The 72,089-nt window shown below is 35.5% G+C and overlaps 1 protein-coding gene across 1 annotated transcript; it reads left to right on the top strand.

The window, feature by feature from the left end:
* The first annotated feature begins 28,961 nt into the window (after window positions 1-28,961).
* LOC148941744 (uncharacterized) lies at window positions 28,962-69,278 on the top strand. The gene is made up of 4 exons (XM_089104067.1): window positions 28,962-29,054; window positions 45,270-45,485; window positions 62,531-62,701; window positions 67,712-69,278. Exons 2-4 carry the CDS (start codon window positions 45,440-45,442, stop codon window positions 68,890-68,892), a joined length of 1,398 nt encoding a protein of 465 aa, XP_088960193.1. The 5' UTR covers window positions 28,962-29,054; window positions 45,270-45,439; the 3' UTR covers window positions 68,893-69,278.
* The last annotated feature ends 2,811 nt before the right edge of the window (window positions 69,279-72,089 follow it).

The following is a 72,089-nucleotide window of genomic DNA, read 5'->3' as shown; positions in this document are numbered from 1 at the left end:
AACGCAACTCACTCAAGTTTGCGCTCTGTAAAACTCGAGAACAAACCGGTTTCTTAGTTAGTTTCTTTCAGCATACCGCGAGACAAGACAAAGGTATGTGACAGAATAGATGGAAAAAATATAGTTTGGGCTGTATATTTACACATGAGGGGGGAGGGTAAATTATTTGGACACTTTGAAGTCAGAAAACAAATCTTACTTAATAATATACAGAATAATTGTACCTAATACATTTTGAATTCAGACCAGCTGTACTTTACTGGTTTTTTTATTTATTTATTTTTTCCAATCATTACAGTGGTAGACCGGCAGTTCAACAAGAAACCCTCACCATGCCGCCACTTGGAATGAAACAAATGTTGGAACCGACTGTACTAAACCCTGCAACAAAAAGCACGGAAACCACACTCCTCCCCTGTGTACTTTATAGGTTATGATATAAGGACAAAATAATTTTTTTTTTATACATTATTTCATAAGTTTTGATATAATGGCACTGGACTGGTCAATCCCTGGTTCAAGACTGAAAATATATATCTGAATTTTCTGTTGATTTAGGATTCTAGCTATATGAAATAATGTTTTTAATGAAAAATCTTCCAAAGATTGAATTAATATTTTGAATTGTTTATTCAACAAGCTCGTTGACTTTTCTGAAGATCATTATATCTTGACTTGTTAAATTCTAATTTGTATGGGGCTGATTATACAAAATTCCTTGATCTTCTTCACTATTGAGAGTATTTATGGTTTTAATCTTTTTTTCTAAATAAGCTCTTATAGATTTTATCGATTTACTTCTTTTTTTTCAAAAATTGTGACATAACAAAACATTAATTAATTAGTTTTGTTTCGTTTAAAGTCCTATTATGGCGCGGAAGATCAAATGAAAGTTCACCGCAGAATTGAATGTTTATTCTTTAGGGAAAAATCTATTGCTGTTTTTTGCTGTTGGAATCTGTTTTCTATTTTTTGGGGGAATCTCTACATAGAGCTTTCTTAAAGAACAAGATGTTCCATTTGCATCACTTTTTTTGGAACTACATTCATGCCTGAATTAACTTAATAGTCTTTTTATCCAATGTATATGCTTTTTTGTCGAAATTGTTTCATAACCCTCTTAATTTTATGTTTTTAGAAGTTGGTGGTGCTTTACCAAGTGACATTCAGAAGTATACTGACAGTTCAGACCCATTCTTGTTTGCCAAACTTGAAGATGGCCCGATGAGTACTTTTCCCAGTATTTCTGTACCATTTAAGCTTGAACCTGACTCTCAAGAATTGGGCTCCAAATCTATTACTGATCAAGGTAAACATTCTAGAGTTGGACACTAGTCTCAAAACAGTCTGATTAGTATATTCAAACGCTTCGTGCTTCCATGTTTGCATACTTTTAAAGGGATAAAAAAAAGAAACAAACAGGCAAAAATATTTCTGTCATTGGACTCTTGAAGTTAAAGGCTAAGGGAGACTGGGAATTGTGTGCAGAAAATAGAGCCCCATCACTAGACCTGTTAGATAATTACTATTCAGTATCAACCAGGATCGTGTCAAGCGGAAAGAGAACACTAGGTTTGAAACATCCTCCCAAAATATTTTTTAGATTCGTAAAATCGTCTTAAAATGCAGGTAAAAAACAACCTTAACTGCCCCACCCCCAAAAAATTATTTTAGTAGCTCTTGTGGACCAAAATAATTTGGGTATTTCCCCTCCTCATAGAATTCCTGGATATGAACTGGTATTAAACAATTTATTTAGTACCAAAAATTAGGGAAAATGGTTTTAATTTTTCCCATTCATCATACAAAAAATTCTGCTTGAACTTGTTATGCGAGAACAAAAAGAGCTTAATAAGAAAAAAAGAAGGGAAATTGACACATACAAAAAATTGATACAATTGATACAAAAGATTGAAACAATTTAATAAAAAAAAAATAGGACAGTTTTGCCTTATTCGGACTTTCTGTTTTTAGCACATAGAATCTGTATATTCATTATATTCATTTTCATTCTCATATATTCATTCATTATATTCATATGCTCATTTTTACCTCAAATGAGAGGATCAACTGAATAACTTTGAAATCAAGAAATTTGAAATTTGACGAAAAAAAAGGAATGAAATGACAAGTAAAATAATTTAGATCTGGATAGAACCAAATTTCTTCTACAGCTTTTTTGTTATCAAAATAACGGTCAGCAAGACGGGTGCCCAAAATAAAATGTTGACAATTTCTCTAGAAAAAATCTAAGCATGCCCAATGTCTTTATTCCAAACGTTCTTGTTGGGAGACAGAATTGGATATGGCATCCTATCTGGAATATATTGCACGTAATATCACTGTTTCGAGTGAAAATGCTTTTGAATTTCGTGATTTTCCATTTCAAATCTCAGATGATGAGGCACAGAGATTTCCTTTAGTGCACCAGACATTGTTTGAAAAAAATAGAGTGCATGCCTTCTATCGAAGTTTTTTAGGAATTAGAATCCTATATGAAACACCCAATGATGTAATTCAGTTCCCATTCAGTGACATTTTATTTGTTTTCTCGGCAAATGAGGGTATGAAAGTCCGATTCGACGGAAAAATTAGGGTAAAGCAAAATACAAAAAAAGAAGAAATACAAAACAGATTTATGTTGGCAGCTCTTGGTGAAATATTCAGGGCAAATTTTTTGCGGGGTTAGAATCATCTGGAAGGATTTTCCATGGTAAAAATTCTCGACGAGGTTATTTTCTGCGGGACTACACTTTCTCGTGACGGTGGGTGTTTTGGGAATTTTTTTGGACGAGGGGAGGAAATTTTCAGGCATTATTTGAAAATTCTCATGAATTAATGATTATAACAATGTAATGAAAGTAAGAAGAATCCTCCAGGGTGAATTGTCTGCATGCAGTTTTCCATGGGGAATTTTCAGCAGGGATTCCATTTTGGGGGCGAGGATATTATGCGACGAAAATAGTCCATGAATGAATTTTGCTTGGGGGGCAAATTTCAACGGAGTAAGGAGGTATATTGTCTGGCATTAATTGAAATTTGTCAGATCGACAAACGATCCGAAATTAACAAATTACTGAAAGTTAGAAGTAACATTCAAACTTAGAGTGAACAGATAATATTTTATGTATAAGGGGCACTGTCCCCTCCTAAATCCCTAACTCTTTACGCTGAAGTTTGACTTCCCATCTCTCAATTCTTTAAGAACGGCTGGCTCCTGAAACACAAGTCCCGTTTAATTGGAATGAAAACCTTTCTAGGTACTAGAACTTTTAGCATAAAGAGCCTATTATTGAATAGGGGACAGTTCCGCCCATATACGCTATAATTTATGTTCGTTTTAAGCTTTAATATTGACCTATACTTCCAATTGATTTTTTTGTTTAATGATAAAACACAACAATGCACCTCCAAAATAATCAGAAAAATAGAAACGAGAAATTTATTCTTTTTCGTTTTACAAATTCTATATTCCTTTCAAGAATGAATGTGAAGTCTGTAGTTGAAATATTCTAAATATTTAGGTTAGGTATTACTTCTGAAATGTAACTTGAACTTAGATCTGAATACTTAGATCAAACAAATCTAAGAGCAAAAGGGAGGAAGAGATATCTCTCTTTTATGTGCGCGATTTCTCTCTTTTATAAGGAGAGGAAAGAATAAATGGGGGAGTCGGCTTTTAAATATAGAATTTTCTTTTTTATAAGAAAATATAAGAATCATAAGAAATATAAGAATTTGCTTTTTACTCCTTATTACTGTAAAACCTTTTTTAAGTGTTTCAACTGTTATATTTTTTCCAGATTGAATTTTAAAGATTATTTTCTATTGGCTCTATAAAATGGAGCAGATTTTTGAAGCATAGATCCATATTTGAAACATAGCGTCCAATGCTCTCATATGATCCCAACCATCCAATATTTCTGGATATAAAATATTTATGAAGTACTTCTTAGCTGTTAAATTTGCTTTTAATAATCTTATTTCCTACTTTTAGAAGTAATGAATTCAACTATCTGCAGCAATGATGGTGTAATTCAACCCAAGCTCTGGCGTTTTAACTACTGGGGAAAGACAGAGAAATCATTTCTAATACTAGATTATGAGTAAAAGAGTGCGATGTCTGTCCTGCTGTATTTAGAGATTACAGAAGCTTCGTGGCTCATTTCATGGAGCATCAAATGGGAGAAACAAGAAGATGTCCAATTTGTTTTAAAGAGAACATTTAATTTTGCAGGATCATTTTTCACAAAACGAGTCTGCAACAGTATTACAGGGTGGCACCTCTCAAGTTACAACGCAGAAATCTTCCACAAGTGTCAACTTAAATGCATTTAATTTGAATTTTAGAGTAACAGGCCAGAACAAACCCTTCCATTGTGATGTATGTAAGAAAACTTTTTCTCAAATGACACATTTGACTAAACATATACGATTGCATACAGGTGAAAAACCCTTCCAGTGTAATATATGTTAAAAAAAACTTTTCTTTTTCAAGTGCTTTTATTAGTCATAAACTAGTGCATACTGGTGAAAAACCTTTCCAGTGTGATATATGTAAGAAAACTTTTGCTCAGTCACAACATTTGATTACACATAAACGAGTGCATACTGTTGAAAAACCCTTCCAGTGTAATATATGCGAGAAAAGCTTTGCTCAGTTGGCACATATGATTAGTCATAAATGAATGCATACAGGTAAAAAATCGCTCCACTGTGATATATGTAAGAAAACCTTTGCTCAATCGACAGATTTGACTACACATAAACGAGTGCACTCGAATGAAAAATCGTTTTAGTGTAATATATATATATATATATATATATATATATATATATATATATATATATATATATATATATATATATATATATATATATATATATATATATATATATATAATATATATATATATATATATATATATATATATATATATATATATATATATATATATATATATATATATATATATATATATATATATAATCAGGCTTTTTGAATAAACTCCAATGAGGGCTTACAGATGAAAACTCTTTAAGTTTTATGAATATAAGCCCTTAAAACCCTTTGAATTTTATGGATATAATTTTTTGTGTATAACAAAAATATCTGATCCAGGCCACTTAAGTGCTATTTTCCCCTTGCACACATGAAATATTTTATGCATATACAGTATGAATTTTCTGTATTCTCTGAACAAGACCAAAAAATGCATACAAGTGAAGCACCCTTTCAAATTTTATTGATTCTATATTAGGTTCGTTTAGAAACGTGACGAATTTTATGTGCATTTTCGGTAACATCACCCTGTGTTGTTTTACGACTGAAAAATTCCAGTTGAAACTTCCATGAAAATTGGGGGGAGGGGGAAGCATACAGTTTTTCAATCCTTTTAGGTCACCCCTGTAGGGGCTTAGGATTTAGAAATGATTTTTCTGATTGGTGAACATTTGAAACTGCCAGTAATTTTAAGTATACCTTATATTTTCAAGGAAAAACAAATAGTAAAACGTAGTTGGTTAATTTGTAAGAGAATATTGTCTCTTACAAATAAATAAACAGCCTTTGAAAATAAAGCCAGTGAAAAATTGACAAATTGAAAAGAATCCTTAAAAAACATAAACTTAATGTCACCTTTATAAATTCAAATACGATACACAGCTTTTTCAACAGCGGCAAAAATAAAACCAGCCCCGTTCTGAGTAGTGGTGTTTATAGAATTCCCTATTTTTCTGGCTGTTTTTATGTTGGTCGAACCAAGCAGTAATTAGGGGAGAGGTTATCGAAATATAAGTCCTCAATCGACAAGGCCATGGGGCTACGCCAAAGGCCTAAGTTTTTTATTCCGCCGAAGTTCAACATGTGCACGGCAATCCACACCATTTCATTTTATTTGACAACACTTCCATTGTTGAGCTGTTAAAGGTCTCAAGCAAGTTATCATGGAGGCAGTTGAGATAAAAAAAAAAGCACATTCACCGAAAGGTAACTCTCAATGAGGCACTGGAAAAACTTTTTTAAGGTCCCATTCATGATGAAATTATTAATTCTGATTGTTTTTACATGCATCCACAAAATTATGTTGTGCAATCGAATAGAATCTCTGATAATAATCTACCTGGAAAGAGACAAGCTTTTAAGAGTGCTTTACGTAAGATGAAATTGTGAAATGCCATTTAGACTTGGGTTTTTTATTCAGATACCCTTTCACTGATACTCAGAAAGAGTCATCCTATTTTAGTTTTGTGTTTGGTTTTTTCATATTTTCATCAGTTTTATTTTGCACTGAGGACGGTCAAGCGGATATCTCGACCGAAATATTTGCATATTTTTTCACTGGCTATTTATTGTCTTCGCTTTATTTTCGATTTTATGTTTTATCTTAGAAGTAATAAAATCTAGTTGAGTTTAGATAGGGGTAATGATACATTGTGTAAGTTCGGCTGAAAAGTCTTGATATCCATTATCAATTTTAGGTTATATGGGGGGCACAGCTGCCTTCCTTTCTTCACCCGTAATTTTGATTATTTGGCAAATATTAAACCACTAATGTATCAACATCTTAAATATAGCCAACCTGTCGATAATTGGAGGACAGTTTAAATATACACGAAATGATAAAATAGCAAGCCGGTTGGCTTGTGAAATTAATCTATATATAAACAGGAAATATTTTTTTAGTGAGCTAGGATTGCCTGCCATTGACAGCTAATAACCCTCTGTCTTGAATGGGGGGGGGGGGGGGGTAATGACATAGGAGTTGCTGAAATTTATCATAGGTAGCGTGCTAGAGCTGCCTAAGTAAAGAACGATGTGGGCAGAATGTGTTTTTTTTTTGTGTTTTTTTTTCTCCAGACCCCGGCACTTCGTATCAAAGAAGTCGTCGTAGAAACTTCCAAAAGGGCTCATTCGATTGGAAATTGGAGTGCCTAGTTCCTTTTTTAATAGTCGAAAGTGATTGGAGGGCAACAAGGCTCCCCCACGCCCATCATTCCCCCAAATACGTCCAATCAAAATTATGAGATAGCCATTTTGTTTAGCGTAGTTCATTTCCAGATAGAAAATAAGTTTTTGAGGAGGACACTCCCCCACAACTCTCAGGGCAAGGGTTTATAGAAGATGTTGTCGTAGAAACTTCAAAACAGGCTCATTCGATTGGAAATTTAAAGGGCTAGTACACTTTTTAATAGTCGAAAGTGATTGGAGGGCAACTAGCCCCCCCCCTCATGCCCATCATTCCCCCAAACACATCCAATAAAAATTTATAGATAGCCATTATGTTCAGCGTACTTGATTCCCAGGTAGAAAATATGTTATTGAGGAGGACACTCCCCCACAACCATCAGGGCCTCAGGGCAAGGGTTTTAAGTTATGTCCTGGGGGCATATAATGTTTTTATAGAAGGTGTTGTCGTAGAAACTTCAAAACAGGCTCATTCGATTGGAAATTCAAAGGGTAGTACCCTTTTTAATAGTCGAAAGTGATTGCCCTGGGGGTATATAAGGTTTTTAAAGAAGGCGTTGTCGTAGAAACTTCAATAAAAGCTCATTCGTTATGTAATATATATATATATATATATATATATATATATATATATATATATATATATATATATATATATATATATATATATATATATATATATTTATATATATATATATATATATATATATATATATATATATATATATATATATATATATATATATATATAAAATCAGGCTTTTTGAATAAACTCCAATGAGGGCTTACAGATGAAAACTCTTTAAGTTTTATGAATATAAGCCCTTAAAACCCTTTGAATTTTATGGATATAATTTTTTGTGTATAACAAAAATATCTGATCCAGGCCACTTAAGTGCTATTTTCCCCTTGCACACATGAAATATTTTATGCATATACAGTATGAATTTTCTGTATTCTCTGAACAAGACCAAAAAATGCATACAAGTGAAGCACCCTTTCAAATTTTATTGATTCTATATTAGGTTCGTTTAGAAACGTGACGAATTTTATGTGCATTTTCGGTAACATCACCCTGTGTTGTTTTACGACTGAAAAATTCCAGTTGAAACTTCCATGAAAATTGGGGGGAGGGGGAAGCATACAGTTTTTCAATCCTTTTAGGTCACCCCTGTAGGGGCTTAGGATTTAGAAATGATTTTTCTGATTGGTGAACATTTGAAACTGCCAGTAATTTTAAGTATACCTTATATTTTCAAGGAAAAACAAATAGTAAAACGTAGTTGGTTAATTTGTAAGAGAATATTGTCTCTTACAAATAAATAAACAGCCTTTGAAAATAAAGCCAGTGAAAAATTGACAAATTGAAAAGAATCCTTAAAAAACATAAACTTAATGTCACCTTTATAAATTCAAATACGATACACAGCTTTTTCAACAGCGGCAAAAATAAAACCAGCCCCGTTCTGGGTAGTGGTGTTTATAGAATTCCCTATTTTTTCTGGCTGTTTTTATGTTGGTCGAACCAAGCAGTAATTAGGGGAGAGGTTATCGAAATATAAGTCCTCAATCGACAAGGCCATGGGGCTACGCCAAAGGACTAAGTTTTTTATTCCGCCGAAGTTCAACATGTGCACGGCAATCCACACCATTTCATTTTATTTGACAACACTTCCATTGTTGAGCTGTTAAAGGTCTCAAGCAAGTTATCATGGAGGCAGTTGAGATAAAAAAAAAAAAGCACATACACCGAAAGGTAGCTCTCAATGAGGCACTGGAAAAACTTTTTTAAGGTCCCATTTATGATGAAATTATTAATTCTGATTGTTTTTACATGCATCCACAAAATTATGTTGTGCAATCGAATAGAATCTCTGATAATAATCTACCTGGAAAGAGACAAGCTTTTAAGAGTGCTTTACGTAAGATGAAATTGTGAAATGCCATTTAGACTTGGGTTTTTTATTCAGATACCCTTTCACTCTTACTCAGAAAGAGTCATCCTATTTTAGTTTTGTGTTTGGTTTTTTCATATTTTCATCAGTTTTATTTTGCACTGAGGACGGTCAAGCGGATATCTCGACCGAAATATTTGCATATTTTTTCACTGGCTATTTATTGTCTTCGCTTTATTTTCGATTTTATGTTTTATCTTAGAAGTAATAAAATCTAGTTGAGTTTAGATAGGGGTAATGATACATTGTGTAAGTTCGGCTGAAAAGTCTTGATATCCATTATCAATTCTAGGTTATATGGGGGGCACAGCTGCCTTCCTTTCTTCACCCGTAATTTTGATTATTTGGCAAATATTAAACCACTAATGTATCAACATCTTAAATATAGCCAACCTGTCGATAATTGGAGGACAGTTTAAATATACACGAAATGATAAAATAGCAAGCCGGTTGGCTTGTGAAATTAATCTATATATAAACAGGAAATATTTTTTTAGTGAGCTAGGATTGCCTGCCATTGACAGCTAATAACCCTCTGTCTTGAATGGGGGGGGGGGGTAATGACATAGGAGTTGCTGAAATTTATCATAGGTAGCGTGCTAGAGCTGCCTAAGTAAAGAACGATGTGGGCACAATGTTTTGTTTTTTTTTTTGTTTTTTTTCTCCATACCTGGGCACTTCGTATTGAAGGAGTCGTCATAGAAACTTCGAAAAGGGCTCATTCGATTGAAAATTGGAGCGGCTAGTGCCCTTTTTAATAGTCGAGAGTGATTGGAGGGCACCTAGGCCCCCCACGCCCATCATTCCCCCAAACACATCCAATCAAAATTATGAGATAGCCATTTTGTTTAGCGTAGTTCATTTCCAGATAGAAAATAAGTTTTTGAGGAGGACACTCCCCCACAACTCTCAGGGCAAGGGTTTATAGAAGATGTTGTCGTAGAAACTTCAAAACAGGCTCATTCGATTGGAAATTTAAAGGGCTAGTACACTTTTTAATAGTCGAAAGTGATTGGAGGGCAACTAGCCCCCCCCCCTCATGCCCATCATTCCCCCAAACACATCCAATAAAAATTTATAGATAGCCATTATGTTCAGCGTACTTGATTCCCAGGTAGAAAATATGTTATTGAGGAGGACACTCCCCCACAACCATCAGGGCCTCAGGGCAAGGGTTTTAAGTTATGTCCTGGGGGCATATAATGTTTTTATAGAAGGTGTTGTCGTAGAAACTTCAAAACAGGCTCATTCGATTGGAAATTCAAAGGGTAGTACCCTTTTTAATAGTCGAAAGTGATTGCCCTGGGGGTATATAAGGTTTTTAAAGAAGGCGTTGTCGTAGAAACTTCAATAAAAGCTCATTCAACTGGAAATTCAAAGGGCTAGTGCCCTTTTTATAGTCGAAAGTGATTGGAGGGCAACTAGCCCCCCCCCCCACGCACATCATTCCTCCAAACACATCCAATAAAAATTTTGAGAGCTATTTTGTTCAGGGTAGTTGATTTCCAGATAGAAAACATATTTTTGAGGAGGACACTCCCTCACAACCCTCAGGGTAAGGATTATAAGTTATGCCCTGGGTTTATATAATGTTTTTATTGATATCTTTGTCGTAGAAACTTGAAAAGAGGCTCATTCGATTTGAAATTCAAAGGACTAGTACCCTTTTTAATAGTCGAAAGTGATTTGAGGGCAACTAACCCCCCTCTTGCGCCCATCTTTTCCCCAAACACATCCAATCAAAATTTTGAAATAGCTATTTTATTCAACGTTATTGAAAGTATTGAAAATTAGGTCTTTAAGGATGACAACCCCTCCCCCCACAGCCCTCAGGGAAAGGGTTGTAAATTATATGCCCTGGGGGCATATAAAGTTTTTATTGAAAGCTTTGTTGTAGAAATTTCAAAAGGGCTCATTCAATTGGAAATTGAAAGGGCTAGTGCCTTTTTTAATAGTTGAAAGTGATTGGATAGCGACTAACGCCCCTCTCACGCCAACCATTTTCCCAAACACATCGAATTAAAATTTTGAGATATCCATTTTGTTCAACGTAGTTGAAAGTTCTGGAAATTTTGTCTCTTAGGATGGTAACCCCCTCAGTGCAAGGGTTGTAAATTATGCCCTGGGGGCATATAAAGTTTTTATTGAAATCGTTGTCGTAGAAACTTCAAAAGGGCTCAATCGATTGGAAATTGGAGTGGCTAGTGCCCTTTTTAATAGTCGAAAGTGATTGGAGGGCAACTAGCCCCGCTTCCCCCTCCACACACATCATTCCCCCAAACACATCCAATCAAAATTTTGAGATAGTCATTTTGTTCAGCGTAGTTGATTTCCAGATAGAAAATAAGTTTTTGAGGATGACACTTCCCACAACCCTCAGGGCAAGGGTTTTAAGTTACGCCCTGGTGGCATATAAGGTTTTTACTTAAGGTGTTGTCGTAGAAACTTCAAAAAAGGCTAAAAAAGAAGGGATATGGACACCATAAAAAAGATTGATACAATTGATTCAAAAGATTGAAACAATTTGGTAAAAAAAAGGGACAGTTTTGCCTTATTTGGACTTTCTGCTTTCAGCACATAGAGTCTGTATATTCATTATATTCATTTTCATTCTCATATATTCATTTATTATATTCATATGCTCATTTTTATCTCAAATGAGAGGATCAACTGAATAACTTTTAAATCAAGAGAGTTGAAATTTAATGAAAAAAAAGGAATGAAATAAAATGTCAAATAATTTAGATCTGGATAGAACCAAATTTCTTGTACAGCTTTCTTATCAAAATACGGTCAGCAAGACGGGTGCCCAAAATAAAATGTTGACAATTTCTCAGGAAAAAATCTAACAAATCCTCCTCAGTCTTTCGTACCACTATATTTCAGAACCATACTCGACCACTGTTTGCGCTCTAGCCTCCAATGTTCTAATCTTGGTTTGAAGACATATTTTCTTCTATTTTTCCAAAAAAAAATTTATTTTGTAGAAATACCCTAGGAATTGGCTATTCTACTTTAATATATCCATTGTATCCACCACCTGTACTAATGATAACTATCCTTGAGCCAAACATGACGACTTACATTAAAGCGGGTTCCCAATGTCTTATCGTTTTAGTGCTATTTCAACTCCAATTTCTAAAAAATTAAGCTACTTGCTAGGATTTCCAGGAGATTTTGCTAGAAATAGCCCCAATAGAGACAATCAGAAAATAATTAAAATTATTTGTATAGTTAACAAGTTTATACTTGTTCATCTTAATTTTATACTTATTTTTGGGAGTAGGTGTTAATTAGAAAACAGTTAAGTATTTTGTTTTTAAAATTTGTGAGCTATTCAGTGCCCTTTTTTCTTTAAAATTACAACTTGGAAAATGGTCCTTAATTATAGAACTCTTTTCTGTAAATATACCTAAGGAATCGAGCCTTTATATACTACATCTTTTGTCACATAAATGAAGATGCATGAACAAAGTTTCATAAGCTTTTCTTGTGATGCTTCTTATCTTAACCAACAAGGGAAGCAAAACTCGACCAACAGACAACATTTAAATAGGAAATTCTTGAATGTCTTCTTGTATAAACGATTCAGAAAAACAGAGCTGCTGACAGTGAAACAAAAACTTTAAATCGGCTTGAATATAATGATGATGAGGAATAAAAAAATTGTTTTATTGTTTAATTTATTACGGATTAATTATTAATAAACATCCTTTACATTATGTATAACCATCCTAAAGTGTGCTGAAGCATCTTGCTATTGTTCTTTTTTTTTTTTTTTTTTTTCTTCTTAAGGGCACTCCATCCGGTTAGTCTCCGAATTTTTCCCAGTTCAATACAAAAACGGGGCCGCAATTGATGTTAAGAATAGAGATAAAGAAAGATAGGCACAACATTTTAAGAATCTGTTTAGCCGCTATAGAGTTGCGGGGAAGGATATTGAAAAGAATGTAAACATTTTTGACACTTTGAATGTGATTGAAAATTTATTTTGGTAGGACTAATTAGTGTCAGTACAAAAATGGTCAAAAGATAATGAGGCCCAGGTGTTGATAGTGTAATAAATGAGTTTTATAAATTTTGTGGTTTTGAGGTTATAGCTAAGCTATTGAAGATTATGAGTATGATTTTTCAAAAAAGAAGAAGTACCTAGTGATTTTAGGAAAACTTTAATTAAGCCCCTTGATAAGAAAGGTGATAAGAGTGATTGCAGTAATTTTAGATTTGCCTGTTTTCTTTAGGAAACAAGGCCACGGGACTACACCAAGGGCATGAGATTTTTATTCCGCCTTAGTTCAACATGTGTACGACAATCCACAACATTTCATTTTATTTGACAACACATTCATTAAAAGTCTCAAGCAAGTTTTCAGGGGGGAAGTTGAGATAAAAAGCACATTCACCGAAAGGTAGCTCTCAATATAGGCACTGGAAAAACTTTTCTAAGGTCCCATTTATGATGAAATTATTAATTCTGATTGTTTTTACATACATTCACAAAATTATGTTGTGCAATCAAATAGAATCTCTGATAATAATCTACCTGGAAAGCGATTATCCTTTAAGAGTGCTTTATGTAAGATGAAACTGTGAAATGCCATTTAGACTTGGGTTTTTTGTTCAGTTACCCTTTCACCGTTACTCAGAAAGGGTCATCCTATTTTAGTTTTGTGTTTTTTTTTTTAGGTTTTTTTTTTTATATTTTTATCAGTTTTGTTTTGCACTGAGGACGGTCAAGCAGATGTCTTGACCGAAATATTTGTATATTTTTTGACTGGCCATTTATTGTCCTCGCTTTCTTCCTTTCTTCGCGATTTTATGTTTTTTTTTTCTTAGAAGTCATAAAATCTAGTTGAGTTTAGATAGGGGTCATGATACCTTGTGTAAGTTAGGCTGAAAAGTCTTCATATCTATTATCAATTCTAAGTTATATGGGGGGCACACATGCCCCCCCATATAACTTGGATTATTTGGCAAATATTAAACCGCTAATGTATGAACATCTTAAACATAGCCAACATGTCGATAATTGGAGGACAGTTTAAGTATACACGAAATGATAAAATAGCAAGCCGATGGGCTTGTGAAATTAATCTATGTATAAACAGGAAGAAAAGTAGTGAACTAGGATTGCGTGCCATGACGGCTAATAACCCTCTTTCTTGGGGGGGTGGGTATTGACATAGGAGTTGCTGAACTTTTTTTGGGAAAAGGAGGGGGATCGGTGCATAAGACCTGAGAGAGACGGGATCAAGGGAAATCTTGCTTCTAACTTTTCCACCCTAATTGAAAGCTAGACTATTTGAATATTATCAGGCCTCTTTATGTAAATTAATTTTAAAAAGTTTTTCAAAGAAAATTAGAGCTCATTAAGCCAAAAACTAGCAGAGATAAAGTCAAATAATCTTCCAAGTGTAAAGATACCAAAAATCAACATCAATAAATAAATGAAACTCAAAATGAAGATAAATTACAATAAATGGCCGAGTCAAACTCAAAACGAGCAAAAGCTTTAATTTTTAAGTAAGAAACTGAAAAAATATGAAATGTATTTTGTTTAGACGTAATAGGGGAAATGATAGGCGTGGGGAGGGGGTGGTTGTCTTCCAATCACTTTTGACTATTAAAAAGGGTACTAGAACTTGCAATTTCCAAGCCAATTAGGCGCTTTTGATGTTTCTACGACAACTTCTATACCACGTGCCCTGGTTTAAAACAAAATCAATAGATAATACGATAGATAATCCCACGTCGATCTTTACTTAGGTAGCGCTTTGTGCTGCCAAAGAAATATCATAATTATATCCAACTAGTCGGCTATAAATTGTCTATGAAGAAGCAAAAGAATAAAAGAGTGAACTAGTAAAACGAAAATTTATAATAAAGAAAGTAAAGTAATTTTTTAAAGGGTTTGATGAGTTAGAAGAATTTAGTTTTGGGATTGTTCTTCCATTCAGCTTGTAGTTTAACACACCACTGGAAAAAAGATGTAATATTGTTAACCTTTTTATCTATTACTGTTTGAGCTGCCTTTGTTGAGTTGACTGTAAACTGTTTGAGCTGCTTTTTTGTTGATTAATTAAAAGAAAAATGTAGCGTTCCGCTATGCCAGTTTGGTTCTCAGAATAAATTAGGTGTTCTGATGCCCTTATTGTTAAAGCTAATGCCTAATGGAGGCCAAACTGACCATTCATTTCGTTTCATTTTTTATTACTACAAGAGAAACCAAATTAAGTAATAAAGAACAAACTGAAAGAGCAAAAGAAAAACAAATACATCAATTATTGTAGCTCGAAAAGCCGAGCTTGTAGGAGGTCCAGTCAATACAGCAACAATTTCAAATGCGAGGAAAAAAGATATCTAAAGCTATACATCAACACATGAGAAAAAGTGGCAAAACATACGGACAAAGATAAAAAAAAACAAAAAAAAAAAAAAACGGGAAATGACCCAAATATAGAAATCTCACTACAGTCTAAGATACCCACAAACAGAATTAAATAATATCGGAAAAGACCTTCCACAGTTGATATCGGAGGGAAGAGAATTCCATAGCTTAATAGCTAGATAAACTGGGGAACACTAGAAAAAAGAAATTTGAAACAGTGGAAGTTATATGGATAGATGGGACTTGTGAAGGGAAAGGGAAATATTTGAAGATGTAGCTTTAAAAAAAAAAATACACAGGCTTATAGGAATGAAACAATGTAAAAACTTATAACCTAGGAGGAGACATTATTTTTTATTAGGGAGTCAAATTTTTAATACCAATATCATTATACAAATCAACGGAAGAATCCCTTGGAAGAAGTCCAAACACAGCTTTCACAGATTTATTCTGGAGGCGTCTTATACGAGTTAATAGAGGAGAACCTTATTTGCTGGATCATTTTGGTACAACGTAGATCTTTCACTGTTGTAGTGGGGCACACAACAATACTGACCACCTATTGGAGGTTTAAGGTGCGGGGGTCACCACTTTTAAAGACAAAAATGGCACAAAGGGGTTGCTATGCCACTTACTGGAGGGGTAGATCCCTCTACGGCCCAAAATAGTGGGATTTCCGCGGTTACTCCAACGGTTCCGTACCTACTAACGTGATCGAATGGTCCAGGGCCACTTTTAAAAGCCATGGGTTACCGATAAGATTTTTAACTATCTCTTTAGACTTGACCTAGGCTGAAAAGTTAAAAGAGTATATAGTATAAAAAAAGTCTTACTGTATTCAAGTCACGCTGTATAAGAACTGAACTTAAAAAGGGAATTCTTTCTCCCAGCCCGCTCCGCTAGCCGCGTGTCTGCGACATGGGGTACGGGGTGGCAAATGAGTTTCTCCACCCAATCCTAGGACTTACTAACTTACTAGTCAACCTCCCTAACTGCACAATGTCTTACCTCGTGGTCTATTAAGCAACTACGCAATTAAGAGGACCCAAAATGGCGTCACAAAATAAAAGGAAAATTATTAATTATTACTCGGGAAAGGAAAACAATTAATGGGCCAAAAGAAAGGAATCTGGGAGGGACATTTATCTAAACAAACTGGGACCAAGGGTTCCAACACCTCCCTTCTAAGATAAATGGCCCGCATCTCCAGTGGATTGGCTGAAAACTCAGACATAAAATAAATAACGCCAAACTTAAAATCACTAAACTTGTTTATCTTCTCTTCTACCAATGCCTGTGCTTCCTCCGCTTGGCTCTGGATCGGTCGTCCTCGACACGTCTCTACTGTAGGACTACCATGGTCTAGATCGTCTAACATCTGCATTTGGTTTTCAAAGTTGATGTCCCCAAGATTCGTAGAAATTCATTGCGCACAGCACAATCAAAAACAAAAATTTTCTTGCTCTCACGAATTTACATTTGAGAGGAGCCGAGAATCAGTTCCTGGCACTTTCGATGATTCCAGCCATCGTGAAAAATTGGCTGCACTAGCCTCTTAATTTCCATCTGTGGGAACAACCCCACATCTCAATAAAAAAGTAAATTGCCCCTTGGCATTTATTTCAAATAGTCTAAGGCCGAAAATGCAAAGGCCTGTGAAAAAGATTAGGGTACTGGGAATGAAGTAAAATTTTGAGCGAACCATGAATCACCTTTTTTTATGGGTTCCCTCACCTGGGATAATCAAATGCAAAATATGCGTTGATGCTAATTGAAAATGAAATTTGGGTACATCTCCCACTGAATACAATTTGCCGGAAATAATTGTTGGTTCCCATGAAGAATAATATCTATGAATATGGTTACTGGACAAAGATTTGGGTGAAGTATGAAGTGACTGGGAGAGAGTTTCCCCCAAGGATTCCAGATCAGAAAGGAAAAATCTCGGTAAAGGGATCACAACTTGTCACCCAGTTGTGCATTGAGGAAAAATAACTATCTCTCGTGACGTTCCGGGGGGGATCTTCCCCAAGGGATTCCTACCCCTCATAGAGGATCGATGTATCTTTTGAATTGATAATACTAATCTCAGATTGATTTCCAAATTTTTCCAATCCGACTGGACATTTAATATCTCCCAACTTTCCCCCAACCCGTTGTAGGTCATTCATCTCTATTTTGTAACCATTTTGCTTTATTCCCCGTGAGCCTTTGACCTCTTTTCCCCCCTATTATTTATGTTATCAAGGCACAGCCCATCCAACATTTTATTTTTCTCCCTATTATTTATATATTTCTTCATTCCAATCAGGACAGGCCGTCAGCGTTCCCGTTATCTATCCCTGGTCTTGACTTTATTTCGAAGTCGTATTCTTGTAGGCACAGGGCCCACCGTGCTAATCGTCGGTTATCTGGCTTCATTATATTTAACCATTTCAATGTGTTGTGATCTGTCACTATTGTAAATTTTCGTCCATATTCATAATAGTCAAGTTTTTTGACCGCGTACAATATTGCAAGACATTGTTTTTCAATCGTGCTATAATTTAATTCTGCTTTTGACAATTTTTTGGATATAAATATAATTGGATGTTCCCCATCTTCAAAATTTTGGGATAAAACTGCCCCTAATCCGTAATCTGAAATGTCAGTTTGTAGCACAAATGGTAAGGAAAAATCTGGATTCCTCAGTATCCTTTCGCTACAAAGAGCATCTTTCAATATATTAAATGCATTTTGTTCAAATTCTAACCATTTAACGGGGTCTATGGCCCTTTTCCTTCTTAAATCTGTGAAAGATGTTACAATCGTTGCAATATTTGGGATGGATTTTTGGTGATAACGAGGTAATCCCAAAAGTGACCAAACTTTTTTCTTTGTAGCCGGAAGTGTTTCGTTTCTAATTTTTTCTGTTTTTTCCCTTAATGGGGCCATTATACCGTTCCCTATTTTGTGTCCCAGGTATTCTGTCTGTGACTGTAATAATTTACATTTTTCTACATTCAAAGTTAGTCCTGCTCTTCTCAGCCTGGTTAATACTTGTTCCATATGGATTAGATGTTCATTGAACGAGTTCGAAAATACTATAATATCATCCAAGTAGGCTCTTGTATATGGTAAGGAATTTAAAATATAATCTACTAGTTTTTGGAATGTTGCTGGTGCCACTTTTAGTCTGAATGGCATGTACCTAAATTGGTACAACCCAAATGGAGTAATAAAGGCAGTTTTGGCTGAATCATCTGGGTCCATTTTCATTTGCCAATATCCCCTTCTCAAGTCTAAAATTGATATAAATTTTGCGGAGGCAACTGACTCTAGAATTTCATCCATTCTTGGTATTGAGTACGCGTCAGATTCGGAAATATTATTCAGTTTTCTGTAGTCTACGCAAAATCTAATGGAGCCATCTTTCTTCGGGACTAATACGACTGGTGCTGCATATTCTGAATTTGATGGTTCTATCACCCCTAACTCGAGCATTCGGTCAATTTCTGTTTTCATTTCTTTCCTTTTTGCTTCCGGTATTCGGTACGGGTATTGGTTTCTTGTCCTTTAATAGTATCTTATGTACTACATTTTCTGTTTTTCCGATTTGGTCTGTTAATATGTCTGCAAATTCCATGAATAACTTATTTAATTTGGATTTCTGAGCTTGGCTCAGATATGTTTCTGCCGAAACCCTTTCAATGGCGTTTATATGTGTTTCTGCCGGGTCTATTGTACCTAACGGGGCACTTTCCTTGTCATGTTCTGAGGTCAAAATCATGAGACAGCGCTTTTGCGGATCCCTGAGGTTTTCTTTTTCATTTTCCTTGTTAAATTTCCTCAGTAAATTCACATGGTAAACTTCTTCCTTTTTCCTTGCTCCATCTAATTCTATAACATAATTTACATCATTCATTTTCTTTTTCACCTTAAACGGTCCCTTCCATCTTATTTCCAATTTATTATTTCCGTCCGGTAATAAAATGAGGACTTCCTCCCTTTCCGTGAATTCGCGCATTCGGGCGGATTTATCGTACCATGTTATCATTTTCTCTGCATATTCCCCCTGTGCTTGCTTTGCAATTTCATGGTATTTATGCAGTTTTTCTCGTAGTAATAGCAAGTGGGTTATCACTATTTCTTCATTTTTTATCCTCATTCTCCCATGATTCCTTTAAAATGTCTAACACCCCCCTTGGGTTTGTCCCATATAGTAATTCAAATGGCGAGAACCCTGTTCCTTGGTTTGGAGTTTCTCTGTATGCAAAAAGGACATAAGGAAGCATTTTTCCCATTGGTTTACATCATCTCTTACAAAACGTCTCAACATACTAATTAGGGTTCCGTTAAATCTTTCTGTCACTCCATTTGCCTCAGGATGGAATGGAGTAGTTAATACTTGTTTAATACCGAGAACTTCGTATAATTTTCGGATGTATGTCGATATAAAATTGGTTCCATTATCTGTTAAAATTTCCTTCGGGATTCCGTGACGCGAGACATATTTCGTTAATTCTTCTCTGATTTTTGGTGATTTTACTGTTCGCATTGGGATAGCTTCTGGGTATCTCGTAGCCCCCGGATAGCTTCTGGGTATCTCGTCCCCCACTAGATTTCGGAAGTGGACCTACAATGTCCATTGAAATTCTCTCAAATGGTTTGCTGAAAATGGGCATTTTTTTCATTGGAACTTTTTCATTTGCTTTTTGTATGCGACTAATTGACAATCTTTGCCTCTTTTACAAAAGTTGATAATATCCTTTTTTAATTCTTTCCACCAAAAACACTGCAAGACTATCTCTTGTTCTTTGGAATCCCATGGGTCCCCCCGTTGGGCTTGAGTGAGCCAACTTTATTACCGCTTTCCTTAGTTCATGTGGTACCAAAAATTTTAATTTTCTAGCGTTGTCCCCAGTCTCCAGTATTTTGTAAAGTAGATTTCCATTACTGGAAAACTGTTTAGATTGCGGATTTTTTTTATTCGTTAGTGCTAGTTTTATTTTTCTGCAATCTTTATCATTTGTTTATAATTCTGCGAATTTTTCGGAAGTTATTCCGAGTGTTTCGGTTAGTTCCTCTTTGGTCTTTTCTGGTTGTTTTTCTATGGTCAATAATTTCTCTTGTTTTTGGTTATATTCCTTTTTGTCTGCCCTTTTTTGGCTTTTCGGTTTTCTTAGTTTCGAATTTTTTATGAACATCTCGTCGTTGAATTGAAATGGGTTTCGTATATTCTGATTATCATTTTCATTAGTGGGCGGCACAGCCTCCCTTTAATTTTTGTCTTGACTTCGCGTCACCGCATTTACTCTGTTTATCATTTAGGTTGGTTTTAGTGCAAGGAATTTTTTAAAATTGCCAAACTCTCACCCTAATAAAACGTCTACTGTAAGAGTAGGTACAACCCCTATTTTTAATTCTTTTTTAACTGTATTTCCTTCTTTATTGGAGATTTCTTTTATGACCTGAGCTGTCGGACATTTATGTTCTGTTCCTTAGTAGCATAGCGATGCCACATAACTCTTTTAATCTATGTCGGTTTTCTATATTAAGTCTTCCCGTACATAGGTTTGGTCACTGCAGGACTCAATAACTATTTCTATCGATTTACCCTTTTGTTCGTCACATACTTTGTGTGATTCTACAAATGCGCAAGTTTTCATATTCTCAGGGCTTTTAACCCATGCAGTTCTCTTATACGTTTGAGACTTTTTCCAATTCTCTCGGGATCAATCGTTTCTCGGATTGTCTTGTTTTCCGTTTGCCCCATCCTCCCTTGTTCTGTAATTATTGTCTTAATTTTTTTTCGCACTTTGGGCAATCTGAGGCATAATGTCCTCGTTTATTACAGTTATAACAAGTAACGTCATACTGTTCCTGTTTTTGGCCGTATTTTCTACCGTCTTTATTTGGGCAATTGGTGCTATAGTGGCCGCCCAAGTTACAGTGGTAGCATGTTATTTCTCCTTGTGTTTGCCATATTTGGCTAGCATTCTTTTTATTTTCTGTGTACGGGTATTCTTTTCTACCATTTCCTCCTAACCTTGTTCTTTGTGGGAATGCCTCCCTCCTAATTTCCGTGTGCCTGTCTGCTAATTCGGACATTTCTTCAATTGTTTGTGGGTTTTTTCTCTTTTAAGTACATTTTCATATTTGGATGGGTATTTTCTAAAAATTGTTCCATCGCTGTCTGATTTACTATTCCCGTTATCTTATCTTTTATTTCTTCCGGGTCTTCTAATATTGTATAGTTTTCTATCTCTAGCCATTTTAAACACATATCTTTCAATTTGTACCCGTGTTCTTTATAAGTGTCGTTGTCTCGTTTTCTTTCGCTTCTAAACCTTCTTTGAAAGTGCTCGGGGAAGAGATGAAATTTTTCAAAAATGGCTTGTTTTAGTCTTTCAAAATATTTTGAGTAGTCCATTGGTAATGCTTTATATGCAAATTGTGCTTTGTAGTTAAGGAGGGGCTGTATTCTTGTCACCCAATTTTCTCTCGGTAATCCGCTTAATTCCGCCGTTTTTTCAAAATTGTATATTTATAAATGTACATCTTCATTTTCCTTCATTGGTTGAAGGTTTACTGCCTGCATTATCTCTATTGTAGACGATTTCTGAGGCTCTTGGTAATTTCTCCCTGCAATTATTTCCATTATGTATTTTCTTTCCTCCCTGTCTGCCTCCTCCTTTTTTTCTTTGGCTACTCTATCTATTTCTCTTTCTTTTCTATCTTCCTCCTCTTTTCGTTCTCTTTCTTGTCTGTCTTTCTCTCTTTCTTTTCAATCTTCCTCATTTTTTCGTACTTTGGCTAATCTTTCATTCTCTATGAAATTTAAAAGTTTTTGTTTCATATCTATTTGAGTGCTTTTGCTGGAAATTGAACTTCTACTACTTCTGCTGCTTGCCCTACTCTGAATCTCATTGTCTTTATATTCTCTTAATTCTTTTCCTGAGTCTGTTCGTTGTATAATATTTTCTTCTCTCCGCAACTCCCCCAGTTTTTGTACCTTCTCTGAAGGGTGACTTTGTTTTGTTATACCCGTTCTTTCATGTAATGATTTTTCCTCATGTATTATCGCCACTGTTTCTTTTGTTCGGGTTTCTCTATCTGCGAGTATAATTCTTTCTGCATTTGTCTTAGACTCTTCTCTTCTTCTCTGTTTCGTACCGGGGATCGCTCTATTACTGGTTTTGTTTTGAAGATTTCCTCTTCACACGTCCCAGAAATGTCTATTTCACCTGTTGAGTGATATATGGTTCTATTTGATGGTGTTTTTCTTTGGGTATTTCCAGCGGGAGTAACACACAATTGTGTGTCTGAATCCGATTTTTGTTTTACCGCGGTAGATCTTGTCTGAATTCTTCGTTTGTCTGCCATTATTTTAAGGTTTACTTAACGTCTTTCGTTCAAATGAAAATCCTTTTATCAATGTCTCTTTTTATCCTTTCATGAATTTTTTCCTTTTAATTTGCCGATTATACGTGGGCTGCGCAGCCTCCCTTGTCTCACAAGTTAATTATTCGCGTGTACTATTGATTCTTAAATTTTATTACCTATTATTATCCGACTAAGCACAGCTCAGATAAAAAAAAATTCTCTTTGCGATTTTTATATATGTACCCACAATAGGCTACTTTCTAGGCCAAATTAACCAGTCTCTTCGAAAACATGGAATTCTTTTATTATCAGATTTACTGATAGGACCTTAAATTGCTGCCACCACTTATTGGAGGTTTAAGGTGCGGGGGTCACCACTTTTAAAGGCAAAAATGGCGCAAAGGGGTTGCTATGCCACTTACTGGAGGGGGAGATCCCTCGTTGGCCCAAAATAGTGGGATTTCCGTGGTTACTCCAACGGTTCCGTACATACTAGCGTGATCGGATGGTCCAGGGCCACTTTTAAAAGCCAAGGGTTACCGATAAGATTTCTAACTATCTCTTTAGACTCGACCTAGGCTGAAAAGTTAAAAGAGTACATAGTATAAAAAAAAGTCTTACTGTATTCAAGTCACACTGCATAAGAACTGAACTTAAAAAGGAAATTCTTTCTCCCAGCCCGCTCCGCTAGCCGCGTGTCTGCGACATGGGGTACAGGGTGGCAAATGAATTTTTCCAGCCAATCCTAGGACTTACTAACGTACTGGTCAACCTCCCTAACTGCGCAATTTCTTACCTCGTGGTCTATTAAGCAACTACGCAATTAAGAGGACCCAGAATGGCGTCACAAAATTAAAGGAAAATTATTAATTATTACTCGGGAAAGGAAAATAATTAAGGGGCCAAAAGAAAGGAATCTGGGAGGGACATTTTTCTAAACAAACTGGGACCAAGGGTTCCAACACCACCCAAGGTATTCCAATCTCTTCTTGTTTTTTAAACTGAAGTCCCCAACTGCTATGCCTTCCAAACTAGCCCTAGGTTATTCACAAAACCGAAAACTCTGTGAAAAATCCATTCTCTTCCTTTGTTTATGTTTATGAGCACCCCTCATAATGGCCACCAAGGCGTAGGTCTTATCTTGTCCTAGAGTGGCGCTTCAAAAACGAATATCCTCTATATCTAACACCCCTGTAAAAGGATTGTCGCCTATAAGAAATATGTAAATCTAAGCACAAGAGCTCTGATCTATTTGATCATAACGCTACCTATATAAAATTGATTATTAATTGATTTTCACTATCATCACAAACAGGGTTGACAATGGTGACACTTTAGTGTCATTTTTGATATTTTTATAAATGGCACTTTTTGGAACACCTGACACTATTAGGACACTTTTTAGCAAAAGTGGCACTTTTTTCGCTAAGTAGCACTATTTTACAAAAAAGAAAATTTTCAGACAAAAAACCAGAAGGAAAACTGTCAACTGTCAGTTAATATTCTTATCTTAACTCCACGCGAGGCAACATTGGATGCAAGAATCTTTCTGTGCGATGAAAATTTAAACGTGTTTGTCTCTATCTGTGTGCAGGGTTGCCAACTAGACCTATTTTATTTCCAAAGGACATATTCGTGTGTGCCGGGACGCAATGACATAATAGGGCAAAAAAGGGACATATTTTAGAAATTTGGGATATAAAAGGGGCATATTTTGCAACTTTATGACAAAAAATAGAATATTTCCCCACTGGATACATATTTTTGTAAAAAAAAGTAATTTTTGACCAAATCGGTATTAAAACTGTAGTGTCGGTATTATAAAACGGTATTAAATAGGTATTGTCTAGCACTAATTTTACTTAAATACTTATTTTCTACTAATTTTTTTACAGACATTATTTGTTTACAAACGTTATTATTTTTCGGATTTGCTTGCTCTTACCTGCAGACAACTATTTGCAAATACTCTTGAAATTCTTTACAAGTTTGTTTTCTTTCATCTATAAACGATTTTATTTCTCCTTGCTTTTACGCTACAGTCAAGATAATAAGCAATCAGGCACCTTTTTAGTTAAAAATCCCTTCTGGTTTCCAACAGTCAGGCAAACACATTTATCTATGTATCAAGTATTACTAACTAAAAATGAAAAGTTAGCAAAAGAACAAAATTAGATTATTTATGATCTCGAATCAATTTTGAAATCAATATATGTACCAAAAAATTAGCTTATTGTGCTTATTCCAAATATACAGTTTTTTAAGTACAGTGTTATCCATTAGTGGGACTGAGAGAATTTGCCAAATTATCGAAAAAAGTCAAAAACACCCCATAAAAGTCAAAGAATTTTAATGGAAATCACGCCATCAGATTCAGCGTCTCAGAGAACCCCACTATAGAGGTTTGCTCCTATCTATAAAAGTGAAATTTTATAGTGTTTGCCAGAAGAAGCATCACGGATTCGTGTTTATTTGTTGTTGATGTTGTTTCCACGGGTGATCATATAAAACCAATGGTACTAGAATTTCGCAAGAGGGTTCGTTCAAACGAAAATTAAAAAATCTAGTGTCCTTTTTAAGTGACCAAAAAATTAGAGGACAACTAGCCCCCGTCCCACGCCCTTTTTTCCTGAAAGTCGTCTAATCAAAATTTTGAAATAGCCATTTTGTTCAGTATTATTGAAAGGTACAATAGATATGTCTTTGGAGATGACATGCCCCCTCAGAACAGCCAGAGGAGGGGCCGCAAGTTATGAAATTTGCCAATTGTTGACATATAGTATTTGTTATAGGGAAGTATACCAACATTTTCAGAGGGAGGAAGGAGATGTTTTGGGGATGGATTTTCTATGAGGAGAATTTCCCATTGGGATGGAAGCTTCTGTGGGTGAACTTTTCACGGGAAATTTTACATGGGGAGGATTTACCAGAATTGGTGTACAGAATGTTTTTATTTGTCTTTTTTCTCGTTGTTGATCCCATTGTACATGTAGAGACACTGTGAAGGAACTCTTAGGGGGAAGTTTTCAGCGCACTTGGAATTCTCTTGGGATCTTTCTTTTGGGGAGGAGGATTTTCCGCGGGAGAAATTTCCATGGGTGAATTATCACCAGGAAAAGTTCTCCATGGAAAATTTTTGGGGGATAAACTTTCCAGGGGGGGTAGTATTTTCCAAACAGGGCTATTCCCCAATGACCTTAAAAGGGATCAGAAACTAAATGAATACAAGTCTTTCTTAAAATAAAAGTATGGTAAGGAGTATTTTTCAGGTAGAATCGTAAGCAAAAAATTTTCTGGGAAGGATTTGCAGCATAAATGGAATTGTCTGGGAGTAATTTCCCGACGGAAGAATTTTACACGGGAGGAATTTTTCGAGGGGAAGTTTTCCACGGAGGGGGTGAATTTCGTGGGATTATCTGAAAAATGATCAGAAATAAATACAAAAACTAGTTTTTTTACCAAAAGGAAGGAGTGACATTAAAACTTAAAACGTACAGAAGTTATTCCGTATATGACGGGGGCTTCTCCCTCCTCAATACTTCCCCCCCCCCTACTCTACGCTAATATTCAACTTTTTGTTCAATTTTTTTAAGAACGATTCTTGAAACACAAGGGCCGTGCCACCCTTGGAGTAAGCCCCCCCTCCAACCTTGGTGGAGAATGATGGAGCCACCCCCTCCACACCCGTATTCTTTTCCCTAGATGTATCCAACACAAATTTTGTTAAAAATGGTCCAAAGAACATATAACATTGCTCTCAGCGGTTACACAACCCATAAGAGCCCTGGGCCAAGGGTTGTAAGTTATGCCCCAGAGGCATATAAGGTTTTATGGAATGGGTAATCGTATAAACTTCAGATGGGGCTTATTTGATTGAAGTATAGTGCCCTTTATAAGAGTCAAAACTGATTTGAGGGCACCCTCCTCCCCCCCCCCCGCCTATCAGTTCCGAAAACCATTATCCAATCAGAATCTGTAGACAGCTGTTTTGTTCAGCATTGTTGAAAGGTCCAGTAATTATGCCTTTGCGGCTGTCACCCCCCTGATTGAAGGGCAACCCAGCTTACTTAGCACTCCGCAACGTCGCTTGACTCCTGGATTGTACCTTATGACATGCGCAAGAAATATTCTGATTGGCAAAAATCTACCAAAAGAAGTGAAAATGCTGACCCTCATGCCGACCATATTTGTCGAGCGGAACTCTCGTAGGAAGATGAGCCTTAAGCTCCGACAATTAGTTTTTTTTACTGTTTATATGTTTTTATGACTTTCGTGCTTTCACACTAGTTCATTTCTTATGGATGTACTAAATGAATCTTTTTCGTTTTCATTATATTCGATGTTAACTGACCACTTTAAAAGAGGTTTACAAGTCATAAAAAAAATAGTTTCTGAGATTTCATGATGGACATACTATGGACATATTATAGACAAAATATGGACATAATTTGGCTGAAAAGGACACATTTTTGGATACTCAAGGGACATATTCATTCACCAAAAAGTTGGCAACCCTGTCTGTGTGCGACAAATTTTTTTTATCCTTGTTCTTATCACTGATAAGCGAAGATCACCCAGTGATCTTTGGTACGTGGTGGAAATTACTTCAATGTGATGGACAAGCCTTCAATTGTTTTCAGCTGTTTAGTTCAACTATTTTGTTTTTTTGCAATAATTTGTAGGCTCATAGACGATAAGTCAGTCAAGTGGTTTGCAATTCTTGAGTGGGTCCGAATCCAATTTTTATGTTTTATTAGTTTAGGGTTGACTACAATTGAAAGAGGAAAAAAGCAAGAAAAGCTAAGAGTACATTTTTGCGGCACTGTGCTAATAGCTGTTACTATGTTAATCAGTCACTGGGCCAGTGACTGCTTAACTTTACGCGTCTTTTCATCAATTTCCGTGACTGGAGCTCTTGAAGCCCAGTGACTGAAAAGGTCACTGGCGACATCAAACAACGACTCAGCAACGCAAGAACATCAACTAAGCTGACTGGTATCCCACAAGAATATTTAGTGACCTCTTCAGTGACTGGGCCAGCGACACAAAAATGCGCTCTAACATTTCCGTTCATATTTTTCATATTTTAACTTTGAACTCTTGGCAATGGACAAATGTTATACATAACCATCATACTAAAAACAAAATTGATACCAAAACTTTCATTATCTTAAATCCTATGCGATCTTTAGCAAAATCACTATCTAATTTCACTTTTTTTTCTTACTTAAATTTATGTTAAATCATTACATAAATTGAATTTGGGCGGCCCTTCCTCATTTTAGTTATTTTGTTCCCACTAATTTTAGATTGTAAATGTGCTTTCACGCTGATACTCTAAATGCTCGTTTTTTATTATAAAGGTGCTTTCATATTAATACTTAAAATGCTAGTTGACTACTCCTATGCCATAGTCCCTGGAAACATCTCAAAGAAAAATTTACTGGGAGTGGCGAGAGTTCTCGTGACACTTTTTCTATTCAGGTTGTGATAAACAGATTAGATGATATAGCTGTCTTATTGTTTTTCCATTAGTTTTTGCCAAATAAATTATTTGAAAGAGTTATTGTCTGAACCACTAATAGTTGTGTTTATCATAGGATCATCAATTGCTACGATATATGTTCGTGGCATTCTCTTCAGCATTTTCGGAGAAAAGAAAAGTTTCAAGCACCTTAATGCACTGTAATAATCTAGATAGTCCTTTTTATGGAAAAACAGGATGAAACACTCTAAATGTAGACGAGTATTGCTGTCCCTTTTTTTTCCGTTTTCTCAAAAGAAAAAAAAACTGAAGGTTTTTCCTCTTTTTTCCGCTCCTTTTTCGCGCTATGAACAAAGACTGCTCAGAAAAAAAGAGACGAAAGAACTCTTTGGGACGAGTTCCCATTTTATACAGTAAGCACCATTTGCGTTTTAGCAGGTTTTCAGGAGGGGGGCTGGAAAGTTGACAAGAGTGGAAGTGCTGCGCAAAGCCGGAAATCAGCACCAACTAAGTAAAATCAAAATTTCTTTTTTTATAGTTGATAGATAGCATTAGATCTGAGATTTCAGGTTGGTGAATTCAAAGATACGGGAAACCACGCGGGGTTGATCCCAAGCGGATTGGTCAATATTTTCAATTTGAAAAGCTTGTGGATATGAGCGAGAGCGACGCGAAGCGTTGCGAGGGCCAAAGTTTTCGGAAATGACACTTTTTGTACAAAATTGACACTATTTTGCAACCCAAATTGGCACAAAAAAACCAGCTGAGTGGCAACCCTGATCACAAGTTTGTAAATAAATTCACATTCTGAGTTTTTTCAAACTTTTATGTGAAAATCCTGTCACATTAATGATACTTATTTGGGACCTCAAGCTAATTAGCACAATCGGCCTGGTTAGTAGTTGTTATATTTTTCCAACTCAGCTTTTTGATGTTGGAGATTACTGAAAGAATTGTCTAGTTTGTGCCCTTTCTGAGCTTTTCAATTAGGCTAGTTTAGAGGTATATAGTCATATTCTAAAAAAGCCAAGTTTCTTACTTTAAAACATGCAGAATAATCATAGTTAATACATTTTGCATGCAGGCTTACTGCACTTTACCCCTAAACTCCCCTGATGTACAAACATGTAGTCTAAATTAGCCTATACATTTCCTATCTACATTTCAATTATTTCAACAGGTGTACCTTTAAATTGAATCAACTTTGACTAAACAAGAACCAGTTTTGAAACAAGAAATGGTGGCTGAATATACCCTATTCCAAATATATAACTGGAACTAAAATAGTATTTCTGTATAATATGTATAATGATCCTAGTCTTGGTTGTTCTAGTTCTGTTTTAAATATGGTTCTAAAACATTCATGAATATCTTAAGAGATAGGCACACATAGCTGATTTCAGGAACTGATTTCAGCAAGGGTGTATTCCACATTGAGTGATTATAATTAATGATGTTAAGAGGTGGGGCTTAGTGACATTTTTTACTGATTAATCATCATTAATTACATTCTAGACAAGGAATTTAATAGGGCTTTAGGCATGTATTTAATCATATTTAATGATTATTGTAAATTAATGATGATTAATCACCAAAAAACATCACTAAGCCCTCTTAGCATCATTAATTATAATCACTTGACATGGAATACACCCTTGCTGAAATTGGTTACTGAAATAAGCTACATGTGCCTAGTCCTTTAGAACCACTATATTAACAGAGTATATACCCCCACCCCCTAATGTGTAAATATAGGCTATACCAAAAATTGCATTCTGAATCTAAATATAACCTAATGAACTTTACCCTACCCCTAAATATATCCAAATCAGGCTATATATTTGGACATTGAGGGGTTGAGGGTAACATTCATTTGTGATGCAAATGAAGGTTATATTTAGATATGCTCAATCCCAATTTATGAGGTTATTAAGATCTGCAAATACCTTTCCTAAATATAGAAAAGACCCAGACCATTTAGAAAAGAACCCTATCTAGGGGCAGAACAGCAACATTTATCTACCCAACCTAGTCTTCAGGGGAGCTTAAAAGGGAGCAAGTAGTAGGTAGGCCTATAACTACATTATTTAGCCTCAAGACAGCTGTCCTTCATCATGCATTCTCAGTTCCATTGACATCTCCCTAGTATGCTATGCTGATGACACGCTAAATCTCAGCCAGACACTTAACTGCCTTTCGGAAATATTCTCATGTCTGCAGTCCAATTACAAGAAAGTTGGTCTGAGATTTAACTCTCAAAAGTTGGAAGTCTTGCTTTACAATTAGAAGAATGACCCTCCTACTAATGTCACACTAGGTGATTGCTCAGTAAAACCTGTTGATAAAATAGTATATCTGGGGCTGCCAATAGGCACCACATTACAGCATACCTGCTCCCTCCTGATCTCAAAATCTTGAATGGCAAATTTCCAGCTCCTTTACTTTGATTGTTAAATCCACTCTGAGATTTAACCATCCAGTACTGGCAAGTATTTACAACTCTACTGCTCTGCCACATATATTATGTATAACCGTTTTTTGGAAATTATTGGCAAACCATGAAAAGTCTAAAATCTGCTCTTTTTTTCTGTTTTGCCAAGTACCTACTAAAACTGCTACCTTGGACAAAAAATAGTTCTCTGATTTGGTGCTACAACCTTGCAGACCCAAATCTAGCTGTTGAGATACTTATTAACCAGCAAAAAATAAAACCAGCAATTCTAAAGCACAAGTGGGCAAGTTTGCTTGCTTAATTTTCCCTCTTGTTTCCTTTTTTTTTTTAGAAGTTGTTGTCCTTGTTGCTATTTTCAAAGAAGTTGTTGTTTCTGGTGTAATTTTTGAGTATTTCATCTTTCCCTTTCCTCTTTTTGTACTATTTTGTATACTATTTAAGAAGTTGGTGCTTTTGTTGTTATTTTTTTAGTATGTTTTCTTTTTGTTTCCTTTTTTTTGCATTTTTGTATGCTCTGTCATTGTACATTTACTGTATACAATGGGGTTTCAATATATTATTATTATTATAGACCTGTCAAGTAGACAAATTTCTAAGACTTAGAAATCAGAAGATGGTTAATATAGAAGCTTGGTAACACCTTCCTGGAGTATGTTTTTAGCTCTGGACTCATTACTGAAAGTTTGATTTTCCTAACCTAACCCCTTTTCAAGATAGAAAAAGTAGCTAAACTAGAATTTTACCCAGTTTTCTTTTCCCTGGTTTCATTTCTGAAAAATGCAATTCCTTATATTTAAGGAGAATTTTAAGCCATGTCAATGGGTATTTTCTAAATTTGGGAAATGTATTTGCAGATCCTTGAAACCTTATATAATGGGATTGAGTAAAGTTGTGAAGCTGATCACAGTTTTTTTTTATCATCATTGAAGCAGAAGCTCTGTTTTGCAAGGTTTCACGTTCATAACACTAAGAGTCTTAAAGGTCATCAAAGGTTACTGCCCTCTAGAGGGAGAAGGAGTGGAGGTAGGTTCTTCAAAGTGCCCTCTCAAGACATACTTTGGGTCTGTAGACCCATCCCTGAAAGTTTTATTTTTCCAAACCTAAACCCTTTCCAAGATAGCAAAAAGTTGCTAAACTAGAATTTTACCACAAAGAGTAGGCTTATATAAAATTTTATTTATACCTGACTAGTAGGAAAATTCAAGATGAAATGTATTAAAAGCAAGATCTAATAGCCAACTGGTTGGCTACATTCTATGACTGTTGCCTCTTCCTGAATATATTGGCTAGTGATGCCTCTGGTTGGTACCATACCAAGTCCCTGGGAAGTAATATACTTTTATTTCTTAGTCCCATTATGTTACCTTTGTACAATTCCATCTTAGGGCAACTGTTCTATAATTGCTTCAAATTTTCTATTTTCTTTTACCTTTTTCTTATCCTTCAATGATAACTCAACCCCAAAAACAAAAAAAAAAGATCTAAAATAAATTGAAATGTAAAAATAAATGCCATAGTATAATCTATACCATATAAAATTTTCGAATACAGGTAGAATATTCAAATATTCTTTCTTTTCTTCATTATTTTTATTTGCCATAGACCTACTTTCTTTGTGGCTGCTGAATTTTGTATGCGGGGGAGTATTTTTCAGGGGTAATATGCCTAGCACCCAATTGTAACTGAAGAGAAGACCATATTTGAAAAAAAGGGTTCAATGGAAATCCACTACCCTTGTTTTTATAGTATTTTCTTATCAGAAGCATCTTCATTGAAGGACTATGCCACTTTTTCCTAACTTTCAAAATTTCTCAACTATAAAATAGGTATAGAATTACAGCTTTGTCTTTTTAATTTTCTAATGGTGCCAGAGTATTTGACTGGGTAAAGGGGAAGTTAAAATTTAATCTACAAGGAATTTGCAGCAAGAAATAATGAGACTCAACCACAACTACACTATATAAATTCAACAAAATTGATTTAATAATGAAGTATTAAGTTTAAAACCGATGTTTTAACTGTTCCTTGTACCCAAAAACCATAGAAAGAAATTGTCATTTTCAAGGGTCCAAAAATGGCTTAAAGTTGAATTTGAAAGAAAAACAATATTCAGAAAGAGCATAACAAATGACATCAAGCGGTTTGTTTACTTAATTTGTAGGTCAAAAATATGGACTGCTCCATTCTTACCAGATAAACTATATGCATGCATGTTTTCAAAAGGACATATGAGCAATATCTTAGGTAGTGCTACCATAGATAGCAATATCATAAAAAATTTTAAATGAGCTAATTTGACTGGAAAAAATTCTATTGCCCTTTCTAAGAGTTACAAGTGGTTAAAGGACAAGCAACCCTCTTTCCAAACCCATTTTTTTCAAAATATATCCAATCCAAATTTTGAGATAGCTAAAAGAATCAAATAGACATAGATTGACAGATTAATATACAAATAATGATATTTTTTTTCTCAAATTCTTAATAATTATTGATTTATTTAAGTTAAAACATTTGAAATGTTTTATTTCCAGTAAAGTGCAAATTATTTTCTGGTCTTTAGAAGGCATGAAGAATGTGGATTGACAATTCAATATACATATACTGATATTCATTCCCTAAGGTCTTAATAATTTTCCATTTATTAAGTTAAAATATTTAAAATTTATTTTCTTTTTCTGTAAAGTGCAAATCATGTTTTGGTCTTCAAAAGGCTTTTGGAAAGGTGTCAGTCCTAGCCTTGTTAATTTCTGGTTGTTTTGAGTTTGACTTGGTTATTTATATTAATGTCTGTTTGTTTTTGGTTTCACTTGTTTATTGATTCTGACTTAATGTAGTTTTACACTTGGAAGATTATTTGACTTTATTTATGTCACAATTTGGTTTAATGAAACTTTTTACTTTTCTTGGAAAAACTTACTTTTCTTGAAAAGGTATTTTGAATTAATCATAGGCAGCACAATAGCGCTGGCTAAGTAAAGAGCAATATTGGCACAATGTATTAATTTTTTTTTTTGCTTTTAGACTAGAATACTTTTTATAGAAAGAGTTGTCACAGAAACTTCAAAAAGGGCTCATTATTTAGAGAGCTAGTGCCCTTTTTAATAGTCAAAAGTCATTGGAGGGTAGATGTCCTCCCCCCTCCCATGCTCTTTATTACCTATGAAACAAAGAAGAGAAGATATAATAAATGAAAAAAAAACATCAAAAAGCTGAGCAAAATGAGATTAGTGTCTGCCAGAGAAACAACATGAACAGAAAGTAAGCTAACACTTTTACAAGGACCTCTGCTGAGTCGTCCTCAGTGCAAAAAACAAACAAACTAGCCTTCTTCCAAAAAACTTCAGCCTTCTGAAGTAGACTTCAAAAGAACCAAATAAACACTAAATAAAAATAAACCAGAATAAATGAAAGACATGTTCACCAATAGGATTGTGCAAAAATTCTCTGCTTAGCAATTGAATTAGCTTCCCCATAGACTCAATTTTCATTGAAAATGTGGACAGGTGGTTTTACTTTAAAATGAGGAAAAATTCTATTTGAATCATTTAAAATTAAGTAATTATAAATTCGTTTTATGCAAATATCTCCAGTGTCTATTTATAGCAAAATTCCTATTTATATATTTTTTAATCTCAATTGCCTCTAAAAGATTGTGGTAGATCATTTACAAAAAAATAAAAAAGGTGAGCAAAATGAGTGTAGTGTCAGTCAGAGGAACAACATGAACTGAGAGTAAGCTAATATTTTGCCAAGGACCTCTGCCAAGTTGCCCTCAGTGCAAAAAAAAAACAAACAAACTAGGCTTTTCCTTCCAAAAAATTTCAGCCTTCTGAAGTAGACTTCACAAGAGACAAATAAACACTAAATAGAAATAAACCAAAATAAATGAAAAACACATTCACCAATTGGATTGTGTGAAAATTCTCTGCTTAGCAATTGACTTAGCTTCCCTACAGACGCAATTTTCATTGAAAATGTGGACAGGTGGTTTCACTTTAAAATGACAAAAAATCTTATTTGAATCATTTAAAATTAAGTAATTATAAAAATGGATTTATGCAAAGATCTCCAGTGTCTCTATTTGTAGCAAAATTCCTATTTATATATTTTTTAATCTCAAATGCCTCTAAAAGATTGTGATAGACCATTTAAACTAGATATTAAAATTGCTTCCTCATAAAGAACTAAATGCTATGGACTTTTGAAAATATGGAGGGCCATAGAAGAACGTTGATGATCAACAAATCTGTGTGTTATTGTTAAGTTTAAATTATTGATTATTCCCTCAAATTGTGAGTCAAAGACATTTTTCCAAGCCTAGTGTGTTATTTTACTTATTAATAGACCCTAAAGTGTTAGGGTCTGGTGTACCTGCTTTAAGTAAAATCCCTTAAACTGCCGGGGTCAGGTGAGCAGAGATCAATGCTTCCCTTGCTGAGTAAGCTTCAAAGATGCTGCAATCACCTCCAAAAGCACCAGCAAGCCCCAAAAGAAGCAAAAGCAAACCAATGAAAACGACCCATAAAATCAACCCCAGGAAATGCTAGTATTCAACAAACTGATTCACCAGCAAGAAAACAAAAAATTTCAGAGCTTCCACCATCCCCACCTCTCCCAAATTATCATATTGTATCAAATAAAAAGAAAAACAGAACACCTTTTGTAACAGATGATCATGTATTAATCAGAAAAGCAATTTTTAAGTAGCCAGAGTTAACTTTGAGCTTAGTGTCCAAAAATCAGGCACAGCAGAACTTTATCTCCAAGATGCTGTAGGAAGTGATAAAGTTATTCAAAACTCTAGTTTAATTCAGCTTTCTAACTCAGGAATTGAAGCCGCAAAACTCATTGGAGAAAAGAAATTTCAATACATATTTTGTGGAATTGATCTTTCTTTAGAAGCACAAGAAATCAAATATTAGTTATTGGACTCATAAGGAAGAACTCTTACCATCACTAATAGGAATAAGCTTAACAAAAGAAATGGAGAAAGCTTGACGCCAAGTAAGTCAATCTTGGTTGCAATGACAACTGACCTCAAGCATCATGTACATCTATATTGAAAAAAAAATCCCTTTCAAGCCCAACAAGGCCAAGCCTTTATACTGCATCAAATGTCATGTACATGGCCACGCTAAAAACAATTGTCAGCAAATAAATCCCTCCTGCTCCAAATTTGGAAGAGACAACCATAACTCAACATCCTGTCCTGAGCTATATTGCAAAAACTGTAAGACCATAGGACATAGTGCATTTCAAAAAGATCTGCCCTACCCATCATCAATAAGCAGAGATTCTGAGAATCTCAACTGAGCAAAACATTCCTTTCTTTATCCCTTGCAGCAAAAATACCTAAGACTCCAAAGCCAAGTGCTGTCCCCACCCAAATTAAAGAGGTGCAGAAAACCCCCAACATCCAAGCTTATCATTATGCAAGCACTTCTTATGCAAACGCCTTCATGAGTAAAAACAATAGTGCATACGTTCCAGGAATAACCCAGTTATCCAAAGGTAAGACCTGGCAAAATCAAAACACAGCTTCAACACTTGAAGCTACTGATCAGATGAATAGTTCCAAATTCCAAAAGCTGGGCACATTTTTGACTCTAAATCACCTCATCTCAACAGCAAGTCAAAGCTATTCTAACAAGGAAAGCAATTACCACACTTTTAGGCCATGAAATTTGGAGACAAGCAAATACCAAATTTGAAAAATTTAGGAATGAAGTGGCCTTTCCTCCTGGTTTTCAAAAAGTAGTAAACAAGTCCAGACAGAACAAAGAACCAAGGCCTTCTCAAGTCATCATTCCTCTGGTCTTAAGGAAGAGACATCCAAAAAGACAAATATACTGCAAAGAGACAATGCTCCCTTAGTGACAATGTTCCTTCAGTGACAAGGGATGATAACTCAGAATTTATGTCTTCAGCAGAAGAAAACATGGAGGGAATATTTACCAGCCATGAATAGTTTCAAGATTTTGCAATGGAACATCATGTCTCTAAATAGTTTAAAACTAAATGAACTAATTGAATACATAATTAGCCTTAATTTTCATCTTGTTTGCCTCCAGGAAACAAAGTTACACTGTCTCAGGCAAGTAGTTATATGTGGATTCCATCTTTATAGAAAGGATAGATCAACTGGAAGGAAAGGAGAGGGAGTGGCAATCCTCCTAAAAAAGGATGTACCACATTCAGCAATAGCCCCAAGAGAGTACCTGAATGAGATTGATGTGGTCAGAGTGAATTTAAATCTCCAAGATAGACATCCCTTAAAAGTCTCGTCCTTTTATAATCCTAATGACAGCAATGATATTAAAACTGGACTTGAAGAAGAAACAAGAGATAAAAACGCTGTCATTTTAGGTGACTTTAATGTTCATAGCCCTATATGGGGTAAAATTGTGTACACTCCAGCATTGCAGGTGAGAATATAGAAGAATTTATCCTCACCTCTAACAATTTCATAGTGCTAACTCTGCATGGCTTCCCCACCTACTACAATGCCAGGAATAGTACCTCATCAATGATTCATATGCAGATTGGTCCCACATGGCTTGAGTCTGAAATTCAAATTTCTCTTGTCCCAGATCTTCAGACCAGCCAAACTACAACCCTTATCAAAACTCATGCAGGAAAATACTCTCCTGTTCCACCAATAATGAGATTCAATCTAAAGACGGCAAACTGGACACTCTTCAAAAACATTAGATAGCACAGATTGCTCTACTATCAGCCTAGAGGAAGATATTTAAATTAAAGCTAAAAAACTAAGTGACACTCATTACAGCAGCAGCAAACTCAATCAAGAAATTCTCTGACCAAATGCCTGTTTCTTCATTAAAGAAGTCTAACAAAATCTGGTGGAGTCAGGACTGCAGAAGTGCAGTTCTAAGTAAAAAGAAAGCAAAAAACTTTCCCAGAGGCATCCAAGCTAAGAAACTCTCATTGCTCTTAGGAAGGCTGAAGCTTTAGTGAAGAAAACAGTTTTGAAGGCCAAGTGCTTGGCTTGGAATGAATTTTCATCCAAAATTGACCATAATGTTCCTTCAAGTAAAATTCATTTGTTTATAAATCAAATGGCTGGCAATAATAAAACTTGCAATTCAAAGATTCCCTGTCTTACAACAACAGGAACCACTTTAAAAACCAACAAAGGCATTACTGAAGTATTTGCTATTCATTTCAACAAAGAGGTCCCCATAGTGCATAGAGGAAGGCCTAGAGTGTGCAAGTTGCATGAGAAAACAAGTTTCAAGAAGGAACTTGCATGTATGTTTGCCAAATCTGAGCTAAAGGAGGCTATAAGGTTGTCAAATTCCTTTTCAGCATCAGGAGAAGATAAAATAAGCATCCAATGGATCATAAATGCAGGAAAAGTTTTTATGATGCCTTACTTCATGTATATAAGTACACATGGATTACAAAAATATTCCCAAGGATATGGAAACAGGCCATTATAATCCCAATTAGAAAATAGTGTAAACTTCCAGATTTAATCAATTACTACAGGCCTATCTCACTAATGCCAGTCCTTGGAAAACTTTTTGAAAAGATGCTACATAGGAGGTTAGAATGGGTTGTGGAAATTAATAGAATTTCACCTAATTCCCAGGCTGGCTTTCATAAGAGGCGTAATACTGTAGAAAATGTAATCCAGCTTGAAGAAGCTGTAAGAAATGCAATAAATAGTGGTAATAATAGTCTCAGTTGACTTTGAATCAGCTTTTGACCATGTTTCCAAGTATCTCATTTGTCAAATTCTAAAAGGGATGGATTTCCCAGATGGAGTCATTAAGTTCCTTTTCAATTATCTATCTGATAGAAGCTACAAGGTCCGGGTGCAAAATGAGCTATCCAGTATTTCAGCAATGCATGTTGGACTCCCACAGGGGTCCATACTTAGCCCCCTTCTTTTTCCAGGTGCAGAATGAGCTATTCAGTATTTCAGCAATGCATGTTGGACTCCCACAGGGGTCCATACTTAGCCCCCAACTTTTCTTATGAGTTTTAAGTGAGCCTCAGTTCAGCAGTGATTCAATATCCAGGCTTGAATTCGCAGATGACTTAGTTCTTTGGTCAGCAGATAGAGATATAAATATTATTGCCAATAATATTAACGTAGCATTAGACGAGTTAAAAGCCTTTTTGCTGCATTTTCCCTACCTATCCCCAAGTCTAAGACAAATGCTATCATATTCCACATAAAAAAGTCCGCCATACCACCAAAATTATTCGTCAATAATATGGAAATAGAATATGCTGCAGCACCTAAATTTCTAGGAGTACCTGGATCCAAGACTGACTTGGCAAAATCAAATCCAATGTGTAAAAAATTCATTTATGCAAAGATTACTCATCCTTAAGCACCTGGTGCGGTCAAAGTGGACTAATTCCAAAGAAATACTCTTTGATTTTTACAAGAGGTTTATTCGTTCAATGATTGAGTATGCCATTCAATCATATGTAGAATGTAGTAAGACAAGTCTTGCCAAGTTAGAAACAATCCAAAATATTGCTAGCAAAATTGCCCTAGGGCTTCATGCTCAGTGACCCTCCTCTAATAAAGTGAAACACTTAACCAGCGTGCCCTCTATTTTAGAAAGATAGAATACGCCAATCATCAAATATTACAGCAAGATACAAGCTAGAGGTCACAAGCATGATAATTTTCTGCTCAATTTTGCCAATGACATCTACAAGGTCATGGAAAACATTTAACGAGCTTGTCCCATCTTGGAAACGTGACTCACCCTCTTCCAGTCATTTTCTTGTCCCCCCAGGATGGCAAATGTCACCTCCAAGTGTTTCACTAGAGTTGATACCCATGCAAAAGACAAATTACCAGCCAATCCAAATTTGGACACTTTTTCATGAGAAAATGTCCACTTTGTATCCAGGTTCTCTCCAAATTTACACTGATGGCTTGGTTAAAGGCAGCAAATGCAGCTCTGCATCTATTATCCCAAGTTATTCACTGAATTTAAAAACCAGACTTCCTGACAATACTTTCATCCTCACTGCTGAGCTATTGGCAATAAAAGAGGCTTTAAAGGTCATCAATATTAATCCACCAGCTTCCAAAAGAGTAGTTTTGCTCTCAGACTCCAAAGGTGCCCTTCAGTTCATTGATAATATCCATTGGAGTGCTATGGATACAGACCTGAGGACAATCAGATATCCATTAATCAGTCTCCAAAATAGCCTTATTGAAGTCTAGTTCCAGCATATCGCCAGCCACCAAGGCATCAAATATAATGAGGCAGTGGACCAGCTAGCTAGTAGCACCTTGAATATTCCAATTAATCCCAATTTGAAGGCCCAGACCTTCAGAGACATACTCAGAAGAAGAGTTCCTTCAAAGACAAAAATGCCCATTCCATCCTTATTTCCATCACGGGCAGATAACATTCTTGATTATAGAATCAAAAGCAACTCTTTGATCCTGAGAAAAGAGGAGTTTATTTGGCAAAAACAAGCCAATAAATATTGCAGACTTTGCAACTCATTTCCAGAATCCTTGAAACTCCTGATTTTAAAATATCTTTAACATAATTTAATTCATATTCTATATGATTTTGTGAAGAAATTTTTAGAATTCTGTTTACTAAAGAAATTACTACCCCTCTTCTTAAAGAAGAAGGGTGGTTTGACAAGAAATGCAGATAATGATTGCTGTGTGTAGGCTTCCTAAATATTGAAACTTTTGAAAAATATTGAAGTTCTAGTGTAAATCTAGTGTCACGTCCATGTTCACAAACAGATAAAATATTGTCAACAAAGTGGAACCAGAAAGAATGTTTCAAGGGGAAACTATTCAAAGCAGAATTCTCTATGAAGTCCATGTCAAAATTTGCCAAATATGGAGAAAAAACGGTTCCCATCAGTAAACCCATAATTTGAAGAAAAAATTTGTCTCGAAACCTAAAATACAAAGAAAATTTGTTGCAAATACCAACAAGCGTCATTGTTGTGTCAATTTCTAAGGTCTTGGTTTTCATTTTTAGGTTCAAAAGGCCAGTTTTTACTTCTTTTTTGGCGCTGAGGATGACTTGGTGGAGGTACTTGTCAAAAAAATATTTGCTTATTTCCTTTCATGTTGTTCCACTTGCTGACACTACCCTCGTTTTTCTCTGCTTTTTAATTTTTTTTTCCACTATTTATATTTTCTTCTTTGTTTCATAGGTCATGTATAGCCAGTGTGGTCTTAAAATGTATTTACACTCTTTACCCCCCCCCCCACCCCACACACACATTGTATTTTCCCAAAATGCATCCAATAGAAATTTTAAGACAGCCATTTTATTCAAAATATTCCAAACATCATATGGTAAGGCTTTTGGGGTTGAAACAAACCCCCAGAGTCTGGGAGCAAGGGTTGTAAGTTATGCACTGGGGGTATTTACGGTAGGCCTATTTGTAGAAGGGATTGTATAAACTTGAGGGGAGGCACACTTGTTTGAAAATTGGAAGTTCTAGCTCCCCTTTAAGAGTAAAAAGTGATGGAGGGAAATTAGCCCCCTCCCCAACTATCTTTCTTGGCACTTGGGACTTTGATTGGCTCAAAACCTCCTGTAAAGGAAAGCTGGAAGTTACTCTTTCCTTAGATTACTGCCAAGATTGATCATCCCATTGTTTAATTCTTGCACCAAACCAGATGCTAAATTCAAGTGCTTACTCTATAGAATGCTTTGGAATAGCTGTTGGAACCAAGTCAAAAGGTCCAGAGTAAGGTTAATACTATACAAAGTAGCTGTAATAGCTATTCCTACAATCACGTAAATGCATATTGTTCTGTAGAGCTTCCTTGTATTTTGCTACCATTTGTCGAACCAACAAGCTAGACATGAAAGCACACAGTCTTGTTGAATTTTCTTAATGTTGGCACACAAAGAACACAATTACTTGAAGGACAGGCTTGCTATAAGTTTTTTTTTTTATTCTGGGAAGTCTTCCTGGAGTATGTTTTAGATAAAAGTTTCCCTGCAAAATCATTCAAAAGAAGATTTAATGGTCAGTTAAAACCTCGTGATAAAGCAATGTTACTAATGTGGTCCTCAAGCATCAGGATCAAACAGTTTGTGGTAACAAACTGTAAGTAAGAAGCAACCCAGCTCAATACTGACCAAAACTCTAAAAAACAGAACTTATACAGATACATACATCAAAAGGATTGGTTTATTATGCTGATTTCAAATACAAGGTCTAATCAAAAAGTAACAAGACTGTTAAAAAATATACATATTTATTAGATAAAGCTATTTATATTCAATATCCTTCAAAATATGCTCCTTCTGAGTCTATACATGTTCTCCAATGTTCCTGCTATTTTTGAAAACAGTTCAGAAAGTCATTTTTAGAAACTCCTCTTAGCTGCTCCATCGTATTGTTTTATTTCATCTACATCTTGCAAATGTTTACCTTTTAGCACCATTTTTATATTTTGAGGTACAAAAAAAATCACATGACTCTAGGTCTGGTGAATAGGGGAGGTTGACAATTTTCTTTGCACAAAGCCTTGTAAACGGTGAAGAACATCAATGTAATACTCCTTTGTTATGGTCTGTCCTTTTGGAGTATACTCATTGTGAAAAACACCTGGGCTGTAAAAAAAAAGTCATCATAGCCTTCACTTGAAGATTTGAATATTCGATATACATCGTTATTGCAATGACGTTGTCACACTTATGTGGAAAAATTGAAGATTTTCATGTATGGAGAAGTCTATATTAAATTGCTTAACAGCAAAAAACTGGTAATTGCAAAAATATTTGTATGTATTTTGACAAGGGATTACAACAATTCAAAAGCTTTAAAAAAGAAAACAAAAAGTTTGAAGCTTAGTAGAACTTGTTGTTAGAAATCGAACTTGTGGTAATAATCAAATATCTTTGAATAGACATCAATATGAAAATACATTTAATTGTGTAAAGAGCAAGAAACTGGTAAGTGCAAAAAAATTTGTATATATTTTAACAAGGGATTACAACAATTCAAAAACCTTAAAAAAATAAAACGAAAAGTTTGAAGTTTAGTAGAAATCGTTGTTAGAAAAATATCATTACCGAATTTCTTTTCTTATAAGTATAAGCAATGCCTTTTTAAACATGAAAAAAAGTTGAAAATTTTTTAAGTTCAGGTCAGAATCAATAAAGTTATTATGTAAACTGCAAAAGTATTTACGGTGCCTGAGCAATAATTTTATTCAAACTAGAAAACACTGTTTTAATTCAAACTAGAAAAACACATGAAAATTTTAAGATTAGTTTTTTCGTAAGATAAAATCAACTCGCTAGGTGATCAAACAGTTCGTGGTAACGAACTGTAAGTAAGGAGCGACCCGGCTCAATGGTAACCGAAACTATAGAAAACGGGTTTTTGATACCAATGGATACATCAAAAGAATCAGATTTCAATTCTAATTTTAAATAGAAAGTTTTCATCAAGATTAGTGCTACCCAGACAAATCTAAGTGCATGAAAAAATGCGGATTTTTTTCGAAAAAAGGTAGAAACACACACTCAAAATTCTAGAACCTTAATGAACGCCATAACATCATAGTCATAGCATCAATGAGCTCTCCTGAAGAGGTTTCAAGCTCCCATCTACAAAAATGTGGATTTTTGCATTTTTTGCCAGAAGAAAGATCACGGATGCGCGTGTATTTATTTGTTTATTTGTTTGTTTGTTTTTGTTTTTTTTTTCCCAGGGGTGATCGTATTGACCCAGTGGTTCTAGAATATCGTGGGAAGGCTCACTGGAACGGAAATTAAAAGTTATAGTGCCCTTTTCAATTGACCAAAAAAAATGGAGGGCAACTAGGCCCCCTCCCACGCTCATTTTTTTCCCAAAGTCACCCGATCAAAATTTTGAGATAGCCATTTTGTTCAGCATGGTCGAAAATATGATAAAAATGTCTTTTAGGATGACTTGATCCCCCAAAGTCCCCAGGGGGAGGGCTGAAAGTTATGAACTTTACTCAATGTTAACATATAGTATTGGTTATTGGGATGTATACAGACTTTTTCAGAGGAGATTTTTTCTGGTTGGTGGGGGACGGAGAGGGTCGGGGGCTATATGGAAGGATCTTTCCATGAAGGAAGTTTTCATGGGGGAAGGGAAATTGCCATGAAGGGGGCGCCGGACTTGCCAGCATTATTTATTGGTTATTGGGAAGTATACAACCATTTTCAGGAAGGATTTTTTCTGGAGGGGGGGGCTAGAGGAGGGGATTACTCTGGAGAATATTTCCGTGGAGGATGTTTCTTTGGGGTAAGGGACATTTCTATGAAGGGGGCGCCGGATTTTCAAGCATTATTTAAGAAACGATCAGAAGTTAAATAAAAAAAAACAAGTTTTTTCAACTGAAATGTAAGAAGGAATAATAGAACTTAAAACGAACAGAAATTATAACGTATGTGAGGGGGTTCTCCCCCAAGTCAATACCTCGCTCTTTACGCTACAGTTTTTTTTAGTGCTTTCAAAAGAGCTATCTATTCTAATTAAACGACAATTGTGATTCAGGGGTTTGTGAATCAAAATTTTTTTTAAATTTTAAAGTAAAGTGAGTGGTATTGAATACGGGGATAACCCCTTCATATAAGTAATAAAATATACGTAATAAAAAAAAACAATAAAAAAACAAGCGATACGGCTCAATAGTAATCGAAACTTTTAAAAACGAAATTTTGATGTCAATAAATGTATCAAAAGAATGTGTTTATAATGCTGATCCTAAATATATAAATTTTATTAAGTTTAGTATTACTCATCAAAGGCTACGAGCCTGAGAAAATTTACTCGATTTTTTAAAGAGGGGGAAACATCCCCTACAAGTGAAAGAATTTTAATGAAAATCACACCGTCAGATTCAGCGTATCAGAAAACCCTATTACATAGGTTTCAAGCTCATATCTGCAAAAATCTGCAACTTTGTATTTTTTGCCAGAAGAAAAATATACGAATATAGAAGTTAGTTACGTAAGTTAATTTGTAAAGACATCCATTTAGCAAAAGAAAAGTAAAATTTTTATGCAAATAAAAGCTGCATTAACTAAAAAACGATCAGAAATTAAATAAAAAAACAATTTTTTTAAACTGAAAGTAAGGAGCGACATTAAAACTTAAAACGAACAGAAATTATTCCGTATATGAAAGGGGCTGTCCCCTCCTCAACGCCTCGCTCTTTACGCTAAAGTTTGACTCTGTCTCACAACTTTATTTTTTAAAACAATAAAAAACTTTAGCGTAAAGAGCGAGGCGTTGAGGAGGGGACAGCCCCTTTCATATACGGAATAATTTCTGTTCGTTTTAAGTTTTAATGTCGCTCCTTACTTTCAGTTTAAAAAACTTGTTTTTTTTATTTAATTATCTTACAGGTTTGAACGGAATCAGTTATATAATGTCAGTAGGAAGGCTCAAGAGACGAAAATTTGCAATTATCACAAATGTTGATTCTCTATTTTGACAAGGGATTACAACAATTCAAAAACCTTAAAAAAGAAATACCTTTTAAATAAATACCTTTTTTAACCCTTTATTTCCACCTCTCCTCAATGAAAGAAAGATCAAAAACGAATATTATTTCTTATGGTTGTGACTGTGGAACCTTTTGGACCTTATCCCTTTTCTTTATTAATATAATTTTTGCTTTACAGTTTTCAACATCAGTTTTTATAGACTGCCTAATTTCTAAGGATCGTTTGCTTTTGATATCCTGTGTAAAAAGGAAGACCCATTCCATGTGTCGTTAGCGGTAGTCTACATCTTTTAAGAGACTTTTTGTGTATTGGAAGTATCTCATATTGACTCATCTCTAATTCAAAAAATGGCTGAAAATTTCACTCTATCAGAAGCTTCTGATATTAAGAATGGTAAGTTATCTAATTACTGTTCTGATAACAAAATAGAAGGAAAACGTTTGCCATTCTTTTTCTTCTTTCTTGTGACCCTTAGTAAAAAAAAAAAATTAAAGAAAAACTAACTGTATTTGACACAATTTGTCTAGCCTTCACAATTGAAAAATATTTACTCTCATGTCTAATTCCGAGACATCATTTGCAATGTCATTGAGAATGATCATAGGGCTGCCCATAAATTTCCGTTATTAACAAGCTCAAATGATTTTTAAAGATTGATGGAAATTGAATTTAGCCATGAATCAGGTTTTTCAAGAATTTTCCCAATGTTATCAAACAGTTTGTGGTAACAAACTGTAAGTAAGGAGCAACCCGGCTCAATAGTAACCAAAACTCTAAAGAGCGGGATTTTGATACCAATAGATACATCAGTAGAGTCAGATTTTAATGCTGATTTCAAATATATAAGTTTCATTTAGTCCTACCCATCAAAAGTTATGCGCCTGAGAAAATTTGGCTGACTTTCGAAAAAAGGGGGAAAGACCCCCTAAAAGCTATAGAACCTTAACGAAAATCAAACCATCAGATTCAGCGTATCAGAGAACCCTACTGGAGAGGTATCAAGCCCTTATCTGCAAAAATGTCGAATTTTGTATTTTTTGCCAGAAGAAAGATCACGGATGCGTGTTTATTTTATTTTTTTTTCCTAAGGGATATCGTATCTACCCAGTGGTCCTAGAATGTCGGGGGAGGGCTCATTGGAACGGAAATGAAAAGTTCTAATGCCCTTTTTAAGTGACCAAAAAAATGGAGGGCAACTAGGCACCCTCCCACGCTCATTTTTTACCCAAAGTCACCCGATCAAAATTTGGAGATAGCCATTTTGTTCAGCATGGTCGAGAATATGATAACTATGTCTTTTAGGATGACTTAATCCCTCAAAGTCCATGGGGGGAAGGCTGAAAATTATGAATTTTATCCAATGTTAACATATAGTATTGGTTATTCGGAAGTATACAGACGTTTTCAGGGGGGATTTTTTCTGGCAGGGGGGGGGATGAAGGGGGTGCCGGATTTCCCAGCATTATCTAAAAAAAAAGATCAGAAATTAAATAAAAAAAAACAAGTTTTCTAACTGGAAGTTAGGAGCAACATCAAAACTTAAGACGAACAAAAATATTACGTATATGATTGGGTTCGCCCCCTAGTCAAAACCTCGCTCTTTAAGCCAACGATTTTTTAGTACTTTCATAAGAGCAATTTATTCTAACTTTAACGGCCTTTGTGATTAAGGGGTCATTTTTAAAGAATTGGAACACAATTCGAACTTTAACGTAAGGAGCAAGTTGTTGAATAGAGGGTGAACCCCCTAATATACTTATTAAAAATGTATGAATATAGAAGTTCGTTACGTAAGTTAATTTGTAAGTTACGTATATTTATTACTAGTAAAAACGTTCGTAAATAAAATTAAACAACTGTCAAGAAAGTCATTTAAAAGTAAATAATTAATATAAAAGTAAAATTAATATGCAAATTTTTTTTTAATTATTTATGTACGGTGAGCCAAAATCAAAACCTGCATTAATTCAAAAACTCAAAAATTTAATAAAAAAGCAAGTTTTTGTTTTAACTGAAAGTAAGGAGCGACATTAAAACTTAAAACGAACAGAAATTATTCCGTATATGAAAGGGGCTGTCCCCTTCTCAATGCCTCGGTCTTTACGCTAAAGTTTGACTTTCTCAGAACTCTATTTTTTCAAACAATAAAAAACTTCTCAGAAGTCGTCTGACTAGCTTATCAGAAGGTTAAAGTTTACTAAAGTAGAGGTAGTAAACAATCAAAGAGTTCAATCAAAGACCCTTAAAAGAGTTTTAATTACCCTTAAAAGAGTCGGGTCTAAAACTCGTAAAAGAGTCGGGTTTAAACCCTTAAAAGGGTTTTAAGACCCTTAAAAAGTTTTAAGTACCCTTAAAAGAGTCAGGTCTAAAACTCTTAAAAGAGTCGGGTCTTAAACTTACTCTCCACCATTGCTGATTCACTAACACAATTTCAGGATATACCAATACATAATAAAACAGAACAAAGGTCAACAAGAACAAAACTGTGCCTATCAGAGACGCAAATACCTAAAGAGAAATTATGACCGATTGGTCGATGTAAAAACTGAAATTCTTATGAAAATTGCAAAAAAAAAATAACTAAAATTAATGCTTTAAGCGAAACTTGTAAAAAAAGCGCAATTAAAATGGTTACAAATCATGTTTTCTTTTTTTTATTATTCTTACCATTTTTTTTTCACAATTTTGTCAAAACTAATTTTTAATTTTTTTTTTACTTTATTACTTTATTCATAAACATGATTTTTCACTATTTACACACTATTGACACTATTGACACTTCACTATTTACAACTACTGCACTAACGAAAAAACATAAGTTTTTGCTGGCGTGCAGTAAACCGGCTAGCCATTTACAAAACACACTAAAAAGCAACAACTAAAAAAAAACTAAAAATGGGGGGGGGGGGAATCAAACCAAACTCCACATTATCATTTCCAAATAACTTCTACCTCACGACCTCCCTACCCCAGGACCTCCCCTCCACCCGTTACTCCCTACCATCTCCATCCACCCTACCACCCCATCCACCCATTCCTCCCTACCACTCCCATCCACCAGTTACTCTCTGCCACCCAAACCTCCCAATTACCCCTTCCTCATAAAAAAATAAATAAATAATATTAATGATAATAAATTAAATTAAATTCACACATTTATTGACCATTTTTTAATAAATATTCTTTTACATTTCTCTTAAAATCCAAAAGATGTTCAGCCGCCCTAATGCTCACTGGTGAAGAATTCCAGACGGCAGTTCAAAGAAACTGCAATCGGAATCCTGATCTTGCGCTACTTCTAAGCTCAACCACCAAATTTTCACTGTTCCTAGTATCATATGCATGAATATCACAGTTAACACGGTAAATATAACAAGAAATACTTGGGACTAGAAGACAAAAATTGCTGCTTGATAGTCACGTAGTTGACCCACGTTGAGCAAATTTAAAGCCCTGAAGCAAGCGCTTGCGGAGTTCATATCTTTCATATAGTTGCCTATAATCCTCACTGCTTTGTTTTGAAGAATTTGAACTCTTTTGAAGTTGCTGTAAAAGTTGCTGCTCCAGATCAGACAACCATATGCTATGTATGGATAGACAATGGAGTGGTAAATCATTAGTAGAATCCGCTTTGGCAAAAAATGCTGAAGTCTGTGGAGCATCCCAATTCCTCTTGCAATTTTGGCAGAAATACTATCACTATGATGGTTCCATGAAAGGTTTGAGTCTATGAAATATCCCAGGTAACTTACACTATTAACTTCCTGTACCGCCTTTCCAGACAACATAATTAGACCGCTACCGTCAACAGGTGGGCCTACTCTGCAGAAAGTCATAAGGAAAGTTTTTCACGTTGATACACAGTAAACTAAGGTTCATAAAAATCTCCTGTCTTCTTAGCACATCATTAGCTTTCAACACCAGCTCTTCAATTGATTTCGCACACACTGTCAAAGCTGTATCATTAGCAAATTTAGTAACACAGACGTCTTGAAGATAAAAGCGTACCGCGTCGACGTACACAAGATAAAGCAGGGGACCTAAAACCGAACCTTCCAGTACTCCCCATTTTAATGGATAAGAAGACGAAGCCACATCATTTAGCATCACATACAGGGATCTTCCATGAAGATAACTATCCAACCAGTGAAGGGAGGTGCCACGAATTCCCATACACTTCAGTCTGTAAAGCGAGATTTTGAAATCTACTGTATTGAATGCCTTCCTAATATCAATGAAAATCGACATAGGCAAATAGCCTTTATCCAACGCACCACTTACGCACTCCACTAAATGCTGCAAGGCATGCGTTGTGGAGTGTCCCTTACGGAATCCAAAATGATTTTCACTGAGTAAACTATTTATCTGGAGATAATCCTATAGGCGTTTGTGGACGACTCTTTCTAATGTTTTTGAAAAAAAGAGGTAAAATCGATATCTGACTCTAGTTTTCAATATCACTTTTGCAGCCACCTTTATGCAGGGGCATGACCTTTGTGACTTTAAGCTGTTCAGGGAACTTACCCTTTTCTGGAGAAAGTTTTAGAATAAAAACCAGACAAGGTAGTATGTAACCTAAAAACACTTTTAGCCCTCGAAGGGACAAACCATCAACTCCAGCTGGATTAGGCTTCAGTGACTTTACAATCTTACTCACTTCTTCACTGGTACACAAACTAAAACTCATTTCCAAAGGTTCACCTCTTTCATCACGAAAATTATTACACTGTATTTCTAGATACTTATTATAAACACTAGTTTGCACTTCAGGTCCAATGTTAGAGAAAAATTCACCAAATCTATTTACTATTGCACTTTTATCATCACTGTCGCATCCACTTGAACATACTTCTTCACTACTCTTATCTCCTTTCCAGCTAACAAGAACATTAATTGCCCTTCATGTATCTTTCATGTTTCCTTTACTATCCTTAAATTTGCGGCTATAAAATTCAGTGATTGCTTTGAGTCGGAGCTTCCAAAAACATCCAAAAATTTCTCATATAGCCTATTTCTCAGTTCTATTTCATCAATTATTTCTATCGATATCCATGGCTTTCGTGGAATAAGTTTAAAGCCTTTAAAGGGCATGTTGTTTTATCAATAGGTAAAATGGTTGACATAAGGCCATCTAATGCTTTAGAAGGGCATTCTTTTTCTTCAAGAACTGGGCTCCATTCAACAATACTAATCTCTTCTGCAAATTTTTTTAGATTTTCTTTTTTCATCAAACTAGTTACGACCTTCTTATTTCTCATTTTTTCACAGGGTGATTAATTGTAGCTATGACCGGAAGATGGTCAGATCCCGGGAAAACTATCACATCAGCAAAAATATTGTCGATTAATGTTTCACTTTGTGAAGTTATTCTGGTTGGCACAGACACGAGGGGATACAAATCACTCAAAATCATAAAATTTAAAAAATCACCGTTCATTTCAGACAAATCAAGAAGGCTAAAATTGAAATCGCTCATCACAGTATGGCTACTTTTTTATCTTTTGGTGGTTGTACGTTTGATCTTTTTAGTGAACGTTCTTCCATCGTCTAAGATTACTGTTGCATTGTGCTTTGTTTCTGGGTCTAAGGCTATTTGCTAATATCCCACTATCAGGTTAAAACTAGTGTAGTAGTGTAGTATTTTAAACCTCCCAGAGAATCTAATATTGTATCAATTCGTGGCAATTTCATAACATCCTTTACCGTGACTGCAGCGTTCTAAACTCTATGCATAATCTCCAGGTATTTATATGCAACTGTGTTTGTTTTTGCCATGTCCCAAAGAGGCTTTTGTTTTGCAATAAATATCTATCTATCTATCTCCAGGTATTGTCTTTTTTCCTGACTATTACCAGTGGAAAACACCACTCGCTAACAGTCTTTAATTACACCCTATTCTTCCATTTCTTTTATTTGGTCATCTAGCAATGGTTTTAAATGATAAGGTGTCTTATACGGTGATTTTTTAATTGGAGGGCCCTGTGTTGGTTTTGGAGGGCCCTGTGTTGGTATTGGAGGGCCCTGTGTTGGTATTTTTGCGTGATTAAGTGACTTAATATGTAATCCACTTTGTGTCTTGCGAATGTCCATCTAAAGTCCCAAAGAATATTTCCCACCCGGGTTTTTATTTTTTCCGGTAAATGTACTAAATTAAACTGTTTAAAAAAAATCAGCTTTTGTCATTCCATGCATTCTGGTTGTGGTTTCGACGACATTTGCTCGTGACTAGTAAAATTTTTCCGCCGATCCTAGCGCTATTTGGTTTAGCTTTACTTTATTATTACTTTGATAATTTTAAATATGTGATACCATTTTCAATTTTAATAATTTGATTTTCCACAAAAAATGTGGGATATTCTTCGAGGGTGTACCCCCCTATAATGGCATCCATTATTTTATTCTTTGCCTCTTTTGTAATTAATGTTGCTAACACTTGAGCTGATGTTCCCCTTTCTAATGTGATTTTCCCGTTTATTTTTAAGTTATAATCGGAATTTTCTCTATCTTTATCTGTTGTTACGCAAACTTGCCTATTAGTTTCGTTTGGCTGGTTTATGCTTATTTTATCAATTAGGGGCTCCCACACGATCCCATATTTTCTTACAGCATCTACTCCTAGAATACAGGGGAATGGTAATTGTTTGCATATTATCACTGTTACTGTTATTTCTTTATTTTCTGTGCTAAATTTTAATTGACATGCGCCCAAAATTGTCAGCTTTTGACCTGTTACCGATGTCAGGGTATTCTGGTATCTGCTTATGCGATTTTTTACACTTGGAGAAAACCTCTTAAAAACTTCCTCTCGAATTAATGATTTAGACGCACCCGTATCAAGTAAACCCGGTAAATTTTGGAAACACTCAATTTTGAAACAACGCAAAATCGGTAGATTGCTATTACTTGTATCTGTATCACAACATTCTAAACTATAAAGGGGTTTTTGTAATTGTTCAGCTCTGTCGACCCTTACAGGCTGGTTTCTCCGTTTAAATGCCCACTTGTTGACCAAAAGTTTTCAGGGTTTTCCCAGTTTTCTCCATTGTTGCTATTTTGGCCTTGTGTTTTGTTGACCGTTTGATTTCTAGGCCTAAGTTCAGGAATATTGTTTTGTGTTTGCCAAGTATTATTTGTTCCCTGCCTTCTTAAATTTCTGTTCCCCTGTATTCTGAACTGGTGTCTTGTGTTCTACGTCGGGCCTACTTTGCGTATTCTATGCCAACAATCTGCCGCATAGTGATTCGGTTTGCCACAATAATAGCAATTGAATTTTTCTATATTGCTTGGTGATTTGCCCTTCCGCATGGGGTTTATAGCTGTTTCTGTATATTCTTGACCTGCCACTATTCGCTCTGCTGTTTTCCTCGGGAGGAGGAGATGGGTACCCATAATACTTAGTATTCCAAGTCATTAAGAATCTAATACCATGGGATTGGTCGTCAAATGGGGAGGGGTCAGTCTATGTTGGGAGATTTCGACCTTCCTTGTGCCTTTTGGTTCACGATTTGGCTCCCAAAAGCTGACTCGCCTTTGCCCCCTTCCATATTTTACAAGTTCTTGGTTTCCTTTACTATTTATTGACATCTGGTCAAAATTTTTCATGACCTGGTCAATTTTTACCTCTGTTTTTACTAGGATTATAGCCTGCTCTAGATTTTCAGGTTTCCGTGATAATATTAGTCTTAGCTTTTTTGGTAACCCTTGCGTAAAAGTATGTAATTGTACTTTTTGCACCGTCTCGTCACTTCCGCCTTTCTCTAACTGTAAGCATACAGCCTGGCAAATTTTGTCTGCATATTCCCTGACACTAGTTGAGGCTTTGAATGTCACTACCTCTGTTCTTAGCCTCTCGGAAAAACTTGTTTCTATGAACCTTGTTTTAAAAGATCCAATTAGAGTGTTAATGTCCTTAGGCTCTTTTGCCTTAATTGCCTCAAAGTGTTTAAAAGCGCTTCCCTTTAATCTAGCTGCAACGCATTTTCTTTGACCTTATCGTCAAACGACTCAGTCAATTCGTCGATAATTTTTACTTTTTCGTTAAACTCATCGACATCTAAAATTCCCGCGTATTTTGGTATAATTATGGCAATATCAAGCACCGTTGATAGAGAAGCCATTTTTTTTTCTGGTAAAGCCATTTTTGTTCCAATATACAATTTTTATTTAGTCCTCTCGACCCAGTTTTTTTAACTGCCACCAGCTGTGGTAAAGTGGTCTTAAGGTTGTAGTGTGAAGTTGTTGTTGATGCCTTATTTACTCCCTTTATAGGGGAGATAACTATGGTCCTAAGGCAATTAAGCCTTGGTAGCTTGCCTTAGGCTATGACCTGACTAATGGGGCGTACTGGCTGGGATTATTCGAGGGAACTAAAATAAGATTTTAGAGAGGTTGTCTATAATACAATACTTTTATTCAGCTAACACAAAATGATACAGGTCTGATAATACATAAGCCGCTGTGACTGCTTGTCCCAGGGAAACAACAATTATACGAATACTATGGTAAGATACAATACTATGAGTTGACAAATAGCATTCATTCCGTGAACAACGGCATATTAAACGAAAAATTAACTCTTTTCTGGATTTAAACAAAAGCTGTTTGGCAAGATCTTATGAACTTATTTTGCGATTGCTTAACAAATGAAGGTTGCTTATAGCAACATTACGTGAAACTTGTCTGACTTGCTTTTAGTAAGGAATTAGACATTTGATCTAGCCATAAATCAGTGCGAATATAATTAGGCAAGCCGCTATTTATAGGCAATCACGCTGCACTAGTGGTGGCGGGAAGAAAGAAACCACCAAAAAAAATGGTGGTTTCAATACATGTGTGCCCAGTTTTAAAAGAAAGAAAAAGATACAGTTATTAAGATTGCATCAAAATTTTTCGCAAAAGATGCGATAAAGCAGGCACAGGATGTGTGCAAAAGTGCCTTGAATTTTGATGTTCTTGAAAGGCGCTGGGGTTCACATCCAAGCGCAATATTTTTGGCAGATTTCCAGGATCTTTTGAGTGTTGTTTTAGCGCTTAAGGAGGAACTACCCTTCTTTGTTCTAGTTTATCCTTGTGATGTACCAGTTATCCCTAATTAACCAAGCACTATTGTAGCATCTTGTTTAAACGAGTGCGTGAGAATGTTAAATTTTCTCGTTGAAAAGCAGGAAACCTCGATGTAGTCCCCAGGCCCTGTAATCTGGCCGTCAGTGCCAGCTCAAGCGCAACCTTCTGTTTCTGTTGTGTTAAGCAATGTTCCGATCAACTGGAACATTCGAAACCCTGTTAATCAACGTGAGTTTGTTGAAAAACTAGGTTTTGCCGATAAGGTCCAGCATATTGTGGCTATAAAAGATAAGATAATAATGCATAAGTCTGACGAACAATCAGTGGCTGTTGCTTTTTCTGCAATACCGAACACGCTAAATATTCGAGTGAAGGTAGTGAGGCACGAGTATGCCGGTATTATAAGGATGGACCAAGACTATGGCGTTTCACAAATAATTATTCTTGTTAGCAGTGTGAACAGTGCAACCAGATTTGGTAACACATCCGTAGTCCAGCTAAAATTCACATCGAAAGATGAATTAAATCTTGCTGTTAAACACGGAATCAAGATTGAATATGGCTTATTTCGAGTTACGTTGCCGATCGAGAAACCGATGCAATGCCAGAATTGTCAAGGATTCGGTCATTTTGCTAGAGAGTGTTCTAATCCAACTAAATGCAGCAAATGTACTGGCAATCATAGTAACCGTGACAGGAGTTGTCAGGCGCAGTCCTTTACTTGTGCCAACTGTGGTGGCAGTCACCGAAGCAACAGTCTGTCGTGCTCAGAAGTCAAGAAACACCTACCTGTCAGAGGGCCTGATGTTAGAAATGAAACTATAAACCGTGGGTGTTAATATGGACTATAGTCCTAGTGAAATAGTTTCTGTATTTTTTTCAGAATATTAATGGTGCCCGGGAGAAATTAAGAACTCTTGAGAACATGTTATTTAAGTATGATATTGTATGTTTAGCCGAACACTTACTTAATGTGGATAATTCTGAGAAGCTAGAAGTATCGTCTGACCGTTTATTTTTTATTAGACCTGCTAAAAATACTATTGGCCGTCCATCTGGTAGCTTATTAGTTGCTGTAAATAAAAAGTTTAAATGTAGTTGTTTTGAATCTAGAGATCTATACCTCGTAGTTGATTTAGGTAGTATTGTTCTTGTATGTGTTTATATACCAACTAATTATCGAAATTCTACATCTAGCCAACAAGATGCTTTAGCTTGTGCGTCCCTGTCAAAATTACTGCATAAAGTAAAGTCATCAAATAAATCGCTTGTCATATGTGGTAACTTCAACCCAGAGCTCAAAGATGCTGCTGCACCTTTTAAACAATTACTCCTCCTTTCTTCAATGCAAAGCGAAGCATTTTTGCTTTCAAGGTTCAAATCTTTCTCTTACGTTCACCATTCTGGTTCCACTTCCGATCTTGATTTTGTTCTCTCGAATATCCCGGAACTACAGAGTGTCATTGTTGATGTTTCTGATAATATGTTAACAAGTGACCACTTATATTTAAAGTTTTGTATGAATTTGTTTGTTTCACAAATAAGTCAACAGCCTCAGTGGTTTCGGAAGATGAATTGTTATAATATCGATATATCACTATATCAAAGTGTTTTGGATTCTATGCTGTCTAAATTCAAAATTCCTTTTCACCTTTTTCCTACAACGCTTAATGGCGGCAGCCTTGATCTAGATTGTTATCTTACTAAAATTACTCATTCGATTAAAGTAGCCACTTCTGCGGCAGTACCATCTGAGAGAATTAGGATTTGTACACGGAAAAAGGGCTGGAGCGATGACCCAGAACTAAAACTTGCAAAGAACCGTCACAAGTTTTAGTTTAAGATCTGGGGGATTGTGATCGCCCCAGATCTGGTTTAATTTTTAGGATCCTCTAATTGACTAAAAGAGAGTACCGGAAAGCTTTACAGGTCTTTAAAAGAAGGCACGTATCTACTCTATCTCGTGATATCCTAAATCATCCGCAGATACTATGGAGCAAAGTATCAAAGTTCACTTCATCGTCATTTTTGCGTTCTAACCCTATTGATGTAACTTCCTGGGATAAACACTTCTCCTCGTTATTCTCTGATAGCCCCCCACCACTGGACACCACTTTTCGGCAGATTCTCTTACACCATTTTTCTCAACTAGATCATAGCATAAAAAATCTTGTTTCTATCACGCCATCGTCAGTTCTTACGGTAATTCGTCTCCTTAAAAAAGGCAAAGCTCCTGGTTCTGATGGACTCTAATTAGAACATTTGATTTATGGTACTGCAAAACTAGTTGAGCATATGGTGCTACTTTTCCAAGCTTGTATTGCGCAGCAATTCGTACCGACTGCACTAAGTGAGGGCATTGTGACGTGTGTCCCAAAAAAGAATAAGGACCCTCAATCTTGTGACTCTTATCGTCCAATTACAGTTTTTTCAGTTATTGCAAAATTATTTGAAAAGATTCTTCCTTTGAAAATTTCGAATAGGTGTAAGCATAGAGATTATCAGTTTGGTTTTCGTGCGAGTCTCGGTGTTGGGAATGCACATGCAGTTTTCGTTTCTATTTTGGAGAGGTATGAGAGAATGAAGAAATCTTTATATGTTTGTGCAATAGATATTTCTAAGGTATTTGATTCAATCCTACACTCCCAAGCTGTTTTAGCACGTTTGAGGAGTGGAGTAAACCCATTCATTTGTGTCTCCCTGTGGCAATGGTACCAAAACTCTTCTATACGTGTCTGCGTGCGAAATCTTTATAGCAACCGAATTTCTGTGCGTCGTGGTGCAAAAAAGGGCTCAGTTTTAAGTCCTGCAATATTTAAAAATGCCATCCGCTGCACAACCCGTAGAATACCGCATTTTCTTATCGAGCCATCCATTGACGCAAGTCACCTTTCATACGCAGTTGACATTTTTCTGCTGTCTGATAATTTGCAATCACTGCAGGCTGCTAAGAACAGCCTTTATGCCGGGTTGTCGGACATCGGGCTGTCAGTCGCTTCTCCTAAAACTGAATTTATCGTTTTGATTGTAATGGACGAATTACAAAACATAGACAGTAACTGAAACTTGTGCAATGGGGTTATCTGATTGTTTTGTAGCTAGGGAGAGAGGGAGATACCTCAAAGGTTGCATTTTGATGCCAAAACATCTCAGCTGTCATTGAGCCTTCACTAAGGGAAAGACGAAAGGAGGATGGAGGTAGAAATTATTTGATAATCCCCATGCATTTCTGTTTTTTTTTTTTTTTAATCCGAATACAGACAGCTATAAATCAGTTATTGTCTGATCTTGTAGATCCAAAATCTTGGTGTTTTCTGAATAATGGACAAGAACCTCGTTTGGTCCTAGATGGTTGGCAAACAAGGGCAATCCTTCCACCGGAACACATGTCCTAGCCATCGCATACTTTATTTCATTATAGCCCTAGAAAGTGGGACTGAACCACATTTTTGTACAGCTCTAGAACAGGCCTATAACTTTTAACTTTCTAAAGATATTGCTGTGAAACCCTTTTGAGAATGTGCATAATCACAGTCAATTTAATTCAGTTCAATATCCACCAAAATATTTCTTGAAAGCTTCACCTTAATACTCTTAGCTTGCGTAGTAGCATGATATTGCCTAATATTTTTAGAATACTGAAAAACTGAGTTCAGTGGTTCAGTTGCACGATGGTTCAGTTACATGGTGGTTCAGTTGCACTGTGGTTAAGCTGCACGGTGATTCAGTTGCACGGGGGGTTCAGTTACATAGGGGTTCAGTTAAATGGGGTTAAGCTGCACGGGGGTTTAGTTTTACGGTTTTCGGTTATACAGGGGTCAGTTGCACGGTGGTTCAGTTACACGCACACCTAATTTGGCCATCTCTCTGGCCGGGCTCCCCCTTTCTTGGGATGTAAACTGAGATACAATAAGACAGAACAAGGGCCAAGACAACAAGATTAAGACCCTTAAAAGATTTTTAAGTACCCTTAAAAAAGTCGGGTCTAAAACCCTTAAAAGAGTTTTTAGACCCTTAAAAGATTCGGGTCTAAAACCCTTAAAAGAGTTTTAAGACCCTTAAAAGTGTTTTAATGACCCTTAAAAGAGTCGGGTCTAGAACCCTTTAAAGAGTTTTAAGACCTTTAAAAGAGTTTTAAGTACCCTTAAAAGAATCGGGTCTGAAACCCTTAAAAGAGTTTTAAGTACCCTGAAAAGAGTCGGGTCTAAAACCCTTAAAAGAGTTTTAAGTACCCTTAACAGAGTCGAGTCTTAAACTTACTCTCCACCATTTCTGATACACGTGCATAATTTCATGATTTATCAATACATAATAAAACAGAACAAAGGTCAATAAGATCAAAGCTGTAATTATCGGACACACAAATACCTAACGTATAATTATGACAGATGCCTGTGTAAAAACTGAAATTTTATGTAAATTGCAAAAAAAAATTTATTAAAATTGATGTTTTAAGTGAAAATTGTAAGAAAAAAAGCACAACTAAGATGGTTAGAAATCATGTTTTCTTTTTGATTATTCTTACCATTTTTTTCTTTTCGTTTTTCACAAGTTTCTCAAAACTAATGAATACGTTATCTGCATATTGTGAATCAATAACCTTTATCTTCTTTATGTTTCCTTATTTTCTGACTAAAAATGGGAGCGGGAAAATTGGCAGAATACTAAAATTATGGCAGCCGATATACCAGTCTAGATAGGCCTCCGGAATGTATTAAAGTCTGTGGATCCAACGTTGAAGTTCTTGCCAAATTTAGTCAATCTTGGCTCCGTGATTTAGAATGATGTCTCCGTGGATGTGGAACTGGGCAGCCGAATTGCGAAAGCTGCTTGTGTCTTCGGAGGACTCAGTGCCATTTGGAGATCGCTTCGAATATGTGCATATATCATTTATACGTGAGCTCAGTCGTGCTCTACGTGACTGAGACATGACCCTTCAAATCCACCATATTGAGCACGATAAACGCCTGCCAGATGAAACAATTCCCTTGGACCAAAAGGCTACGATGGGATGAATTTGTGAGCAATGAAAGGCTCCTCGCCCTTTCTCTCCAAGCTCCATTTTCAACTCAAATGTCCAAGCAAACTCTCTGGTGGTTTGGGCATCTTCCTCGGACACCACTGACAGCCTCTGCTAGAATCATATATGATTCTAGTAGAATCATATGATTCTGGCTTAAAAGAGTTTTAAGTACCCTTAAAAGAGTCAGGTCTGAAACCCTTAAAAGAGTTTTAAGTACCCTGAAAAGAGTTGGGTCTAAAACCTTTAAAAGAGTTTTAAGTACCCTTAAAAGAGTCGAGTCTTAAACTTACTTTCCACCATTTCTGATACACGAGCATATTTTCATGATTTATCAATACATAATAAAACAGAACAAAGGTCAATAAGATCAAAACTGTACTTATGGGACACACAAATACCTAACGTATAATTATGACAGATGCCTGTGTAAAAATTGAAATTTTATGAAAATTGAAAAAAATTAAAATTGATGTTTTAAGCGAAACTTGTAAGAAAAAAAGCACAACTATGGTTACAAATAATGTTTTCTTTTTGATTATTCTTACCATTTTTTTGCTAGAATCATATACATAGCCTCTGCTAGAATCATATGACTTTGATCGCACATCCCATGGTTGGTCGCGCCTGAAGGAGAGACCTCGAACCAGGTTAAATGACAGCCTGCAGAAGTTTCTTAACTTGGCCGACTCTGCTGCTAACAAGACCCCCTTTCAACTATAAGTAAGAAGGGACACTACTCAATTGTAACAGAAACTCTAGAAACGATAATTTTGACGTCAATAGACACATCAAAAGAATTAGCTTATTTTGTGGATTCCAAGTATTTAACATTAATTAAGTTTAGTGTTACCCATCAAAAGCTATAAAGCATGAGAAAATTTGCCTGATTTTCCAAAAAAGTGGGAGGGGTTATCACCCCCTAGAAGTCAAGAAATCTTAATACAAATCAGACCTAGGCACGTAATTTGCTATGGGGCAGGGGGAGGGGTGTAATTACCGTTCCAGGCCCTAGTTTGCCCCCCCCCCCCAGCTGAAATTTAGTTTCTTCAAAAATCTTTTCATATCTAAGATAAGCCTGCATAATTCACAGAAAAAGGTCAGTTGTTTTCTGTCTGTTTTTTTTTTGCATTATCGTAAATATATGGCATATTTTTCATTTTTCACTGTCATTTTCGCTTGATTTGGGAAAACTAGCTCCACATTTCCCCCCAGGAAATGTTTCGCCAAGGGAAATATTTTTTGCCAAGAGAATGATCACATATGCTTGTTTGTTTGTTTGTTTTTCCCAAGGGTGATCACATTGCACCAGTAGTTCTAAAATATTGGGAGAGGGCTCATTTGAACGAAAATTAAAAGTTCTAGTTTCCTTTTTAAGTAACTAAAAAAAAAATTGGAGGATAACTAACTCCCCTCCCACGCCCCTTTTTTCCTCAAAGTCGTCTGATCAAAATTTGAGATTGCCATTTCGTTCAAAAGGGTTGAAAAGTCCTGTAACTATACCTTTGGGGATAATATGATTTCGCCCCCCCCCCCCAAAAAAAAATCCCATGAGGAAAGGTTTGCAAGTCATGAAATTTTACGTTCTTTGCATATATTATTTGTTATTGGGGATCAGACAGAAATTTTTCGGGGAGGGGGGAGAATTGTCTGCTGGGAAATTCCTCTCTGAAAGAATTTTCTGTTGGGAGGGAAGTTTCCGGGGTAGACTTTCCAGGGGAAATTTTACAACTGGGCAAGTTGCCTGAAGTTCAATTCGAAATTCTTTCTATTTGTCTTACTTCCGACTATCTCTATCTCTTTTCCTACTAATTTTTTTTGTGGAGATGTTAAGGAAAATGGTCTTATTGTAGGAGGATCTTATTGTGGGTGGGGATTTTCCAGGGGAGAAATTTTCTATGGGGAAGCTTTCTGCGGGCTTTGTTCTCTAGGGATGATTTTGTGCAGTAACAAATTTGTGCTTGGGGGGGGGATTTGAAAGAAAAATTTTCAACGGAGGAGGGCATTTCTGACCATATTTGAAAACAATCAGAAATTAAAGTCTTTCAAATAAAAGTGTGCTAAGAAACAGATTTCAGGCGGAATCGTTCGCAAGACATTTTCCTGAGGAAATTTGCGGTGAAAATTAAATTGTCTGGTGGGGAATTGGTCTCAGCCAACTCTCTGTTTTTTGTTTTTTTTTACTTTCCAAATTTCGTTGGTGGAGTATATCAGTTCCTTTTCTTAGATCATTTGCAAACACTTTGACTTGTTTTTTTTTTCAAACCATCTATGACCGATTCATGAGTTGACTTATTTTTACACTTATTTTGGGGTAGTTGATTTTATAACAGTCCTCGATCTTTACTTTGGCACTTGCTGACCATGGATAGAGAATGGGGTGTTTCTGATGTTTCAGGAACATCTTTCCAGAGGAAGGAAGGAGTGGCAATTCAAATAGTTCAAACAGAACTTCTCACCATGTTGCCGCATGGAATGAAACCAATTTCGGAACCGACTGCACTAAGCCCTGCAACCAAAAGCCACCAGTCCAGACTCCTCTCTGTTTATCTCATAGGTTTTGATACCTATGAAATACATAGGTCAGTGCCTTGCTGACTGGTCATGCCTCTGAACTGGTCAATGCCTGGTTGAAGACAGGAAATATATATCTGAATTTTCTGTTGATTTAGGATTCTTGCAAAATTAAATAGTATTCTTATTGAGAAATTTACCGTACCTTGGGACCTAGGTTCAATTAACTATAATAAGCTAAAGGTTTAAAAACTTTGTGTTAAATGAATTGAATTCATTTTTTCCACTTTTTTGCAACTAGCTCGTTGACTTCTAAAGATAATTGTTTCTTGATCTGTTAAATTCAAATTTGTATGAGGCTGATTATGCAAAATTCCTTGATCTTCTTCGCCATTGAAATTGTTTATGGTTTTAACCCGTTTTTTTTAAATAAGCTCTTATAAATTTGATTTAATCAATTTACTTCTTTTTTTCAAAAATTGTTATATTAAAAAACAGTAATCAATTAGTTTTGTTTTGTTTAAAGTCTTATTCTGGCGCGGAAGATGAAAGTTCGCTGCTACCGAATTGAAAGTTTATTCTTTAAGGAAAAGTCTGTTGCTCTTTTGTGCTGTTGGAATCTGTTTTCTATTACTTTATTATAATTATTATTTATTTTATTTTTTTTGGGGGGGGGGGGTATCTCTACGTCAAGCTTTCTGAAAGAACAAGGTGCTCCATTTGTGTCACTTCGTTTTTTGGAACTACATCCATGCCTGAATTTACTGAATATTCTTTTCGTCAAAGGTGTATACATTTTTATAGAAATTGTTTCATATCACTCTTAATTTTATGTTTTTAGAAGTTGATAGTGCTTTACCAAGTGACATTAAGAAGCATGCTGACAGTTCAGACCCTTTTTTGTTTCCCAAACTTGAAGAAGGCCTGATGAGTACTTTTCCCAGCATTTCGATACCATTTAATCTTGAACCTGACTCCCAAGAATTGGGCTCCACATCTAATACTGATCAAGGTAAACAATTTAGAGTTGGACACTACTCACAGTATACTCTGATTAGTATATTCAAAAGCTTGGTGCTTCCAGGTTTACATACTTTTAAAGGGATAAAAAAAAGAAAAAATATTTCCGGCAGTGGACACTTAAAGTTAAATGCTAAGGGAGACTGGGAATTTCTGCAGAAAATAGAGCCCCATTAGTAGACCTGGTAGATTCTTACTATTCAGTATCAACCATGGTCGTTTCTAGGGGGAAGAGAGCTCTAGGTTTTAAACCTCCTCCCAAAATATTTCTTGGATTCGTAAAATGGTCTTAAAATGCAGGTAAAAAACAATCAACTACCCCACCCCCAAAAATTATTGTAGTAGCTTTTCTCGGCCGAAATAATTTTGGTATCCCCCCTTCTAACAGAATCCCTGAATATGCGCTAGTATTAAACCATTTTTTTAGTTCCAAAGATTAAGGAAAATGATTATAATTTTTCCCATTCATCATACCATCATACCATTTTCCGAGTCCCACCTCCATTGAAAGGATCAACTGAATGGCTCTAGGCATTTACCCCCCCCCCTCTCCCCGAGGAAAATAAGGCTTTCCAAATTTGAGAATATAATTTGAGTTTTGTTTTTTTATTTTCTGTAGGGAGAAGGAATTTTGGTACTTGTGTATTATACGCAACTCACTCAAGTTTGCGCTCTGTAAAACTCGAGAACAAACCGGTTTCTTCGTTAGTTTCTTTCAGCATACCGCGAGACAGGACACATATGTGACAGAATAGATGGAAAAAATATAATTTGGGCTATATATTTACACATGAGGGGGGAGGGTAAATTATTTGGACAGTTTGAAGTCAGAAAACAATTCTTACTTAATAATATACAGAATAATTGTACCTAATTCATTTTGAATGCAGACCAGCTGTACTTTACTGGTCTTTTTATTTATTTATTTTTTTCCCCAATCATTACAGAGGAAGACCGGCAGTTCAACCAAAAACCCTCCCCATGTTGCCACTGGATTAAAACAATGTTGGAACCGACTGTAATAAACCCTGCAACCAAAAGCAAGGGAACCACACTCCTCCCCTGTGTGTTTCATGGGTTTTGATATAATGAAAAAATGAAATTTGTTTTATATATTATTTCATAAGTTTTGATATAATGGCACTGGACTGGTCAATCCCTGGTTCAAGACTGAAAATATATATCTAAGTTTTCTGTTGATTTAGGATTCTTGCTAAATGAAATAGTATTCTTATTGAAAAATCTACCAAAGATTGAATTAATATTTTGCATTGTTTATTCAACAAGCTCGTTGACTTTTCTGAAGATTATTATATCTTGACCTGTTAAATTCTAATTTGTATGGGACTGATTATACAAAATTCCTTGATCTTCTTCACTATTGAAAGTATTTATGGTTTTAATCTTTTTTTCTAAATAAGCTCTTATAGATTTGATTTTATCGATTTACTTCTTTTTTTCAAAAATTGTGATATAACAAAACATTAATTAATTAGTTTTGTTTCGTTAAAAGTCTTATTATGGCGTGGAAGATCAAATGAAAGTTCGCTGCTGATGAATTGAAAGTTTATTCTTTAGGGAAAAATCTGTTGCTGTTTTTTGCTGTTTGAATCTGTTTTCTAATTTTTGGGGGGATCTCCACGTAGAGCTTTCTTAAAGAACAAGATGTTCCATTTACGTCACTTTTTTTTTGGAACTATATCCATGCCTGAATTAATTTAATGATCTTTTCGCCCAATGTGTATAAATTTTTGTCGAAATTGTTTCATATCCCTCTTAATTTTATGTTTTTAGAAGTTGATGGTGCTTTACCAAATGACATTCAGAAGCATGCTAACAGTTCAGACCCATTTTTGTTTCCCAAACTTGAAGATTGCCCGATGAGTACTTTTTCCAGTATTTCGGTACCATTTAAGCTTGAACTGACTCTCAAGAATTGGGCTTTACATCTATTAATGGTCAAGGTAAATATTTTAGAGTTGGACATTACTCAAATTACAGTCTGATTCAAACGTTTCGTGCTTCCACGTTTGCATACTTTAAAAGGGATAAACAAAGAGAAAAATCCGCAAAAATATTTCTGTCATTGGAAGTTAAAGGCTAAGGGAGACTGGGAAGTTTCTGTAGAAAATAGAGCCCCATCACTAGACCTGTCAGATACTTACTATTCAGTATCAACCAGGATCGTATCAAGCGGGAAGAGAACACTAGGTTTGAAACTTCCTCCCAAAATGTTTTTTAGATTCGTAAAATCGTCTAAAAATGCAGGTAAAAAAACAATCTTAACTGCCCACCCCCAAAAAATTATTTTAGTAGCTCTTGTGGACCGAAATAATTTTGGTATCCCCCCTCCTTACAGAATTCCTGGACAGAATGCACTGGTATTAAACAATTTATTTAGTTCCAAAAATTAAGGAAAATGGTTTTAATTTTTACTATTCATCATACAAAAAATTCTGCTTGAACTTGTTATGCGAAAACGAAAAGAGCTTAATAAGAAAAAAAAAGAAGAGGAATGGACACATAAAAAAGATTGATACAATTGATACAAAAGATTGAAACAATCTGGTAAAAAAAAAAATAGGACAATTGTGCCTTATTTGGACTTTCTGTTTTTAGCACATAGAATCTGTATATTCATTATATTCATTCTCATTCTCATATATTCATTCATTACTCATTCATTCACATAGTTTTCTTATCAAAATAACGGTCAGCAAGACGGGTGCCCAAAATAAAAAAAAAAGTCTAACAAATTCTCCTCAGTCTTTTGTATCACCATATTTCAGAACCACTCGACCACTGTTTGCGCTCTAGCCTCCAATATTCTAATCTTGGTTTGCAGACATATTTTCTTCTATTTTTCCAAAAAATATTATTTTTGTAAAAACACCCTAGGTATTGGCTATTCTACTTTAATATATTCATTGCATCCACCATCTTCACTAATGATAATCATGCTTTAGCCAAACATGAAGACTTACATTCAAGCGGGTTTCCAATGTCTTATCATTTTGTTGCTATTTCAATTCCAATTTCTAAAAAATTAAGCTACTTGCTATTATTTCCAGGAGATTTTGCTAGAAATAGCCCCAATAGAGACAATCAGAAAATAATTAAATAACATCCTAAGTTAGAGGTAATAATAGTAAAAAAAAATTTATGCGTTTGCGGAATCTTACCAAGTTCATGGGAAATTGACTCGACGGTTAGTTGAAAGGGGTCGTTGATTCTTATAGCGGTTAAATATACCCGTTGACTAGCCTCATCCATAGATCATAGATCAACCATATCGACATAATTACAGCAGTATGTTATAATGGAAATATGCACTCATGCCGATTAGCCTGGGTTAAAATATAAATTTAAAAGAAAATTGTGTGTTTTTGAGAAAATCTGTAAAAGCATGTCCAATGTCTTTATTCGAAACGTTCTTGTAGGGAGACAGAATTGGATATGGCATCCTATCTGGAATATATTGCATGTGATATCCCTGTTTTGAGTGAAAATGCTTTTGAATTTCGTGATTTTCCATTTCAAATCTCAGATGATGAGGCACAAAGATTTAACTTAGTGTACCATACATTGTTTGAACAAAGTAGAGTGCATGCCTTCTATCGAATTTTTTTAGGAATTAGTATCCGATATGAAACACCTAATGCTGGAATTCAGTTCCCATTCAGTGACGATTTATTTGTTTTCTTGGCAATTGAGGATAAAAAAAAGTCCGATTCGATGATGATTTTTTTTTGCGCGACGGAAAAATTAGGGTAAAGCAAAATACAAAAAAAGAAGAAATACAAAACAGATTTATGTTGGCAACTCTTGGTGAAATATTCAGGGCAAATTTTTTTTGCGGGGTTAGAATCATCTGAAGGATTTTCCATGGTAAAAATTCTCGACGAGGTTATTTTCTGCGGGACCACACTATCTCATGACGGTGGGTATTCTGGGAATCTTTTTTTTTGACGAGGGGAGGAAATTTTCAGGCATTATTTGAAAAACTCTCATGAATTAATGATTATAACAATGTAATGAAAGTAAGAAGAATCTTTCAGGGTGAATTGTCTGCATGCAGTTTTCCATGGGAATTTTCAGCAAGGATTCCATTTTGGGGGGCGAAGATATTATGTGACGAAAATAGTCCATGAATAAATTTTGCGTGGGGGAAGGTTTCAACGGAGGAAGGAGGTATATTGTCTGGCATTAATTGAAATTTGTCAGGTCGACAAAATATCTGAAATTAAAAAAAAAATTACTGAAAGTTAGAAGTACCATTCAAACTTAGAGTGAACAGATAATATTTCATGTATAAGGGGCACTGTCCCCTCCTTAATCCCTAACTCTTTACGCTGAAGTTTGACTTCCCATCCCCCAATCCTTTAAGAACGGCTGGCTCCTGAAACAGAAGTGCCGTTTAATTGGAATAAAAACCTTTCTAGGTACTAAATCTTTTAGTATAAAGAGCCAATTATTGAATATGGGAAAGTTCCGCCCATATACGGTATAATTTATGTTCGTTTTAAGCTTTGCTATTGGCTTGTACTTTCAGCTGATTTTTTTTTATTTAGTAATAAAAACACAACAATGCACCTCCAATATAATAAGAAAAATATAAATGAAAAATTCATTCTTTTTCGTTTTACAAATTCTATGTTCCTTTCCAGAATGAATGTGAAGTCTTTAGTTGAAATATTCTAAATATTTAAGTTAGGTATTACTTCTGCAATATAACTTGAACTTAGATCTGAATACTTCTGTAACTTGAACTTAGATCTGAATACTTCTGTAACTTGAACTTAGATCTGAATACTTCTGTAACTTTAACTTAGATCAAACAAATCTAAGAGGTAAAGGGAGGAAGAGATAAAGCGCGAATTCTCTCTTTTATGAGGAGAGGAAGGAATAAATGGGGGAGATGGCTTTTAAAGATATCTAAGAAATTTCTTTTTACTCCTTATTATTGTAAAACCTTTTTATTATTATAATTTCCTACTTTTAGAATTAATTAATTCAACTATCACCAGCATTGATGTTGTAATTCAACCGAAGCTCTGTCGTTGTAACTCCTGCGGTAAGACAGAGAAATCATTTTTAATAATAGATCTTCATATTGACACTGGCTGTGAAGAACTTTCGCCAATAGAGTGCGATGTCTGTCCTGGTGTATTTAGAGATTATAGAAGATTTGTGGCTCATTTCATGGAGCATCAAATGGGAGAAACAAGAAGATGTCCAATTTGTTTTCAAGAGAATATTGATAACATGAAAGAACATTTAATTTTACAGGGTCATTTTTCACAAAACGAGTCTGAAACAGTATTACAGGGTGGCACCTCTCAAGTTACTTCGCAGGAAGCTTCCGCAAGCGTCAGCTTAAATTCATTTCAGTTGAATTCGAGAGTAACAGGCCAGAACAAACCCTTCCAGTGTGATAAATGTAAGAAAACTTTTGCTCGGTCGGAACATTTGACTAGACATAAACGAGTGCATAAAGGTGAAAAACCCTTCCAGTGTAATATATGCGAGAAAACCTTTGCTCGGCTGGAACATTTGACTAGACATAAACGAGTGCATATAGGTGAAAGACCCTTCCAGTGTAATATATGCGAGAAAACCTTTGCTCGGCTGGAACATTTGACTAGACATAAACGAGTGCATACTGGTGAAAAACCCTTCTCCTGTGATATATGTAAGAAAAAATTTTCTAATTCAAGCAATTTGATTAGTCATAAACGAGTTCATACAGGTGAAAAACCTTTCTACTGTGATATATGTAAGAAAAACTTTTCTGATCCAAGCAATTTGATTAGTCATAAACGAGTGCATACAGGTGAAAAACCCTTCCAGTGTAATATATGCGAGAAAACCTTTGCTCGGCTAGAACATTTGACTATACATAAACGTGTGCATACAGGTGAAAAACCCTTCCAGTGTAAAATATGTATGAAAAACTTTTCTGATTCAAGCACTTTGATTAGTCATAAACGAGTGCACACAGGTGAAAAACCTTTTCAGTGTGATATATGTAAGAAAAACTTTTCTGTTTCAAGCACTTTGATTAGACATAAACAAGTGCATACAGGTAAAAATCGTTCCACTGTGATATATGTCAGAAAACCTTTGCTCAGCCGGCACATTTTTCTACACAAACGAGTGCACACGAGTGAAAAATCCTTTTAGTGTAATATATGTGAAAAAACTTTTGCTCAGCCGGCACATTTGACTACACATAAACGAGTGCACACGAGTGAAAAATCGTTTTAGTGTAATATATGCGAGAAAACCTTTGCTCAGCCGGCACATTTGACTACACATAAACGAGTGCACACGAGTGAAAAATCCTTTTAGTTTAATATATGCGAGAAAACCTTTGCTCAGCCGGCACATTTGACTACACATAAACAAGTGCACACGAGTGAAAAATCCTTTTAGTGTAATATATATAAGAAAAATCAAGCTCTTTGAATAAGCTCCAATGAGGGCTTACAGAGGAAAAACCCTTTAAATTATATGTATATAAGCCCTTAAAAGCCTTTGAATTTTATGTATATAATTTGTTGTATATAACAAAAATATCTGATCTAGGCCACTTAAGTGCTATTTTCCACTTGCACGCATGAAATATTTATGCATACAAAATATAAATTTTCTGTATTCTTTGAACAAGACCAAAAAATGCATACAAAATCAAGAAAGGACTTAGCAGACCTTAAAACAAATGTAAGTATCACACCACAGATGTATTACAAGTTCTTTCCGAGGGGATCAGTCAGCCCAAGAATATATGGTCTTCCAAAAATACATAAAATAGGTATCCCTTTAAGACCTATAGCTTCAACAACCAATTCACCAACGGTAAAAATCGAAAAATGGGTAGCATTGACACTTAAACCTTTATTATATCTCCAAGATTCGTATATAAAAAACTCGGAATTCTTAAAATATAAACTTATAAACATTGAAATATCAGAAGAATCTAAATTGTTCAATTTTGATATAAAATCAATGTATACGTATATTCTTTTTGATAAATCGTTTAGTATTTTATCCAAAAAACTTGAGAAACATAAAAATGAGATAGAAGAATTATCTGCGGGTATCAAACTGGAAACTATTAAATTTAGTTCAAATAACTAGCAGGTATACTAATTATTTCACGTTTAGAGATTATTTTTACCATCAAATTAGGGGATTAGCAATGGGAGGGCTAGAACCCTACACAGATTAATTTCTGCTCGTTTTGAGTTTGACTTATTTTAATTTCTGTTTTTTTTTCATTTATTTATTGATACTGATTTGTGGTGGTTTTATCCTTGGTAGATTATTTGATTCTATTTTTGTTCCTTTTTGGTTTAAAGGAGTTCTTTACTTTTTTTTGAAATACTTATTTTGTGCAAAAAAGTTACATGTCGAGATGTTCCGAGGATGTTGTCCGGGGAAATTTTCAAGAGGGTTGGAATTCTCTGGGAGTTTTTTTCCGTTGGGGGGGGGGAGATTATCCATGGGAAAATTCTTCATGGGGGAATTTTCCACGGGAGCAGCTTCCAACTGGGAGGGGGGATTTCATTTTGTTCGGATTAAGAATTTGGTTAAGTATTTGATCAGTAGCAGTTTTAGACCTCATAATCTGGGAAGGGCAAGGTATACCACAGGTGTCATGGGCTCAGAGGAGGTTATGCAACACTTTGTGAGATCCTGGGTGCATGGGCGTAGGCAGCATATTGTCTAGGGGGGGGGGCAGTCGATAGTGTGATGGAGGACCTTTTATCAACTGCTTTTCCAACCATCTGCTTTTTCAGCCCTATCAAATGTAAATTTGAAGGTCTAGGGGGGGGGGGGGCCACTGCCCCCCCTCCCTCCCTACGCCCATGCGTGGGTGTCCTATGTTTGCAGGGCAAGTCACATAATTTATTTTTGAATATCCAACTTTCTGTGGAAAGTATGGATGGATACTTTGGGGAATGTTTTACTGGATATTGGGAAGGAATCCCTACAACTTGTAATTCACGGATATCGACACGTCGATGATTCTTTGTGGACCAAAGAGTTTTGTGATGGTGGGTCGAATAAACAGAGTAAGGGACATGATTATACAGCTAAAGAGTATGGAGACGGATATTCTCATTGAAGGTTTTAGAGTGAGGCAAGAAATGCAAGGATTGCCATACCGTCGTTTTATTAGAGACAGAGGGTGTCCGCCTTCCCCCTCCCCCTCACGGGAAATACCCCCCGAGGAAAATAACCCGGGTTTAATCCCCCCCCCCCCGTGGAAAATAAGGCTTTCAAAATTTTAGAATTTTGTTTGAGCTTTTTTTTTTCCTTAGGGGGGAGGAATTTTTATACTTGTGTATTATAAGCCACTCACTCAAGTTTACGCTGTGTAAAACTCGAGAACAAACCGGTTTCTTCTTAAATTTCTTTCAGCTTAGCATGAGACAAGACAAAGAAAAATGACAGGATAAATGGGAAATATATCATTTGGGCTATATATTTGCACATAGGGGAGAGGGGGTAAAGTATTTGGACAGTTTGAACTCAGAAAACAATCCTTACATCATGATATGCAGAAAAATTGTACCTAACACTTTCCCTAACAATTGTCACCTAAAAAACTTTTGATAAAATTTTCTGGCCCCCCTAAAGACTTCTAACTTTATTGTTCTTTTATTCGGCCAATACTCGAGTTTGTTTGTCCAGTGTGGCATTTCGGTCTTTCTTCAGAGCATATCTATATGATTGAAAAAAGAGCACTTAGAATCATAAATGGCGAAGGGAAGGTTCAATATCATTATCTACTAGGTAAGTTCAAGTTCACCACGTTGGCCAAGAGAAGGAACCTCCTATGCCTTCATTTCGGTTCCAAGACCCTGTCTGTTCCCCGATTACGTTCCATCATCCCCAAACCCTACCATTCCGCTGCAATAGACTGTCCCGTATAAAATCCCAAAATGTCCCCAAACTGACTCCCATTCCCGCTAAACATGAAAGATATCGCAAGCATTTTGTTCCGAGTTTTGTTGAGCTGTATAATAACCAGGAAACTAGTCATTAATTTTATTGTTATCTATATATTTTTGACTTTTTAACTAAGTTTTGACTCTTTTTTTATGTGCTTTGTACAATGAATTTTGTCTGACGTGAAGGTCACGTTCTTTCGATTTTTCGACGTAAAATTCAAATTCGACAACCATGCTGTGATAGAATTTTTTTAAATACAAATACATTCTGTTACTGTCTACTTTACCCCTCCCCCCTTATATGCAAATATTTAGCCCAAATTTATTTCTAAAGTAACGAAGAAACTAACAAAGAAACTGGTTTGTTCTCGAGTTTTACACATCGGTAACTAGAGTGAGTGGCGTATAATACACAAGTAC

This window comes from Artemia sp. Qi Xiang Cuo, chromosome 18, assembly GCF_049724085.1.
Source record: "Artemia sp. Qi Xiang Cuo chromosome 18, ASM4972408v1, whole genome shotgun sequence".
Classification (NCBI taxonomy): Eukaryota; Metazoa; Arthropoda; class Branchiopoda; order Anostraca; family Artemiidae; genus Artemia; species Artemia sp. Qi Xiang Cuo.
This window is presented reverse-complemented; position numbering and strand designations above follow the sequence as displayed.

Excerpts from the sequence above, each read along its gene's own strand:
- LOC148941744 (XM_089104067.1), top strand. The coding sequence starts at position 45,440 with ATGGCTGAAAATTTCACTCTATCAGAAGCTTCTGATATTAAGAATG. Across the intron at positions 45,486-62,530 it reads AGCTTCTGATATTAAGAATG|AAGTTGATAGTGCTTTACCA; the intron begins GTAAGTTATCTA and ends TTATGTTTTTAG. Across the intron at positions 62,702-67,711 it reads CACATCTAATACTGATCAAG|AATTAATTAATTCAACTATC; the intron begins GTAAACAATTTA and ends TCCTACTTTTAG.